This window comes from Camellia sinensis, chromosome 12 (genome assembly GCF_055761805.1).
Source record: "Camellia sinensis isolate YWXY chromosome 12, ASM5576180v1, whole genome shotgun sequence".
Taxonomy (NCBI): Eukaryota; Viridiplantae; Streptophyta; class Magnoliopsida; order Ericales; family Theaceae; genus Camellia; species Camellia sinensis.
In genome coordinates, this window is record NC_138972.1 from 99,700,883 (window position 1) to 99,772,971 (window position 72,089).

Below are 72,089 nucleotides of genomic sequence, written 5' to 3' on the forward strand. Positions count from 1 at the left end.
AACCTTGTGTTGTCCAGAATTTTGGTCTTTCGCTCAAGCGGCCCTTTTTACGCTCGAGCGGGGTTTGCAAACTTTCAGTACTTTGCACGTTTGCAAAAGTACTATAGCGGCGTTTTTCAGGCTTGAGCGGCGTTTCCTATGCTCGAGCGGGTGGGCGCTCGAGCGTCCCTTCTTGCGCTCGAACGGTTTGTCTGTTGTCTATAAAAGTACTGGAGGTGTGTATTCTGCGCTTAAGCGAAACAACTTATTGTGTTTGACGCTCAAACATCAACTCTTCCGCTCGAGCGAACTGTGCGTATATCAAATCATGACAATGACTTTTTATATCACTTTTTCAGATCTTTTCTTCTAAAAACCCTAAAGTGAGACATTCTCTCTCTAAAATACTCTCTCTCTACTTTTTCTCCTTGATCCGTTGATCTCTCCGCCCTAGTGTCTTTGGAAATAGGGTAGAGCATCTTGGGAGTTTCACTTTAAACCGATCGAAATTTGGTTTTGGCGTTGTTGAAGTTTCATGCTTGCTCCATTAGTGTTCTAAACTTGAGGTAAGGACTCTCGACACCTTAATATGAGTTTTAACTTGGTTATATGTCGTTGTGTGAAAATGGTGGGAATGTTTTGAGCAAACCTAGGGTTTGGGTTCAAGGTTGAAAAAAGGGTTTTCTATGTGGGAGTTATATAAATACTTATGGGGTTTGGATATGAGATTGCCATGTGTCGAAATAGTTGATTTTGGCCTTTGGGTTGATATTTGGAAAATGAGGAGTTTTGCCTTAAAATGTCTTGGATAATTATTTTGTACAAATAATGAAATTAGTATAGGAAATGTGAAATTGGGAGGATGTATACATGAATTATGTTGTTGAATTTGTTTAATCACTCACCTATAGAAATTTGATGAATAATTTGTTATAAATATTGTATATCTGTTTAGATAGAACTGTTTTGGGCTATTGGTGGAGGATAATCATGATTGTTGTAGACATTGTATGTGAATTAGGCGAATTGAAACTAATCCTTTAACCATTATCATTGAATATGATTATGAATGATATACATTGTATATGTATGATATTTGGGAGGAGAAAAGAGATGTACTCCATGTTTTGAGGAGGAGAAAGGGGATGGACTCCATTGAACTAAGTTGACTTGTGTGTCTAGGGTAAAAGTCCCAAAAACCATTTGTATACATGGGTGCCGATTCCCGTGGACGAAATTTTTGTAAAATGGCAAATAGAAGTGAATATATGGTGTGATTGATTTTAATTTGTTGGAAATCTATGAGGTGTATCCTCTGTTGGGTGGATTAAATACTGTGGATATATCTATTGAACTGAAATGAAGGGAATGGAATGTAAGTTTGGTATACCATGATTTTGGAGAAAGTTTTAAGGATTTTGCTGCAGGACAATGAAAATGTGCATTACACTTATGTCTTGTTAATTCTCATATATTGTGTTAGATTGTTTCTACTGGGTTTTGGCTCACCCTACTTTGGGAATCCATTTTCAGGTACCGGTGACATGTTTCCTCTAAGGACGTAGCTTGGGAGGACTTAGGAGCTGGATGCTCTATATTTTGTTGATTTGTACTTAATGTTTATTCAAGCCGAAGGCTTTATATGTATAGAGTTTATGGCGCTCTCTTTTGTTGTAACCAAGCAATGTCTTGGGAAGGTGTAAGCCTGTAGGGCATTTATTTTTGTTGATTATTAGCTGGTAGTACATGCTATAGATTCAGGTTGAATATTAATGAATGTATATTACATGTATTATCTTTTGTAATACGAATTCTGATAAATGAAAGCATGTTATTTTTATCAACATTTTGCTTTAAGGGTTGGATTTATTGTAGTATATTTGGGGCGTTACAGGAAGACAGACTTCGATTGTTCTAGCGACAAGCTATTGTTGCCAATTTGTGTACGAGTGCTTAACTCTTGTTGCTTCCACATGGTCCATTCTATGTCATTAGTGGTGGATTGATGGTTTCAAATTAGCGCTCCTAAGCATTTTTCTTTTTATCCTTAAAGGTAATCTTACTTATGGGTAAAATTGAAAAAAAAAAAAAAATCTCAAATAGAGGATGTAAAGAAATAATGTGTTGTGTAAGTAGAATTTTACATAATTTTATTACACTAACATTTTTATTAAATTGGTTAGGCTTCTCTCATGTTCATATCTCTACATGAGAGAATTTAAGGGGGCCGTGAAGCCTACCACATGTCTCATTTCGATGATCTGAACCATTGTCTTCTTAGGAATCGTTGAGTAGAATATTCCTGAAAAAAATGAAAATGATTGGATATCGGTAGTTTTATGTTTGATTCAAATTTATATTACAAAAAATAAATAATTATTCTTGAAATTATATTTGTCATCCATTTTTTTAAAATAAAATATGATTCAAACATATTGCTACTGATATCTAATCATCTTGATTTTTTGCATGAATATTCTGCTCAACAAGTTTTAAAAAGTAAACGGTCCAGATCACCGAAATCGGTTCCAAAATGGGCCTATTAAGCCCAAATACTCTTTCAAATTGAGATAACAACTTGAAAGAAACCAAACTTTTATTAAATATCTTACTTAGATGTATAGGAAGTTAAATATGATTAATCAATAGGTTATTAAAAAAAAAATTGGACTGAGAGGAGCTTTTCTTCATTTGATAAAATAATTATGAAAATTGGATTGTAATCCTTTTCATTGCATATTTATAATGGAAATATTTCATTACATGATTCAATGGTAAATATAATGATCATTTTAAATTTAAAAAAATTATAAATTTACATTCATATTTCATATTCGTTAATATTTTTTTTTATGAAAATGTGCAGACGAGCAGTATATGTTATATTTTATAGATAAAATTGTAAACTTGTTCAACGTAATAAGTTAACATCAATTAACTCAGGGACTATTTTTTTTCAAAGTTCTTAATTAGCATTATCAATTGAACAAATTGAACAAAGTTAACATAAATTTTAGGGTAAATTACAAATATACCTCCTAAGGTTTGCTTAAAGTACAGATTGTCCCCTGTAGTTTGAAAAATTACAAATACCTCATTGTTAAAAAATTTACTTAATAGAATTAACTAAAAAAAAGTAATTCATAATTGTTCTTTTATACAATAATAAAATTATCTAAATTATTAATTGAAACATATTTATAACACCATTAAAAACTGTTAATTGACTTGATAATTTATTAATAAAATTGGCGATTTATTATGAAATTAGAAATCTCAGGGGGTGAAATGTAATTTCTAGAACCACAGGGGCGATTTGTATTTTAATCAAATCTCAGGAGGTGTATTTATAATCTATCCTAAATTTTAAAATTAAGAGTTAAAATTAAATTAATTGAAATTATACGAATTAAAATAATACAAGAGATACAACAAAGATGCCACCAATTCATCAATCTTGATGGGTAGGTGAAGTATTGAGTTGGGTGATTGAGAAATATGAAGGGACATATTGAATAATTATTGATTAAGGAGTATAGACACGTGGTATTCCAGAAATATTGAATAATTTCTCATCTTGATGTACATCAACATTGTCAACAGCCTTGATGGACTCGTGTAAATCAAAGTATAAACGCAATGGATGAAAAATTATGGTCATACTTTTTTCTGCAGAATCTGAATTGAAGGATCTCGTGGGTAAATCACGTGCTTCCTGAATCTGATCAATCAACCCAGCAATGAAGTGATATTACAGAATGAATATCACCCACACAAGTCACAGTGCAAAATGGCTCTTGATCGTTGTATTTTGGGAGAGAGTCAATATATGGGAAAAACATACGACATACATTGTTTTTCTCTTAATCACCCATATCCCATATTATATCAGATATGTTGGATAATATCTCATCTATCCATATCAGTTCATATGATAGATATGGATATCCTGAGTGGTTATCCAAGTAAGTTTTGAATTCAAATTCAAACTTACATGGATAAGGTTCAAAAGGTTCAAAGGTCATGCCACATGGGCGTCCAATTTCTAACATCTCCCACTCGGACATGAGTTGGCATGACACTGCCACATCTCTATCTCAATCTCTCCAAAAATGAACAATCTCATACTAGCCACTGCACCGTGCGACTGCTGAGAACACCTACATGTGGGAGCTCTATACTAGAAACTCAAAATGAGCCAACATAGAGACATCAACCCAAAAAAAATAGAAATAGTGTCTCATACACCCCAGACCCATCTAATTACACCGGTCCAAAAAACATCTCTAATCCCTCAAAAAGAGCATGTTTGACCCTTTCAATTCTTGCAATATATTCACACTCAATCCACTTCTCATACAGAACGATGTGAGTTGCCGGCAGTGAATATACAACACTGGTGTAATACTAGATGATTTTCCCTTTGCCCTCATGCCATTTAGTTTAGGATTGACCGCTTTCCCAGAGATGTCCCTTAAGGCCGAATCATACATGACCGCAGGCAACATACCAAAGTAGCAGAACATCAACCCCTTACCTTATGACATAGTCAAAAGTCACTGTAACAACCCTCGTCACTGATTACTGATTAGCCACTGATTACTGCTAAACTGAGACTGATTACGATTGGTAATCGAACTGACTGAAATCCAGAACTGACTAACTGACTGTATCTGTTTAAAAGCATTGTCTATCTGTTTGACTACCAAATTATCTGTTTATGTCATATGCATTAAACTACAGATTGAAGGCCTTATCGGCGGCCGAATCTGAAATTAATTGATGTTTGTGACCATTGGAATTTATATGATTTTTTTGGCATATTTATCTAAAATGTGATTTAGTATGACTAAATTAGATTAAATAGTGGTCAATTACAAGAGTTGGACTTATTTACTATCCTACCACTTAGTGGCCCACTATATGGACCATCTTTGAATCATATTACACCTCATTCAAAACATTTCCTCAGCTCATTTTGAGAGCATAACCGAACTAGAGAGAGAGAGAGAGGAGATAACTTGATTTCATTGTGAATTGGCTTAGAGAACTTGAAGATTTGAAGTGTAGATTGCCCATTTGAGCTTCATTTCTTGAACTACAAGACCTAAGGTAGTGTAATTACCCTCTTGTTATGAATTGAGCTTGTTCTTGCATGATTCATGTCAAAAGTAGTGATTTGAGTATAGAACTAGCTTAAGTTGTTGAAATGAAGCTTAATTGTTGCATGCATGTTTATATCGCTAAGTTTTGAGGTTGTAGTTCATAATTCCTCACATGCATGTTCATGTCTTGAGAGTAGATCATGAATTCATCATGTTTTTGGAAGTTTAGACTCATTTGAACTTACCTTGGAGCTTTGAAGTTGATTAAAGCCATGCATGTCACATTTGAATTGTTGTTCTTGAAACTTGGTTTGGAATCATGTTTAATTGAACTACCTTTGGGCTTTGATTTCTCAAATTGATCTTTGAAACATGTTATATTATGAGTTTTGAAGCGTTTTCCAGAAAATTAGCCCAAAAGGATCGAATTTGATGCATTGAAACTTGATTTGAGCATTGGAGTTCAAATCTGGATTTTCCAGATTTTGGTCTCCCGCTCGAGCAGGGAATTCGAGCTCCCAGCATCTTGCACTGTTTTACAGTTCGCTCGAGCGGATTAATGTACGCTCGAGCGGAGACCTTTGTCAGTATGTCCGCTCGAGCGGGGAAACCCACGCTCGAGCGGGAACTCTGATTTTCTGAAAATGTTTTCTAAGTGCATCTTTGCATCCTCTTCCCATTCTAGGCATTCTTAGGCCTAGTTTAAGACATCTTAATGAGGACATAGATGTAGAACACACCAAGGCAAATTAGGGGTTAAGTTATTATCTTTTCCAACTGTGTAGCTTAGTGTGTGTTCGATCTGTTGACTGTGTAGGGTTGACTTCCGAGGAGACGCTCTAGCTTACTATAGCCCAGAACTCTGTGAGTAACATTTGTGTAAAGATATGTTCAAACTGATTATCTTCTGAACAATTAAACTGAACTGTTTCTGAACGGTATTGTTAACTGGATGAATGAATGTATGACCTATATTCTGAACTGTATTGTGGCATCCTTAGCAACTACTGTTACTAACAGCTACTGTTACAGAGATCTCTGTCGGTTCCCATGTTGGAACCACTACTGTTTACTGATATGATGGCCATCATTCACTGTTTGGTCCATTAAGACCCGGTCTATTAAGACCTACTGTACTGTTTAGCTACTGGATGTACCACATATGACTGTTATAATCTGTGAAACTTGGAGCAAAGTGCTGCACGGAACTAAGTGCTACAGAGTGAGCCACCTCTAGAATCTATGCGAGACACCTCTTGAGTCCATAAGAACTGTACTGTTTTCTGAAATGTTACTGTACTGTTACTATTACTGTTACTGCTACTGTACTGTTACTGTACTGTTACTGCTACTGTACTGTTACTATATTGTTACCGTTACTGCTACTGTACTGACACTGCTACTAGTACTGCTAACGGATGTGCCACGTACGATTACTATGATTTCTAAATGACTGTTACGGCATCAATATGAGCCACAAACTGACTGACCGATATACTGAATCAATGAACTGTTTAAATATTGAAAAGACATTCATCCTAAACCTCTTTACGTATTATGTTATTCACTGGGCTTTAGCTCACTGCTCATATATATATGTAGGTGTTCAGGCACTGGACCGCTGCTAGGAGCGTCAGGCAAGCTTTTGTTTTGTCAGCCAACCACTGTGCCTCACTTTGAGGTTCTAAGCCGTTCAAGCTTCGGCTTTGGGGTGTTTTAATATTCCCCGTCTGTCCCTGTAACTGTTTTGTTTACTGTACTGTTATCAAGGGATTAGGTCCCTGTACTGTGTAACTGTAAATTATTGTATAGACTGTACTGTTTGTATGTATGAATGCATGAAAAATCTTTTTGGCATGCAGACTGTCACAGCTCAATGGACATTATTTATTTACTGTATTGGTTTCCGCCAGGCCCTGTACTCTGTTTTATTAGTCTACTGTTCTGCAGGCCTTCGGTAATCTTGGATTACTGGCCGGTTACGGTGCTAAACCCATAGGGCCGGGTTTGGGTCGTGACAGTCACAAAAGGGTACATAAATGAAAGTCATATCAATAATGACACGTAAGACTCACATGGTGAGTAAACATGGATCCATTCTCTCACTTCATTACTCAGTCGCCAAGCACATATAGTATGAATACATGTTACGGTAGAGTAACTCTTCCAAAAGAGTGACGTCATCCTCGATACACCGTACAGATATTAGTCTAGTCGCTTTCTAGCGCCTAACCCGAATTCTCTATTTGCTCGCCTTCCAGCCGCTAAATGAGATCTCGCATCTGGCTAATCATAATAAGCACAACATGGAAAGTGGGTACTAACATCCATGTTTGGTCCTTAACACGACCTCATCTTGGTTGTAACCAAGGTGACATACATAGTGGATTATTTAAGCCTTTCTTAGCTCCAAATAAAAATAAGCCACTAGTCTCATCCTTGCTCGCTCCCAAGTGCCAAGGGCGATTGCTCGTGTGAGTGAGCCAATCTTGCCTGCTAACATCATCATCTACTAATCATTATGACACAAACCATAATAGTGTCAACATCCCATCATCTCAAAATAAGTGATCGATTTTAAAAAAAATTGACCACAGCTTGCGCAATTCTAGATTCCAAACATAAGCCTTATCAGCACCTCTTGCAATAAGTATATACAATGGAATCCACCATGTGCGCCTCACATGAAGTGATTCAAGATCATAATTCTAGATTCCAAACATAAACCTTATCAGCACCTCTTGCGATAAGTATATACAACGGAATCCACCATGTGCGCCTCACATGCAGTGATTTAAGATCACTACCTCTTGCGCAATAACCTCTCTAAAGGTATTTTGGTGACCAATTCGCATTCATTCTTGATGCGCCCAACTAGCGCATATACGCCCAACTACCGCATTAAATCTTACAAGGAGCAAATTAATATACTACTAGTAAAACATTCTATCCAGAGTCTAATGAGCAAGGTCAATGTCTAAACAACTCAGTTGACCATTTACCAAAGATAACACTTATAATGCCGAATACGCCCACAAAGCGTACTTTAGGTCCCACAAAAAAGAAAAGATCAAGGAATATAGGTCATCTATTTCTCCCAAAGACAATATGAGGATACACTCAATAGCTAAGGCTCTGGCTTTTACCGATAGTTCTCCCAAAGACAATACGAGGATACACTCAATAGCTAAGGTTCTGGCTTTTACCGATAGGTAAGTCAATGGGTTTGTAATTTTGCATCTAGAATCATTCTTGGATATTCCTTATGTAAGTCATCGGAGACAAATCGAGAATTTTCCCAAAACAATCCCTAAGGATCGTACATCCGAGCATATAAATTACATCACCCATGTCCATCATATCTAAAATAGAGGACTGCCTACCCTAGGTGGCGACAACCTTATAATTTCCTGGCTTATAATGACTTAGTAAGGAAAAACTTCTTTTGGACCATTGATCATGCCTCAGTGGTCTTCATCGATCATCGTTGGCCTATCATGGCTTGACGAAATCTAAGAACCACTATTTGGATAACTGTTTTAGGTTATAAAAGATTTATTGGAACTAACAACCTTTTGCGCTCCTAACTTTTCACCATAAAAGCAGAAGGTAAATCCCTACGGATCTACTTATCCAATTCTCTAACGAGAAAGTTGGGTCGCAATGTCCACAAATCAATGTTCCGAACTTATGTCAATCATAGTCTAAGTCAAAATAACCTCACTCCCCAGGAGGAAGTCTTCTCATGGTCTACACTTTCCTCAATGGTGCGACTTTTCGGTATCTAGCGAGCCTTATACCTCAACAATGACTATCCAAATTACGCATAACTTTCGAACAGCTTCGCGTCATAATGGAAAGTCAACCAAATTATAGAAATGGTTAATTCTCAAAGACTTTGTCTTAAACTGCGCAACATTAATCCACTTTCTAAAAACAGGGGATTAGAGCCTTTGGCATTATGCTAGGCTCTTTATTATCTTGCGGAGCAATCATGAATGTTTCCCTCTCAATCACCTAGTGATGACGTGAAAAATTTTCACATTCGCTACCACGCAACTAAGAATGTAGAGTATTCTTCTCTAATTGAGTAATCCATTAGTAGGCACATCACTCCCATTGTCCCTAGGATATTGGAAATTTCTTTCCATTCTCAACTAGGCTACATAGAGCGCTATGCTTAGAATTCTCTATCTTATAGAGTTCCAAAAACTCTATTCACGTCACCTTTACTAATAAAACTTTATGTGACTTAGTTACACTACCACAAAGCTGCTTACCTATATGCACATTTACCGAAGGGTTTACATGACCGCATACAATAATGCGCCACACGACCTTTTGTGCTTACAAGACAGCATACAATAATGCGCTATAGAACCCTAGGTCTTAACATCATAATCTTATGAGAAGTAAAATAAAGATAAGCTGCTTAACGGTTACAGATCGCTCATAGATGGCTCTCCGCTAACCCATTACTCAAATGGAGTGTAAAATCTGATATAGAGGGCACTTAGTTAGGGATATAGGCAACAAACTAGTGCAATTCCCAATTGGGAAACATTTTGCGTCATTATCCACGTAACATTAATAATATTTAATTCCTTATCTCTACTACACCATTGTGTTGTTGAGTACTAGGAATAATTAATTTTCTAAGCATCCATCTCTCTTCACAGAGTTTTCTAAAATAACTCAAATAGATACTCGCCACCTTGGTCAAAACTAAAAGCACGAAAGCTATTATTTAATTGATCTCAACCTCATATGTGCAATGTCAAAAATCATCTCAAAACTTTTGACTTATGGGAGATCAAATAGTCTTGACTCAGATGCGTATCGTAATCTATAAATGTGTCGAGATTGAAGCTTAGCTATCATACCCTTACACATATCTAGTCATAAATATAATAGTAGACTAAATGCGCCACAACAAATGACCTTCTACGGCTTTCCTACTTACTTGTGCACACCCATTGCAAACAAAGTTACACATTCACATGAGAGCAGGATGTCATAAGCGAGTGGGCCCGAGAAGGCCTACTCAAACCATCGTGTCATCATCTCATTAATGTGATTAAGTATAATAAGCCATTGGTTCATGACCAATGTCATAAACTAATTCCAATCATCTTAATGTCTGAGTTCTCGAAGACAAGTTTTAAAGGTTTAGGCGCAACTAGGTAATGACTCACGACTAATTCATATTCACTAGATCATAAAAGGATGTCATGATATCAAGTGCGCCTAAGTCGCAAATTTAACTAGTAAGTGCTAATCCCCTGCACCTTCAAGTCAATTTTATTCTCCATACACTTTACTGCATCTGGTTGAAAGATGACGATACTCCTCTTACCATATCTATTTCTCGCTTCATGGTTACTTGCAATTAATTCTACTATCCACAAGAAGGAGAGAATAAGCTATTAACTATGACAGCTCCTGAAGTAACTTAAGCGCGAATTAGGCTAAAGAGTCGAATTCAACACAATGCTCTCACGAGCCATGCGTCAAATTCTTAGAGTCATAACAACCATGTCGGCCTTGACCTTTTCATTATTATGCTGCAACGTTCACGCTTAGTGGTAAACGTTATTCAAAAACGTTAGCCTAGCTAAGGAATCATACAAAGAAGCCTCTCCTTATGTCTCACACTCAAGTGTGGAAACAGTAAGTGTCCAGACTTAGACAAGTTGGCAATGTTAATAGATTTTGCAGCCACTAAGTGCTAATCTTTTCACTTAGTGTTAATAGATTTTGCAGCTTCTAAGCGCTAATCTTTTCACATAGTGTTAATAGATTTTACAACTTCTAAGCGCTAATCTTTTAACTTCACGTGATATTTCAACGCACACTATTATAGTGCATGAAATTTTGCTCCATCCACCCTCAATAATTGGGTAGAGAGCAAAACACTGCTCATACTGTCTACTCGTCTTACACTTAATGACTAATTTATTAAGCTCGCATTTCTTGGATGACGTAACTCTTGAATGTTACTTCATCCAATGATGTAACATTATTTACAAGTTAAATTACAAAGTCAATCCATGCAGCTCAATAGTCAAGATCATATACAGATCTATTGAGGGCTTACTAATTTTATAAATCCAAAACTCGCCAACCAAAACTACGTAGCGTGCCGCTAACCATGGCGCACACATTAGTTTTTATTATGCCAAACAAGGCAACAAAACCACGGCGACTTTGAGTCATGTTTCCTTACTTTGGCTCAATTAAGGCTTGACCTAAAGTCTCCAAGACTTTTGCTCATCTAAAGAATGAGATTACATTGTTTACATTTGAACATCTTTACTAAGTCTAGGTCAACCAATTAACTTCCATAAGCTAAGTCAATTTAGAGAAAAATTCGCATTGGGATTAATTTGATTAGCATAATATAATTTTGCCACAAAAATCTAAATTAAATAGTGACAATATTACACAAGTCGCAAGATCGAAAATCTGCTATGCTCGTAATCATCTTTTGCGCCACATGTGACAATTATTCAAAATTTAATTTAATTTATGCGCAAAATATTGATTTTCGGGAGTTAATCTACAAAGATTTCTCTCAACTGAATAACCTCCCACTGACTATGGCATGTCTAAAAGCATGATAAAATTTTTTAATTTCATACAATAGCATCATAATGTAGATTCACAACCAACTCATGCTATGTCACAATTAATAATGGAATTTAAACAAATGACAATTAATCATGCTATTCTAATTACAACATATTAGAAACTCTAGGAAAAAAATAACAATATACTGTATTTAATATTTAAATTATTCCATAACAGAAAGTATATCACTTCTGAAAATTTCTAGAATTTTCTGGTATTTTCTGGAATTTTAAATAACTAATAAACACACATAAAATTAGAAATAAATATTCCAGAATCTGGTAAAATGAAATAACCATACCAGTAAATAGTAAACTACAACAATAGTCTACCATGAAAAATTCAGCCCTAGAAACTTAATCATGCAACACCAAATGCATTTTAAAGCAGAAATAATGAATTATTATTTGAGAAAAAATATTTTTTATTTTCATAAAATTTTGAAACTTTTACAGAATATAGAAAATTTAATTCTGAGTCTAATGGTCCCAACCACGCTTAAAACAAAGCTATAACAAATTAATTATGACCATTTAATGCGATTCAGAATTAAAAACAAAACAAACAGAGCCTTAACTTCAGTAGCCAAGCCGGCAGAGAAAAACGGCGCGGCTCAGCGCGCGGCTCATCTGCTGCTCAGCGCGAGGCCCAGCAGGCAGCTCAGAAGCCAGCTTAGAAAGCGGCTCAGCGCGCAGCTCAGAGAACGGCCCAGTAAGTTGCTCAGCGCACGGTGCGCGTGCGTGGAGCGGGCGGCGCGCGAGTGGACAGCGCGGCTGACGCGCGTGAAACCGCGTGGCAGCGCGTGCCCGCCGTTGACGGCGTCATCTGGCACCTGAGGCACACGCGCCGCCTTCTGGGGTGTTTTCTGATTCGATTTCGGTACTCCCAAACTCTATTTTTCACAATAAAAACATTTATGGCATCAAAAATCACATTTAATAAACATAAAAATGAGGTGTACTACACTCTCAATCTAATGAGAGTTGAAATTTTCCTCCTTTATAACATTCATGTATATAATGTGTACATATATATATATATATATATATAATATACACATGATTAGAGAAAACACGAAAATGCTCATTCACGCTCTGATACCAATGTAAATCAAAGCATAAACGTAGCGGATGAAAAATTATGGTCATACCTTTTTCTGTAGAATCTGAATTGAAGGATCTCGTAGGTAAATCATGTGCTTCCTGAATCTGATCAATCAACACAGTAATAGAGTGATATTACAGAGTGAATATCACCCACACAAGTCACAGTGCAAAATGGTTCTTGATCGTTGTATTTTAGGAGAGAGTCAGTATATAGGAAAAACATACGACATATATTGTTTTTCTCTTAATCACCCATATCCCATATTATATCAGATATGTTGGATAATATCTCATCTATCCATATCAGTTGATATGATAGATGTGGATATCCTGAGTGGTTATCCAAATAAGTTTCGAATTTAAATTTAAATTCAAACTTACATGAATAAGGTTCAAAAGGTTCAAAAGATCATGCCACATAGGCGCCCAATTTCTAACAATTCGGTTTTCATCACTGATGATGAACCTAACACTCCCAAGAATACCCACTCAATGATCTCAGATACAAACAAGACTTGTTGAACAGATTCACTGAAAGATGAGGCCACCTGCCCAGACTAAACGCCATAGGTGTAAGGTAATTAGAGTTGAGTAGCCATGCAAAGTGAAAGCTGGCTCAAAAGGCACCGCAAACCACTTCATATGTGGCAACCTCAAACCTTCCCTACCCTCCTATAAATATCCAAAATGTCTCCACTTTCCACTTCACCTCAAAAACTAACACACTCTTTGTCACTCCATTACCATAGCCATGGCTAAACCTTCCTTGCTCTCAGTTTGTCTCTGTTTACTTGTTCTGTTCCATTGCTGTGTTGCTGGTAATTGTAAGAAAGAAAGCCAGCAGCAGCAAGGGGGGTGCCAGATCGAGAGACTGAACGCTCGAGAACCCCAACGCCGCATCGAAGCGGAAGCTGGGTACACTGAGTTTTGGGACTCGGATGATGACCAATTCCAGTGTGCTGGTGTTGCTGCTTGTCGCAATGTTATCAACCCACAAGGCCTTCTCTTGCCTTCTTACACCAGTGCTCCTGCACTCCTCTACGTTCTCCAAGGTGCCAGCATGTCATGTTTACTTTGCTTTGCACCTATTCTAGTCTTTACACAAATTACACTAATATTTTAGTCATTATATCATTTTTGTTGTTACAATTTTAATTTTATTTAATTTTCACTTGAATTTATGATTTTTGTCTCGATTCAATTAATTACATCTGTTAGCATTTTTTTTAATGATACATGCACACGTGATTAACATCTCTCATATTTTTTGAGATAAAATTATAAATTTGTTTAACTTAGTGAGTTAATTTTAATTAATTTAGCAATTATTTTTTTTTATCAAAAATCCCAATTGGCATTGTTAATTGAATTAAATTGATACAAAAATTTAAAATTAAAGATTAAAATTAATCAAGTTGAAAGGTATAGAAACCAAATTCGTACTAAAAATCAAAATACAGTAATTTTTTTTGTGAATAAAAATCATAGAATGAGACATAAATAAGACACACAATATGATTCATAGAATAGTACATAAATAAGACACAAAATATGAGGACCCAACCTTTGTCTTTTATTTGCATTTTACTTCTTGACTTTTATGCATTTGGATTTTTATTTTTTATTTTCTATACTTATTTTTAGATATGTTATTATCAAGTTCACATTTTAAATTTATATTGTAAGCCATTAACCAATCATTTTCTTGATATGAATTTAAAAAATAAAATATAAGTTTACTTTTTAAACTTATTTTTTAAACTATTAATCAATTATTTTCTTGACATATGATATCACTAAATTGAATTTAAAAAGGAAATTTAAAAAGAGAGTCCAATTTTGGGATAATAGCAAGACTCTTTAACAATAATACTATGGTTATGTACAGGTAAGGGGTTTCAGGGGATCATGATTCCTGGTTGTCCTGAAACCTTCCAATCATCCCAACAATCTAAAGAAGGACAAAGTCGGAGATTCCAAGACCAACATCAGAAGATCCGAAACTTACGAGAAGGTGACGTCATTGCATTACCTGCCGGAATAGCACACTGGTGTTATAACAATGGCGAGCAGGACCTTGTTCTTCTTATTATAGAAGACACTTCCAACGATCACAACCAGCTCGACAACAACCCCAGGGTAAGAAAAAATAAACACACCAACCAACTTCAAATATCACCTTATTTGATTTTAGAATTTTTTGTTTCCATATTTTTTATTTTTTTTTATTGAATTTTTAAAAATATTTAATTTAATTTTTTTATTTTTAGATACATCTACACTTTTTTTTTTAAAAAAAATCATTAAATACTAAAGATATAAAAAAATATATAAAAATTCAATATATTTTTTTGTATTCTTATATATTTATTATTGATTTTTTATTTTAAAATATTTTTTTACAAACCTATTTTAGATTAAAAAGTAAAAAAAATTACTTAAAATTTTAATTTTTTTTACTAAAAATAAAAAATATAAAAAATAAAGAATCAATTTTCAAAAAATTGAAACCGAGCCTTAAAAATTGAAACCGATTAAACAATAGCTTTGTAGTGGTGATGGTGGTTAAACAAAGGTGATTAAACACAGTTTTTACTAGTAATACTACTTGTGGTGGTGGTGGTTAAACAATTGCCTTGTTACTTGATATTGTAGAAGTTCTTCCTAGCCGGAAACCCACAACAACAACAACAACAACAAAAAAAGCAACAAAATCAAGGCAACGTCTTGGCCGGCATGGATGTGGATACCTTGGCGGAGGTATTTAGGGTGGACAGGGAGACAGCAAGCAGGCTTCAGGGACAAGACGATCGGAGGGGACATATCGTTAGAGCGGAAAGTGATCTTCAGGTGATTAGGCCCCAGAGGACTCGAGAGGAACAAGAACGTGAGGAAAGAGGATATGAGGGTCGTGACAATGGTCTGGAAGAGACCATTTGCTCTGCCACACTTCGACAGAACATTGATGATCCGTCACGTGCCGACTTCTTCAACCCTCGAGCTGGCCGCCTCACTATTCTCAATAGCTTGACTCTCCCTATCCTCAGCTTCCTCCAACTCAGCGCTGAGAGAGGAGTTCTCTACAGGGTATGTAATGACACTCATGATATTAATGATTATAAATCCACTCTGTTTGAGTTATCTAATATTGTGTCAAGTAGATATAATTGGTTTTTTTTTTTTTTTGGCTACATTTGCTAATGTTCCTGCTATATATATACCAAACTTTCATAAATTCTAAACAAGAGACAATTATATCTATTTTAATATAGTGAAACTACACACTCTTAAAATTTTTATTCAAAATTTTACTTTAGAGTGTCAATCTATGTTCTAACCAATTTAATTTCAACCACTCAATTGCATTCGGAATAAAGAATTTTATTATTATTTTTTTAAAGTATAAAAATGTGAGTTTCTTATAAGACCATCTCCAACGGTTTCACCAAACTGGTATCAAATTAAGAATTGAACAAAAAAATCATCAAACTAAGAACAGGATACAAATTTCAGCAAATTAATGTTTGTGACCGTTGGAGGAGAGGAACCGGTCAACCAGCCGGTTGCCCGGCCGGTTGACCAATCGGTCGACCACAAAAATGTTCAAACAGTTCAAATGGGTAGGTTCAAACAATTCAAAAAAAAAAAATTCTGCCTTACCGGTCGACCACTAAAAGGTTCAAACAGTTCAAATAGGTAGGTTCAAACAATTCAAAAAAAAAAAAAAATTGTCTTACCGGTCAACCAGCCAGTTGTTCCTGGAGCAGATTTGATGAAAATTAACCATTGGAGCATTCTGTATCAAATTGAGAAAATGATCATTTTTTTATTCAGATTTGATAAAAAATTAAGTAAACCGTTGGAGATGCTCTAGCTCATTAAAAGTGATGAAGTTGCTGAAAATGAAGTTGAAAATTTGAACAGAATGCTATCATGGCACCACAATACACGTTGAACGCCCACTCTATAATATACGCAACAAGGGGTGAAGCCCATATGCAGATCGTGGACCACCGTGGGCAGTCTGTGTTCAACGAGAGGATCCAGGAGGGGCAGATGGTGGTGGTGCCGCAGAACTTTGTGGTGGTGAAACAAGCCGGAAGAGATGGGTTCGAATGGGTGGCCTTGAAGACCAATGAGCGTGCCATTTTCAGCACTCTGGCGGGTCACACCTCAGCCCTTAGGGCCATTCCTGTGGATGTCCTAGCCAACGCCTACCAGATTTCGAGGGATGAGGCAATGAAATTGAAACGGAGAGGGGATGAGTCGATCATGTTCGAAGCAAGTGCTAGGCCTCGGAGAGAGACGAGGGCTGATGCTTAAGCCTGTATGTATGTATGTATGCGGGGTCAATGTAGTTTTGTTTTTGTGGTTTCTTCTACTACTACTACTACTACTATAGTACTGCTTCTGCTACTACGGTAGAGAATAAGAAAAGCTTTTAGATGAGCTCTGTATTTGCTATGTAAGAGAAGAGTTTCAACTACTATGAATGAATAAAAAAGGAACAGCACGTTACGTATATATATACCTTTGGCATCCAGAGTGTTTGTACTAGCTTTGCTCTTTCATTTTTGGTCTCTAAATCCTAGGCCTTCCAATACTTTTAGCTTAACAAGAGTTACTAAAAAAATTAGAAAAAATTATAATTTATATTAAAAAGTCAAATACTACTTTTTTTTTTTTTTTTTTTCTTTACTTTTTACACATCTTTTTGTAAAAAATTTAAAAGTCATTTCAAACTTACTAATTTTTTACCTTATATTTTAGTCAAAAAATCAAAAATTATTAAAATAGCCTGTTCTCAAATGAGACCTAAAAAACAGTGCATACCCATTTTGGGAACATAGGTTAAAAACTAAAAGTCAGCTTTTAATCCATTTTGGGTCATATCACCTCTCACATAAAACAGTAAAAAATGCCAAAAAATTGATTTTTAACCATCTTTTCAAAACATCTCATACTCACACAAGGCCCCGTTTGTTATCCGCTATCACAGTCCACTCCGGACTGTGATAGATGAACAGTGAACAAAGCTTTCGTTTGTTTTGATTTTGGAACTCCAGATTAGTAATCCAAAGGGACTATGATGGGCCTCGCCAAAGGGTATTAGTAATCCGGAGTGAGAGATGGTATTAGCAACTAGTCCGTTTAGATTGGGTGTTACGGGACGTCTGCCAGGAAGTCCGGCCAGACGTCTGGCGGGTCAACCGGCCGGTCAACCGGTCAAAGCAATTCTTTTTTTTTAATTTTTTTTTTCTTCTTGGGCATTTTTTTTAACACATTAATGTTTAATGTTTTTGTATTTTTTGTTAAGTAAAAATCATAATTTTATTTGTTTTATTATTTTATATAAAAAATAATTTAGCAATCTCCTCACTATCAATCCCCTCACTAACAAAACAAATACAATTTTACTAATCCCCTCACTATGAAAACAAACACAATTTTACTAATCCCCTCACTATCAATCCCTTTACTAATAATTCCTTCATTAGTAATCTCCTCACTATCAATTATCTCCATTCTATTTCTGAAAACAAACGGAAAAAAACACATTATCAATTTTATTGATTAGTATCCTCTCCATTACAAATTCAAAAATATCAAAGGAAAATTTTAAAATTTAAATTATATTACAGAACATCCCGATGATTGTAAATTTTAATAATGTGGGGTAAATGTCGTCAATTATTACCATGGAATATCTTTTTTTATTTTTTTTATTTTTTATTTTTTATACCAAGAGTAGCTTAATATTAAGCAATTAAGTTTATCAAGCCTTAGGCTTGAGTAGTCTCGGATTTTTATGACTCATATATTTAAATTGATGGAACAATTATCATTTTAAATCACATTTTAATGACTACTTTACTTAATGGGACAATTGTCATTTTAAATGAAAAAATATTAAGACGCTAACAATTAATACACAAAAATATACTGAATACTGATACACTCATAAGTCTTGGGTGAGTCTCACAACAAATCGTTATAGGCCCCGTGACAACTTCCGAATGTTTGTGTGTATAAGTATTGATAGCAGATTTAATGGGTATAATTATAAATGTTTAAAAACTATTTTTTTGTTAAATTCATGTGTTATTTATAATGATAATATAGCATTTGCATAAAAGAGATTAACTTCTCAACACCTATGCCAAGAAGGAATTATCAGTGCATTTGGTTTGAGTTTTTTAGATTAAATTTTTTAAAAATTGAGTTTTTTTGTTTTCATGTTTTTTGTTTTTAGTGAATATTTTTAAAATTTTAAAGATTTATTTTTATTTTTTTAGATGCACCTTACTTAGATGTATCTAAAAAGTAAAAAAATTATGAAAAAATATTTTAAAAAATTAATAAATACATAAAAATACAAAAAATATACCGAATTTTTGTTTTATTTTTTATATTTTTGGTATTTTGTGAATTTTAAAAAGGTTTTTTTTCACAAATTTTTTATTTTTTAAATATATTTATATTAGGTATGTCTAAAAATTAAAAAAATTACTTAAAATATTAAAAAAATTCAATAAAAATAAAAAATATGAAAAATAAAAAAGTAAAACTTTCTAAAAAATATTTTTAAAAAATTATAACCAAGCAAAGTGTGCTTTCTAATAATTTTCTACATTCTGGGAGACAAGACACATTCAAGAAAAGACTTCAGTCAATTAGCTAGCTAGTATTAATTGCGAACAGAAGAAGCCAATTGAAATGTTATGTTTGGGCAATTTTGTAGTTGTTGGTGGCCTTATAAATATGTAGTGTTGCGACAATGTTAATATTTTTATACAACAAATTCAGAGTTCGGATCCTCTCCAACCTTTCCCTCCAGCTCTTCTTCTGGTCGACGAACAAGATTTGGCCACGTCAGCCATGACAAAACCTACTGTTAAGATTAACTATAAAAAATAAAATAAAATTTGAATTCATACCACACACAACATTCTGACACTCTGTCCTGTCCACCACTCACACACACTATATATATATATATATATATATCTCTCTCTTCCAATAAAAAATTAAAAAAACTATTTTAATCTTTTTAATTTTATTTTCATAATATATATAATTTTTAATATAAAATTTTAATTTTATAAAATTAATATCATTAAAAATATACCTTTAAAATGAGACTAATATTAAGGGGTAGTTTGAAATGTTCTAAATAACTATATTTTTTGACTTTTTATAAAACGATGTGTAAAAAAGTAGAGATGAAATGTTGATTGATATGACTCAAAAATGATAAAAAGATAAACTTATTTAGAGGAGGACAAATAAGGCTTAAATATATTTAATAAAAAATTAAAATAAATAAAAAGTAATTACTATATTTAGTACGTTTTGAAATTATTATTTTTTAAATATAAAAATTAATTTGATGAAATAAACACAAAAAAATTATAAATTTTTGAAATTCTTAAAAACAATCTTCATTAAAAAGAAAATCATTTGAAAATAATTTTTTAAAAGAAATAAAAAACACACAAATCCAATCTTTGCATTTATAAAAAAACACACACACACACAAATTTAATTTGTGCATAGGTACAAATCAAATATAGCATGTTTTTTATTTTCATATGATTTTTTTTTTAAATGAAGTCTGTTTTTGAGAATTTTAAAAATATATGATTTTTGTGTGTTTATTTCATCAAATTAATTTTTATATTTAAAAAATAATAATTTCAAAACATAACTAAACATAGTAATTTCTTTTTATTTATTTTAATTTTTTTATTAAATATATTTAATAATAGTTTCATTTAAATGATATTAATTTTATAAAATATTATGAAAATAAAATTAAAAAGATTAAAATAGTTTTTTTAATTTTTTATTAGAAGAGAGAGAGAGAGAGAGATAGATAGATAGAGAGTGTGCGTGAGTGGTGGACAGGACAGAGAGTGTCAGAGTGTGGAATGAATTCAATTTTTTTAATAGTTAATCTCAATTGTAGATTTTGTCGTGGCCGAATTTTATCCGTCGACCGAAGGAAGAGCTAGAGGGAAAAGCGGGGAGGATCCGGACTCACAAATTCATGCATACTTATGTAATAGTGATTTTTTATTTTATTTTATATATGTTCAATTATAACTATGCAATGAAGATACATCACTATTTAATATAGTAGTTATTTGATATGTGTTAAAATAATATATACTATTGTATAACATTATCTTATTTAGGTCACAATCATTTTAAGTCACATCATCTATCTATCACATCACTTCAAACTTAACTCATATTTCACGTTTTTTTTTTTTTTAAATAAAAAGTTAAAAAGTATACTACTTTGACTAGGGGTGTGCGCGGTGCGGGTCGGTGCGGTTTGAGAGAAAAATAGAAACCGTATGGCGGGTGGCGGATTGATAAAAGTGTCACTAGAATTTGCCATTTTCCTTATCAAAAATCGGCGGTTCGGTTGGCAAATAATGACGGATTTGCCTTGGCGGTTCAGGCGGATTGGCGGTTTATAAAAAATATAATTCAAATTACAAAACTTAAATCAAAGAGTAAAAAAAAGACGAGAGATATCGTGATGTTAAGCATCTTGCGAAATTTTCTTCTGATGCAGCAAATGTAGCAACAACATGATAATATCAACGACTATGCCATCAGTTCATTACAAGCATCTATGGAAGCCACAATAATCAAATACAATACATAAAATTTCCCTCGAGCAGTAATGCAAAACTATATTCTAAGGTATAGAACAACAAGCAAACTTAAGTAAAAAAGAATTTTTAGAATCCTATAAAACATGATTTAATAGCGGTACGGGTCGGTGTGGTTTGGAAGGAAAATAGAAACCGGCGGATTGATAAAAGTGTCATTAGAATTTGCCATTTTTCTTACAAAAAATCGGTAGTTCGATTAACAAATAATAACAAATTTACCTTGGTGGTGCGATTCGGTGCGATTTTGACGGTTTCGGCGGTTTCGGCGGTATTATGCAACCCCTAACTTTGACACTTCTCAAACAACCCCTTAATATACAAAATTTATTGCTTTACCTAGGGTATTCTAGTTGAAACTTATTTTTGTGCGCTCAAACTTCTTAATTTTAATTTTTTTAAAAAATGAGAATTTACCATTTATAAACTTCTTAATTTACCATTAGAATTTTTCTTTAAAAATTAAAAATTAATTTGATTAAGAAATAAAAAATAAAAAATAATTATCATTTTTATATAATTTTTATCTTTCGAGTGGTTAGAAATAATTTTTTACAAATTAAATTGAAACAGCCATACGTATGTATATAACCTGCCCAAAAGTTAAAATGATAATTATTTCTAACCTTTAAATGATAATTATTTTTTATTTCTCAACCAAATTAATTTTTAATTTTTTAAAAAAAATTATAAAAATCAAACCATACATAGGTGGTGTTTGGTGTAGCTGTTAAAACAGATTATAGATTATAGCTTAACAGATTATAGATTATGACTTTAATCAGAAGCGGTTAATCTGTTTGGTATAGCTGTTGGATTATAGATTTAAGTTGCTGAGTAGTGTTTGTTAAATAAGCTGTGAAGTAGTTTTTTCAATTATTTTTTATTTTTTATTATTCACTATTTGTCTACATTTTTCATAAATAATAATAATAATATTTAATAGTCCATTTGAGTCTTTTTCTATTTTTAAAAAAATAAAAAATAAAAAAATCTAAGAGTATAACCGTGAATTAACATGTCCACAGCAGAAGCTGATAATCAGAAGCAAGGGGTGAGCAGCTTCTCAGAATCAGCTTTTTTGACTTAAAATAAGTTGTTAGAATCAGAAGCTGTTTGAAATAAGTTTAACCAAACAGTCCAAAATAACTTTTTAAAAGCCAGAAGCCATAAGTTGGCTTAAAAAAGCTGCACCAAACACCCCCATAGCCTAAGATTCTTTTGATAAGTCATTTCTTACGTTGATAACTTATTTAATTATTTGTTAATTTTACGACATTTTTACCATCAAGTCTGTTTGGTAACCATTTCGTTTTCAGTTTTCAATTTATATTTACAAAAATTTAAAAAACTGTCATAAAAACTTGTTTGATAATTTTTTTGGTTTATAAATGGTTGTCTCAGTTTGTAAATTTGAGAAAAAAATATAAATTCAAAAAATGAGCTTACGTTAGTTTTTAAACAAAAATTTAAAAATTTTACTAACAAATTTTTTTTTCAAATAATTTTTTTTCATTGAATTTTTTTTTCGACTAATACTAACCAAGGGGGCAATTGGTAATACTACTTTAAACCTAAGGGAGGGGATTGCAATTTCTAAAATGTGAGGGGTGTCAATGTAATTTACTCAATGATGGCAAAATTGGTATTTAAACAAATTAAATTGCTGAAGAGGGAATCTATAATAAAACTTTAAATCTCAAGGGGAGATGTAATTTTCAAAAGCTAAAAAAAAAACTGTAATAAACATAAATCTCAAAAAATGTCAATCTAATTTACCCTTTTTTACACTCTGGGAGACAAGACTTTGCACATTCAAGAAAAGACTTCAGTCAAGTAGCTAGCTAGTATTAATTGGGAACAGAAGAAGCCAATTGATATGTTATGTTTGGGCAATTTTGTTGTTGTTGGTGGCCTTATAAATGTACTGTTGGGACAATGTTAATATTTTTATACAACAAATTCATACGTACTTATGTAATAGTGATTTTTATTTTATTTTATATATGTTCAATTATAAATTATGCAATGAAGACAAATCACTTGTATTCAATTTAGTAGTTGTTTGATATGTGCTAAAATAATACATATTATTTTAGCACATTATTCTATTTAGATCACAATTATTTTAAGTCTGTGGTGTTTTGAAAAGTTAGTGAAAAGTTGGCTTTTGGCTTTTTTAACCAAAAAAATTAATTTTTTGGGTAGTGACTTGGGTAAAAAAGTTAACTTTTTTGACTGGAAAAGGCTGACTTTTTACTAACTTGCCAAAGCAAGCCACCACTTCAAACTTAACTCATATATCACGTTTTTTTTTTTTTTTTTATAAAAAGTTAAAAAGTATATTAATTTGGCCCTTCCCAAACAATCCCTTAATATACAAAATTTATTGCTTTACCTAGGGTTTTCTAGTTGAAACTTTATTTTTGTGTGGTCAAACTTCTTAATTTTAATTTAAAAAAAAAATGAGAATTTACCATTTTAAGGAGTTTGTCTTAGAGGTGGTGATGGATTTGATGGCCCACCCAAATCGTCTAACGTAATACATTATTCTTAGGTCTGGGAAAAAAAAAATTAGCTCAGGATAAATTGAGATTTTGAATCAATTTAATTTTTCAATTTAACTTGAGACAAGTTAAGCTTAGCCTAACTTCACTTGTCAATTTATAAAATGTTAATATTAATATTTACATTGTTATTTACAAACTAAGTTAAGAAAATAATAAAAGACAAAAGAAAAGTACGTATTCTATTTATTTATAGGGTTAAAATTAAAATGTATGTTTAAAGATTTTATTTATTTTAAATTGAATTTTGTTAATGTTTGAAGTTCAAATAATTATTAAAAGATTTAAATAATTTAATATTCATTCAACACAAAAAAAAAAAAGAAAAAAAAAGATAGCCATGGTGAAGGCTGATGATAACTGTTTACTGGTAAAGAAAGACGCTTTACCTCTTTCATTCTTCCTCCTCATTCTTTTCTTATTGGTTTAAAAGGGTGGTGGTCATAGTAATGTAATAGAGATGAACATTTTTTTCTCCAAAAAATGGTCAAAGAAATGTTACTGGAAGTTGAAGATAGTTTTTGACGGTTAGAGATGGCTGTCAAAAATAATCATTAAAGGTGATTATTGATCGTCAAAAATTATAATTAAAAAAAATAATCAATAATGAAAAGTAATTATTGATCGTCAAAAATTATAATTAAAAAAAATAATCAATAATGAAAAGTAATAATCAAAAATTATAATTGAGAGGGTAATTTTTGGGAAAATTGGGCCGAGCTTCGAGTTGGGTTTTGAGGCCCAAAGCGCAGAGGACTAGGAAAAAAGGCCGTACTGAATACTCCGGCCTAGAGGACAAGGTTACTCCGGCCTTGGGGAGACAAAGTTATTTCGGCCCAAGGAGGTGAGTTTATTCCGGCTCAAGAAGAGATAGTTGCTTCGGCCCAAGGAAGAGTAATTCTACTCCGGTCCAGAGTCAACTCGGAGTAGGGTCTTAGAGTTAGTCCGGTCGCAGTATGCTCTGGGAAGACCGGCTTCGGAGTTAGTCCGGTCATGACATACTCTGGCTAGGTCAGTCAGAATTTGCTACTTGGAAGTTTGATCTAAACGCACCAAGGTTGAACAAGGGCAGCCGAAGTAATGAGTTAGTAGAGAAGACCGAGCTAAGGATAGTTCGGCCTTCTATATGGCTCAGCATAGCCAGTGTTATTTCGGTCATGTGGTAGTTCGGCCATGGAGAAAATCATCCCACTTGGTTTAAGCAGTGGGGGAGGGTGTAAAAGGATAAGCATTATCCTTGGGAGTATGAATCCTAGGAGGACTCTGCATGGAGAAATACAAGTCCTACTAGGATTGTGCCGCGGGAAACGTATAAAAGCTCACAAGCATCACCTTGGAGGAGGTAATTGAACACAATTCTTTCTGAGAGCATAAGACTTTGTCTATTTGTCAAGCTTACTGACTTAGGCATCGGAGAGGTTTCCGGCACACACCCGCCGGCTAGCTCACGTTTGTGTTTTCAGGTGACAAAGCGACGTCGTACGGAGGAGCGTGGACTTGGTCAACAGGATTATACGAGGAGAATTATTTCCTCCCCGTACAATTGGCGCCGTCTGTGGGAATAACAGACAAGAACAAACACCTCTTGACTAAGCTTCTCCTTTTCTCATTCAATGGCACACATTGAAGACTTGCCGCAGTCGGCCGTCGACGGACTAACTCCAGAAGGGGGCGCAAGGCGTGAGGGATTACCTGCTGTCCCTCCCATGGCGGACTTGGAGCCCCAACAACATAATTCCAGGAGGAGCGGCAGGGGAAGGCGGAATGGCAGCCCTCGTCACTCTCAAAGTCCCGACAGGCAAAGGAGGAGGATTGATCCTCAAGCCTTGGAAGATCGCGTAAAGGAACAGGATGAACTGATTCGGAGGATGGCGGCGGACATGGAGGCCTTGAAACGCCAGATGAAGACCAAAGATGTGGCGACAGGAGAGGGGCGTAAGCACAAGACGCCCCCTCGCCACTCAGAGAGTCATAGTAGGAATACTACACCCTCCCAAGGAGAGAGCAGAAGCCTCAGGACAGGCGACACTCACTCTTTATCTTCAAGGACTCGTCACTCCAGGTCTGAGAGGACGAGATCCGAAAGATCATACACTGAAGGAAGCACGTATCGGCCTTCACATTCACACCAAACCAGATCCAGACAAACCGAACTACCCAGGTCATCCGACTTACGAACCGTGCTAGAAGAAAAAGCACGATGCAAGGAAGATGCCAGGGCAAGGGATCCACACCGAGTTTCGGCCTTACACCGGTTGGCTCCTCGGACGCACGGAAGCGTCGAGGTTGGAATGCCAATACCGCGACCGGCCTACGAACCAACGGACAAGGCATTGGCAAGACTACAGACCTCGCCGTTTGTCCCAGCGATCGAAAACGCACCCCTACCATCAGGCTTCCTTCAGCCGAAGTTCAATACATATGAAGGGAAGACGGATCCGTATTCTCACCTGAGCCACTTTCGCCAAGTCATGGCTGTGTACAGGCGAAACGAGGCCCTAATGTGCATACTCTTCCCATCAAGTCTGGGCGACTTAGGCTTAACTTGGTTCGAAAAGCTCCCAGAGGGCAGCATAGCCTCCTGGGCCCAATTGGCAGAAGCGTTCGTAACAAGGTTTCGGACAAATACCAAGACACCGGTGGAGATAGACCAGTTACTCTCCATCGACATGGGTGAAAAAGAGACCCTCAGATCTTACAACAGTCGCTACTGGGAGACATTCAACCAGATTGGAGACTGCCCCACCAATCTAGCCATTGCGCAATATAAAAGAGGCCTACCAGTAGGAAACCGATTAAGGGACTCGATCACCATGACGCCACCCCTCACCATGGAGGCCCTGATGGAAAGAGTGCATCAGCACATCAGGGTAGAAGAGGATGGCGCGCGTGCTAAAGCAAGATCAAGCACGACCGCAGCACCGGAAAAGAAAACCCCTGCCAAGGTCAACACGGTTGACCGAAGTAATAAGAACGGACGTGGCAGACGAGATAACGGAGAAGACCCAGACAAAAGATGGTTGAGAATCCGCACTGCCATAACAACGGTGTTCAAAAAACTAATATATCGGATTCTGAGCGAAATCAAAGACAAGCCTTTTGTCAAGTGGCCAGCCAAGCTTGGGGAAGCTCAGAAGAATTACGACGACAGATCACGGTGCACCTTCCACAAAGAAAAGGGGCACCGAACTGAGAATTGCACGCCACTAAGACAGCACTTAGAAGAATTGGTGGCAGCAGGCCACTTGGACGAATACATTGAAGGAGGAGCGCAACCGGCCCCCCAAGATCATAATGACCAACCCAACAGAATGCTAAACGACGCACCACCACAAGGCATTATCAATGTAATTCATGGAGTTTTTGAACCTGAGCGCGTATGCGAGCTTAGAGGTTCAATCAAGAAGGCTGAACACTTTAGGGAAGTATTAAGTGCCCAACCCGCCATCAAGAAGGGGAGGACAGAGGCAACAAACGTCATGTCCTTTTCGGATAAGGACTTGGAACGAATTTACTGCCCCCATAATGATGCCCTGGTTGTCACTCTCCGAGTCAAGGATTTTGACGTCAAGCGGATTCTGATTGACCAGGGTAGTTCATGTGAGATCATGTATTACGACACATTCAAACAACTAAAGCTGCAAGACAAAGACTTGGCACCTGCAGTTTCTCCCCTGATTGGATTCAACTCCATGCCAGAGTGGCCTGTCGGCAAAATAATCCTTCCAGTCAGAGCAGGAAGTGTATCAAAACAGGTGGAGTTCTGGGTATTGAAGGTCCCCTCCACCTACAACATCATCCTGGGCAGAACATGGCTGCATGCCATGCGTTCGGTAGCGTCATCATACCATCAGGTAATGCGGTTCCCCAATGACGCCGGTATAATTGAAGAAGTCTATGGCGATCAGATCATGTCAAAACAGTGCTTCGCCACAGCAAATGGAAGCCGAGCTGCCAAAGGATACGTTCATTCGGTGGAAGAACCAGAGAGTAATGAACTATTCGCGGACGTCGGCAAAGAGGCTGATCAGAAAGCGGTGGAAGACTTGGTGGAGGTAAAAATAGATGAGAAGAACCCGGATAAGTTCTTCTTGCTTGGCTCATCATTATCCAGCGCTGAGAGATTAGAGGTCTTGGAATTCTTGACCTCTAATATCGAAGTGTTTGCCTGGACACCCTACGACATGCCAGGCATTGATCCAAACTTCATCAGTCACCAACTCAATGTCCACCCATCCGCCAGACCAGTCATTCAACGCACACGCAGATCGGCACTCCACCACGCCGAAATAGTGGCAGAAGAGGTAGGCAACCTGCTGGAAGCAGGAGCGATAAGGGAAGTGCACTACCCAAGATGGATCTCCAACACCGTCGTAGTGCCAAAAAAGAATGGTAAATGGCGTGTCTGCGTCGACTACAAAACGGTCAACAAGGCGTGCCCAAAAGATAGCTTCCCTCTACCAAGGATAGATCAACTGGTGGACCTAACGGCAGGGCATAACCGTCTCAGCTTCCTGGATGCATACAGAGGCTACCACCAGATCGCCATGCATGAACCAGACCAGGAGGTCACATCCTTCACAACACCAAGGGGGTTATATTGCTACAAGGTCATGCCCTTTGGCCTAAAGAACGCAGGGGCGACATTCCAAAGGATGGTCACCAAGATGTTTGAACCATTGTTAGGCAGAACAATGGAGGCTTACATCGACGACATGGTGGTCAAAAGCAAGGATAAGAATGACCATCTGAAAGATTTGGGCGAGATGTTCCAGATCTTGAAGAAACACAAGTTGCGCCTCAACGCATCCAAATGCGCATTCGGAGTTGGATCTGGCAAATTCTTGGGCTTCCTGGTGACCAACCGAGGTATAGAAGCAGACCCCTCTCAGATCAAAGCAATCCAGGAGTTGGAGAGACCAAACTCAGTCAAAGAAGTGCAGCATCTCACTGGTATGGCGGCTGCGCTAAACCGGTTCATAAGCAGGTCGTTAGACAGACTACGACCATTCTTCCAAGCTTTAAAAGCCAAGTTTGAGTGGGATGAAGAATGCGACCGAGCTCTGGAAAGCTTGAAGGAGTACATGTCTTCCCCACCACTACTTGTAACTCCAGTTCCTGGTGAAGAACTCTTTTTATACCTGGCAGTTTCTCAGCACGCAGTTAGCACAGTGTTGGTTCGTGCAGAAGGAATACAACACCTGCCCATCTTTTATGTAAGCAAGACATTGTTGGGAGCCGAAACAAGGTACTTGCCCTTAGAGAAGCTAGCATTAGCGTTAATGATGGCATCCAGAAAGTTGGCGCATTACTTTCACGCCCACACCATAGTCGTCCTCACAGCCTTTCCATTAAAAGCTCTGTTTGAAAGGGCGGACTTCAGTGGGCGAATTTTAAAATGGGCAGTAGAGTTGGGACAATTCGACATCAAGTTCCAACCCAAGACCGCAATAAAAGCTCAATATTTGGCAGACTTCGTCGCAGAGTTTACTCCTGGAAGTCATCATATCTGCCCAGTCGACCTGACTGACTCAACCAAGCTAGGGACGGAAGTTGACGCCGGAATAGCGCAACCCCTAGTGGAAGGTAGTCCATCGACCGAACTAGGGACGAAAGTTGACGCCGGAATAGCGCAACCCCTAGTAGAAGGTAGTCCATCGACCGAACTAGGGACGAAAGTTGACGCCGGAATAGCGCAACCCCTAGTGGAAGGTAGTCCATCCAGCACAAAGGCAAACCATACTAAGGACAACAAGGAAAAAACGAACAAAGGCTCACCAGCAGTTCAAACAGAGGACGAAGGGCAGACAGCCAATATGGACTTTGAAGAAAACACCCTTCTTGACCTCACGACATCATCTGATCCTTCCACTTGCTGGAAACTATTCGTTGGAGAGATGTGGAAGCTCTTTGTGGATGGAGCATCCAACCGACATGGTGCAGGGCTTGGCGTAGTCCTCATCTCTCCAGACGGCCTGGTTATAGAGCAAGCAATCAACCTTGGCTTCCCAGCATCCAACAACGAAGCAGAGTATGAGGCACTTCTCGCAGGACTCAAGTCGGCACACTTCATGAAAGCAACCGAACTAATGGTGTACAGTGACTCACTACTGGTGGTAAACCAAATTTCTGGCGAATACGAAGCAAAGGATGACAGAATGGCCAAGTACCAAGAGCTAGTCAGAACGGAGATCAAGAAGTTTGATGTGGTAAGGATAGAACAAATTGGCAGGGAGGAAAACAGCCGAGCGGACGAGCTAGCAGGCCTCGCCTCAATGGCAGATACATCAATCCCTCATCCATTACTCGTCGACTTCTTACCAAAACCAAGCATAGAAGACCCCGAAGCAGAAGAAGTGTATTGCACAGAATTAGGGCCCTCTTGGATGGATCCCATCATCCTGTTCCTAAAAGACGGCATCCTACCAGAAGAGAAAAAAGAAGCCAACAGAATAAGGGCGAAATCGCAGCGGTTTTGGCTATCTCCATCTTTGGCATTATATAAAAAGTCGTTATCTGGGCCTTACCTCAAGTGCGTTCATCCCAGCAAAGTAGAAGCATTCCTGTTCGAAATACATGAAGGGGTATGTGGAAGTCATCAAGGGGGAAGGTCGCTCGCTTACAGGGCTATTTCACAAGGATATTGGTGGCCATATATGCAAGCAGACTCAGAGAAATATGTGAAGAAGTGTGAAAAATGCCAGAAATTCGCGCACCAAATACATCAACCAGCAAGAGAACTCCTACCTTTAACTAGCCCATGGCCTTTCGCAATGTGGGGCTTAGACATAGTAGGACCACTTCCAACAGCACCCGGAGGCAGAAAATTCTTTCTCGCAGCGACAGACTACTTCACAAAATGGGTGGAAGCAGAAGCATTGGCATCAATCAAAGAAAAAGATGTGAAGAAGTTCGTTTGGCAAAATATTATCACTCGGTTTGGCATACCAAAAGCACTGATCTCAGACAATGGAACTCAGTTCGACGGCAGAATCTTCAGAAGCTTTTGTGAAGAATACAAGATAGAGTTCTACAATTCCACACCGGCGTATCCTCAAGCAAATGGGCAGGCTGAAGCATCAAATAAAGTCGTCTTGGATGGACTAAAGAAAAGGCTAGAGAAAGCAAAAGGCAAGTGGGCGGATGAACTTCCTCATGTTTTATGGGCTTACCGCACCACACCTCGGCGATCAACTGGAGAAACACCATTTTCCTTAGCCTATGGCATGGAAGCAGTGATCCCACTAGAAGTTGGCCTTCCCACAATTCGAAGCGAAAATTTTGATCCAGACTTAAATGGAGAAGCCATAGCCTTAGAACTCAACCTTGCAGAAGAAAGAAGAGAAAGAGCGTTGGTCCACATCGCCGCATACCAACGAGAGTTAATCAAAAAATACAGCAAAAAGGTTCATCCAAGACAATTCAAAATTGGCGATTGGGTATTGCGCAAAGTAATGGGAAACACCTTGGTCCCAGGAGACGGCAAGTTAGGCCCAAATTGGGAAGGTCCTTATAAGGTGGTTGGGTTAGCCGGCAAAGGGGCATACCACCTAGAAGACAAGGATGGCAAGGCAATCCCTAGGCCATGGAATACGGCCAATCTCAAGATATTTTACTTTTAGCTTTTCTCTTTCAAACATTATGTAATTTTCTCTTCCTTCAATAAAATGAGATTCTTTTTAGCACAGATTACTCTTTGTAAAAGTTAGCTTCCAAGACCTAAGTATATTACAAGCATTCCATCCTAAGTTAGCCGGAAAAACAAACTTAGAGGTTGGCTGGATTAAACCAACACCCTTCCTAAGCCCAGGATAAGGATCCAGGCTGCAGGACATTTGGTCAGAATAACCAAATACTAGAAGTTAGCTGGAAAAACTAACTTCAATAGTTGGCTGGAATAAACCAACACTTGTTACTCTTCAGCCGAAGTAAGTGTAAGGCTGAAGAGTAGTTGGCTGGAATAAACCAACTGTTGTTACTCTTCAGCCGAAGTAAGTTCAAGGCTGAAGAGTGGTTGGCTGGAATAAACCAACACTTGTTACTCTTCAGCCGAAGTAAGTTCGAGGCTGAAGAGTGGTTGGCTGGAATAAACCAACACTTGTTACTCTTCAGCCGAAGTAAGTGTGAGGTTGAAGAGTGGTTGGCTGGAATAAACCAACTCTTGTTACTCTTCAGCCGAAGTAAGTGTGAGGCTGAAGAGTGGTTGGCTGGAATAAACCAACACTTTGTACTCCTTAGCCGAAGTAAGTGTATGACTAAGGAGTGGTTGGCTGGAAAAAACCAACTCTTGTTACTCTTCAGCCAAAGTAAGTGTGAGGCTGAAGAGTGGTTGGCTGGATTAAACCAACACTTAGTACTCCTCAGCCGAAGTAATTATATCGGCTAAAGAGTGGTTGGCTGGTAAGTATAGTTTAACCAACCAAAAACCGAAATAACACTTGGAATAATAGAAGACATTACAAATGCAAGCATACACACAATAACCGGAATAAGATAAGTAAAATTTTCATTGCAAGAGAAGTCATTACAAAGGGGCTTAGTTCGGTTACAAAAAAAAAAAAAAAAAAAAAAAAAAAAGGAATACAAAGTCAAGCGAAAAGATCTTCAATCTCGGCATCAAAGGCAGCATCAGTGACAACTGGAAGACCGGTCTCTGGTGGCAGCACTCCTTCAGTCACAATAGTGGCATCGACCGGAGCCACAGTTTCATTTGGCTGTTCAATAGTCAGATCTTCCACTCTGGACTCCGGCCGATCTATCTGATCCACGTTTTCAACCGGAGTACCCTCAGAAGCAGAATCTTCGTCAGTATCTGAACCTTCAAGGAATTGCTGCTGCATGGCATCCGCATACCCCGCAAGGGACTTCGGTATAAAGTACTCTGGAGGGTTGAAGACCTCGGTCTGTTGATCATGACCGAGCTTCTCCACAGCCGCCCTCCAGCCGCACTTGAAGAAAAGCTCCTTGGCGGCATCGCATTGCTTGACGTAGGCCTCCTCTGCCTCCTTGAAACCTCGCTTGTACCCCCCCTTGTCGACCGCCTCCATATTCTTTTTCAGTTCGCTTATTTCGGCGTCCTTTCTCCTCTCAAGCTTCAACAACTCCCGCAAATACTTGTCCTTCATAACGATGGCAGCTTTCTGCTTCTCCGCTTCCGCCGAATTAACTAGATCGGCAAGACGGCCGTTCTCCGCTTCTAGCTCGGCCATTCTCTTTTCGGCTTGTAGTAGTTCGGCCGACTTTGCTTCGGCTTCTGCCATTGCCTGCCTTGTGGTTTTTCGGAGTTCTTGGACTTTCCTATAAGTGACATTGTTCTTTTGCAAGGCCTGGCAAAACAAAAATCTCATCTCAGCCGAAGTTAAAGTTGGAAAAATTTAGACAGGAAAAAACAGACAGAGCTACTTACCAAGATCATGGACTTGGAAGCAGACCGAATTGATTTCATTTCGGTGTTCAGCTGCTTCAAGTGGTGCTCCATGTCCTTGGGGAGGCACACACTTTTGGCCAGGTTAAAGGCCAGTTGGTGGTCTTTTTCAGCCACGACCGAATCAGTGGCTTTGATGTTTCGGTCATTGAAGATCAAAGGCGGAGCCCACTTCGGAGATCGAGCTCGGTCAGTTTGCTCTGGTTGAGAGGCAGGATGAGGACTTTGGGGGACGGATTCGACTTCATCAACAAGTTGCTGTTCGGCTGACGTAGATCGGGCGCGTTTTGAAGGGCGAGATGAAGAAGGCCGTTGTGAAGGAAGGGCCACGACGGCGGGCTGAACCTCAGTAGTTGGTGTTACTTCGGCCCTGGTTGTTGCGGTCAGGAGGGCCCTAACTCTGCTTTTCTTTGCCATTTCTTCTTCAGCTGTTAGCGGGACAAGTCTTATCTCGAGCAAAGTTGGATCCGGTTCTGGGTCTTCCTCGAGAAGAAAATCGGTTACCTTTGCTTTCCGTCGACCGCTGTAAGGGTAGGTCGGTTCGAAATTTAGAAGCTTGGCCCAATCTCTTTCTTTAACCCGAAATGCGGCTCGCAAGACTCCGAGGTTAGGATAGCTATACAAGGAATGGAGATGGGCGAAATCTGCGAAAAAGAGAAGTGTTAGTTCGGCTAACAGACTAAACAACCGAGATAACTTACAAAGCAGAAGACCGAAGTAAAATTACCAGGCTCTCCCATTTTCCAATTTATAGGTCGGCCAGGAATTTGAGCCTGAAAATCCTCAAAGTTCCCAGAGACCCAAAGGAAATCATCATCATTTAGATCTTTATCCGGAGTGTGTTTAATTATCTTCTCTCGACGGCGACGAATTCTAAGGTAGTAGACCCACCCAGCATTCTTTGAGCCGATAGAGTATTGATGAAAGATCTCGGCTAGACCAAGATTCAGTCCGGTTTGGTGGTTTAATGCGGCTATCCCCATTATAATACGGTATGTATTGGTGGATAGTTGGGTGGGACATAACCTAGTCTGTCTAAGAAATTCGCAAATTAGCGGTTGGACAGGAAACCGTAGTCCGGTTTCTATTATGGATTGAAGGGTAAAGGGCACGAAGCCTTCATTGTTCCAGGGGGTAGCATCTTTTTCGGCCAACGCCAGATGGACATCATCAGGAATCTGGTAATCTTGCCTAAATTCGGCCAGGCCACCAGGGGTTTCGACTAAATATCTATACTTACCCATTTATTGTATAATTTATGAATAAATTATTTCGGTACAAAAACTAGGCTCAGTAGCTCGGTTGAGCACACGCAGGAGTGCCTGGGCAACCTAAGTCTGCAAAGTAGAAAACAAAGGGGTTAAGCACAGATCGTTGGACCGCGCTACAAATTATAAGCAAGATATACAAATCCTACTTCGGCTTAGTGGGCTGGTTCTACCTCGGCTCATCAGAAGGTTTCTTAGCTCGGTTTTGAGCAGTTTAGACCGGTTTAACGTCTGGGGGCAGCTTTCTGAGTTCGGTCTAAAAAACTAAGAAAGCTGGTTTAGTCCCAAGGCCTAAATCGGTTGCGGTGTGAGGAAAGTTGCTCCGGCTGAGCCCCTAGGGGCGGCTTTCTGAGTTCGGTTTCAGAACTAAGAAAGCCGGCTTGGCCCCAAGGTCTTACCTCGGTTGGAGACCGAAGTACCTAGTTCGGTATGTGCAAGCTTATTCGGTAATCTTATCTTGGCTAGAGTGGTTCAGGATAAACTACTGACATTCCTACAAGTTCTAGCTCGGTTATTGACTACAGAAATCTACATATTAGGGGCAAACAGAATCCTAGTTCGGTCGCAATGTGATTTTGGATCTAAGGCTTGTTTTTCTACATAACAGTTCATACACATACAAGTTCTACTGGTTTCTTCATAGAAAGTACAAAAGCAGAGCAGATAAATGGAGAAAAATGTTTGCAAAAAGCATACAAAACAGAAACGAATGGTAAAACAAACAAAAAATCGCAAGATGGTTAGATTTTCTTACCAGAGAAGAGAGAAAGAAGACTGGAGTCGGAAACGGTGACAGCAAGAAAAGAACACAAGCTCAACACAAGCTCGAGTGTGGAAGAAGTAGAGATACAGAAAGAAGATGAAAACAATAGAGTAAATGATTCCAGAATCGAAAGGGCTGTTTTGTGTAAAAGGGAGAGAGAAAAAGGCGGCAAAAAGAAGCGGGAACAGTACAAAAATTCTGAAGGACGGCGTGACAGTTGGCCACAGCTTATCAGAGCTTGCCACGTGTCACTGGAATTGGAAGCGTTACAGTCGCTGTGATTGAAGAGACGTTTTGACCGGACATAGTGATACCCGAGGTAAACTTAGCTCGGCTGGAAAGGCTAAAGGGTTTTTAGCTCGGCTGGAAAGGCTAAAGGGTTTTTTAGCTCGGCTGAAAAAGCGTAACAAACTTTAGCTCGGCCAGAAGGCTGGTAATCCCAATCATGTTGCACAGATGGAATTAAGGGGCAATTGAGAGGGTAATTTTTGGGAAAATTGGGCCGAGCTTCGAGTTGGGTTTTGAGGCCCAAAGCGCAGAGGACTAGGAAAAAAGGCCGTACTGAATACTCCGGCCTAGAGGACAAGGTTACTCCGGCCTTGGGGAGACAAAGTTACTTCGGCCCAAGGAGGTGAGTTTATTCCGGCTCAAGAAGAGATAGTTGCTTCGGCCCAAGGAAGAGTAATTCTACTCCGGTCCAGAGTCAACTCGGAGTAGGGTCTTAGAGTTAGTCCGGTCGCAGTATGCTCTGGGAAGACCGGCTTCGGAGTTAGTCCGGTCATGACATACTCTGGCTAGGTCAGTCAGAATTTGCTACTTGGAAGTTTGATCTAAATGCACCAAGGTTGAACAAGGGCAGCCGAAGTAATGAGTTAGTAGAGAAGACCGAGCTAAGGATAGTTCGGCCTTCTATATGGCTCAGCATAGCCAGTGTTATTTCGGTCATGTGGTAGTTCGGCCATGGAGAAAACCATCCCACTTGGTTTAAGCAGTGGGGGAGGGTGTAAAAGGATAAGCATTATCCTTGGGAGTATGAATCCTAGGAGGACTCTGCATGGAGAAATACAAGTCCTACTAGGATTGTGCCGCGGGAAACTTATAAAAGCTCACAAGTATCACCTTGGAGGAGGTAATTGAACACAATTCTTTCTAAGAGCATAAGACTTTGTCTATTTGTCAAGCTTACTGACTTAGGCATCGGAGAGGTTTCCGGCACACACCCGCCGGCTAGCTCACGTTTGTGTTGTCAGGTGACAAAGCGACGTCGTACGGAGGAGCGTGGACTTGGTCAACAGGATTATACGAGGAGAATTATTTCCTCCCCGTACAGAGATGAACATTTTTTTCTCCAAAAAATGGTCAAAGAAATGTTACTGGAAGTTGAGGATAGTTTTTGACGGTTAGAGATGGCTGTCAAAAATAATCATTAAAGGTGATTATTGATCGTCAAAAATTATAATTAAAAAAAATAATCAATAATGAAAAGTAATTATTGACGGCAGGGTTCATGCAGTGATTTTTTATGGTTAAGATTCGAAAGGCGGTGAGAAAATGACTTGTTAAAAATATTAATAGATGAAAATGCGTTGGTGTTGTAAGTAAATAAATTTATCCGCAAGTGTCGTACTTTTTTTTGCCCGGGTTAAATAGGGTCAATTCTAACCCACCAAATTATAATATGGGCAAGTGAGTCGGATCATTGGTCTGACCCGCCGTAGTTTTGTAGCCCTAGCGATCCCCCGTCTCACCACAAGTCACAAACCCTTCGCCAAAGTATTCAAACTCTCTCTCTCTCTCTCTCTCTCTCTCTGTTTCTTCGGTTCCTTGCCTTTTTAATACCCAACCGAAGCAACTTCTTCGTATATCCTCGATTTCTTTCGAATCCTGAAGAACACCAACACCGGGCAAAAGAAAATTTCAATATTTTTTTGAGAAAAACAAGACACCAAATTTTCTCGACAAACAATCGACCACTTATGGCTAGCAGAAAGCTGGTCCGAGATTTATTCCTCTCCAAGGTCCCCTTTTATCGTCAGCTATTAACATTTCAACAGGTTTGTTCCTCCATAAATTCTTACAAATACCCGTAAATTCTTTGTTTTTTTTCACACCCACACACACATATATCAATATATATAGTTTGGGTTTCTGATTTTTAATTTTTTTGGTCTAGGTTTCGACTTCTAATACGAGAATAAGTTTGCTTCCCGCAAATGGGTATTTGGGTAATCGTCAATTTAGTGTGTTGAATGAGTTCTCCAAACAAGTTAAAGGCGAAGCCAACAGGTTTTATTTTATTTTTTTTGTTTTTTGTTTTTTTGTAAGTAACTTGAATATATGTCAATAATTGTCTGAAACCTTAAAAAAGAGAATTTTTTTTTTTTCTTGTTACATTGGAACATATATTTCTGCGTTAGATTTGTTTAGTTGGTTCTTTATCAGCTCAGTTCTTTTGTTTTGCTTTGGTTCAGTGCTTTGCATTTATTTATATATTATTATCTTTGTTTACTTCTTGGCCTTGTTTTTTTTACTGTTGTGTTTTTGCTTGTAAAATTTGAGACAAATGGTTTTGTTGAGCTCTTTCATCATACTATAGTCACTTCCTACTCACCCTATCTCACAGGGTTTCTTCAGTCATACATATTTCATTTTTGTTGGACTTATGTTTGTCTTTTTAACGAATGAGTGTATTTCGAAGTTCCTAGAATTTGAATCAGCTTACTGCATTTCCCATTTTATGTTCTAGTAAGATGGTACCGATAGGGAAATAATATACTGATTGATATTTTTTCATGTGACCATTTTTTGCTTTGCTTAAAATCACAACATTAGTTACCGTTTGCGTTTTACTTGAATTTCTATGTTAAATGTCTAATGGGGCATTTGGTTATCCGAGGAACATCCAAGCATGCCCTAGTTGTTTAGGATGTTATATGTTATCTACTCATGTTTCCAATTCACTTGCAGAAATCAGGAATTCCAACAGTCAGTCAAGGAATTGCAGGGTAAAGCAGAGGAGCTAAAAGGGGTGACAGAAGATCTGAAAGTTAGGTAATTTTGTAGTCAATCTGCTCGCATGTGTTTTTGTAGTTTTTGTTTTTGGTTTGTTTAAAGGCTGAGACATACCGTTGTATGTCAAGGCTGGGCAGACACTTCCAATGAGGGCCCTGAGTGGTCAACTGGCGAATGCAGAACCAAGCAGACAACTGAGCAGCTGTACAAGCAAGTGGATGGTGCATGGACGGAAGCTGAAGCCACGGCAAAGAAGGTCTGATCCAAATTTCTCTATATTGATGTAGTGCTTCCCGTGACGTTCCAGTTTGAACTCATGGATTAGATCAAATTCTTCTGAAAAAATTATTTTAAACAAATTTTTTAATCTTAACATGGGTCCAGTTCCCAAACTTCTTTGAATTTTTTACTTAACCCCAATGGCATCTCTGTCGAAGTGTAAATTTCATATCTCAAGCCTTAGTGTAGGCCTCAGTGCTGTGCTTTGCATGCATTCACCCCTGCATGCATGCCTCAATGCTTTGTTGTGGAATATGTGAGCTTGTATGTGGCATGTGTTGTCAATGCTACTTGAAGTAGTGCAAAAGTTTAATATTGTAGTTTATTATTTTGAGTTTTTTCCCACTTAAAATGAAGGCTACAAATATTGACTTATTACTAAGCTAAGAATACTACTGCTGTTGGTAAATTATTATCATTTTTTATTTGTTCATATAACATGTTGACATTTTTAGGGCTTTAAAACCCATTTGAAATCCTTCAGGAAGGATGTTTCTTTAACACTATGAAAAGATTTGACGTCACTATATCTGCAAACAGTTTTTTTGTTATGCATCATTTGAGCATTCTTTCTGTATGATTACTCCGCACATTCTGTTTGGAATTTATTGTCAAATTTTATATACCTTGTGCTATTTTCAACCAATAATATTTAAAATGTTAAAGATACACTCAAGGTTAAAATTTTAATGAAATAAATATGGTGTAATATTACATGGATCAAGTCAATCCTCTTCTTAAAGCCCCTTGTTCAGTAACAAAAGCTAGTCTATTACGTTGAATCTATCACAGTTTATGAGTCATTTTGTTATTTGCAGGTTTCTGCCAATTTGAAGGAGAAAATTTCAGCTGCCACAGAGGAGGTGAGATTGGATTTATAAATTTCCAGATTACGCATGATATACTACTAGAAATGATGAGAAAATAGAAATATAACATTAATTAATTACACACTTTGTTCTGTGCTCCAGGTCAAAGGCTCTTTTGGGATTGGGAAGGAAGAAGATCCTGAATTTACTGCTACTTCAGCTAAAGACGGCACTGATGTGAAAAATGGGAGCAAGACTACATCTGGAGAGGAAAAGCAGCAGCAATCCAGTCCTGGGGATACTGCAAATACAATATTTGGCAAGTTTAAGTCTACTGTTACTCCTAAGTTCTCTGTGGCCTTCCAAAAATTGAAGGAAGCAAAGCCCATTGACATGGCAAAGAAAGGATATGATGTTGTAAAGGATGAGTTGAGTGGTAACCCAAGTAAAAGAAAGCGCATTGAGTATGGAGCTTCTTCCACAACTTCTTCATCAACGGTTAAAAAGAGCACAAGGACGGACATTACTGTTGTACCTTCAAAGCAGTCTAGGTGGAGTAAGAAGTGGGAAGCATTGAAAGAGAAGGTAAATTGTTAGTGTTACAAACTCTAATATTATATATTGGAAATTTTTTATTGCTTTATTTTCTTGTTTTTAGATTGTAATGTTTATCTTCCCCCCAGATGCAAGGTCATTCTATTTTCAAGCGCGTCAGCGGGTTAAGTGAACCTGTGGTGGCAAAGAGTCAGGAGGTATGAGCACAAGATCCTATCGTCCTAATAACATATTGTTTAATTGGGCAGTCCTACTTCTATCACATGATTGTCCCATATTTGTCCAGTTTTCTCATTCATACCAGGATACTTTGTAATGAAAAGGTCTCGCACTTCTCAGCATTAAGCTTCAGTCATTACAAGCCACCATTGAGATTTCCACCATGAAAATGAGTGGATAAATAAGATCAGATCTCAATTGCAGTTTTAATAAGTTGAATGTGTTTTTTGATGACAAATTGTGGCTGAAGTATGTTGAATTTAATGCATTAAAGGAATTGTTCAGAATTATTTTGTAGGATAGATCACGTTTTGTATTTTATTGAGTATGAGGAATGCTGTTGAGTGGTATTGACCTTAATGAATCAAAGGATACAGTCGTTGAAACTTGTTCATATAATTCATTTTAGGTCCCTATTTACTGGACAAAGTAGGAAAAAGGAAATAAATGAAAGGCTGGAATTTCTGTTAGGAAAATAATAAACACATAACTCATTCTAATTTTTCGTTTGGAGCCTATTGTATTTGACCTTGCCTTTGATATATATATATATGCAATCTTTATCCCCCTTTTTTGGAGGAATGTCTAAAGCATGGACACTTTGTGTTGGACACTCTTTCACAATATCATACTTTAATCAACACTTCTCGAAAACTTCAGTAACGCTTCTTGAACCCTCCAAATATGACCTATGTGATGAATCTCTTTGTAGTAACAAAGTTTTGCATTCTTCGGAATATGACTTGTGCACTCTAAACATGTTTTGAAACATTTATAAGTTGAATATATCATGTTTATAAATATAAATTTTTAATGTGTCCTAGACATATTGTTTCTTGCATTTTTTGAAAATTGCCTTGTTGGCATGTTTGTGTCGCGTTGCGTGTCCATGTTTGTGCTACTTGGGGGAATATTTTAATCTTTCAAACTTTATGTTCTCTCTCTAAGTGACATTTGATTGTGTGAATATGATAAGTTTGCTTTTTATGGTTCTTATGATTGAAAATGCCATTACATTAACATTATTCCCTATTGAAATTTGTTGTAACTGCTGTCTCGATGGGAATTGGCAGTTTGCAGAAGACATCCGGGACAGATGGGACACTACTGATAATCCAGTTGTTCATAAAATTCAGGAGTATGTTGCTCAACCTTTTTTCCCCTACTGTTCTGCACATGACTTACTTTGGTTGAGTAATTATTTGACCATCCTCCCTTTTACAGTCTCAGTGAAAATGTCTTTGGGGAAACTGCTACTGCACTTTCAGTCAAGGAAATTCGGCGCCGTGACCCGTATGCTGTTTTTATATTGGTTTGTCTTTTAGATATTCTCTCTTTTTCAAAAAACTACTTATTACTTAATCTTTGTGTGAAATTTGTACTTTTCAGGTCTTTCTCTTTGCCGGAATTTGTGACTGAGGTTCAGGAAGTGGTTAAACCAGTTCTTAATGCTTACTTCAAGGTAAGTCCTTAATATGATGGCCGGGAAGGTTTCTTATACTCTTTAATCTTCTTTTTTTGTCATTTTTACTTGCCATATCATATTTTGGGAGGGAGGACCATTTGTTGTTAATGGAGTTTTAAAATCTACCTGATAATAACAGATGTTTCACTGACTACAGGGAGATGTTGAAGTTCTGAAGAAATATTGTAGCACTGAAGTGATTGAGCGGTGTAAAGCAGAGCACAAGGCTTATGAAAGCCAGGGTATCTTTTTTGATAATAAGGTGAGAAAAATGTTTTATTTTTATTTTTATTTTATTTAAAATTTTTGTTTTTCTGCTTCAGAGGTTCAGTTGTTCTTGCCATGTATGTTGACAAGACGGAGGACATTTGACACCCTTACGACTAGTTTTTCTTTCTTCAGTGATATGACTTGATCTTTTTCAAGTGTGAATTAGTGCTAGTAGGTGGCCTTTTTTGTTAAAAGAAAAAAATTTTTTGGAGAGGGAGGTGGGTGGGGGGGATAGAAACAAAAAAAATGTGGGGGGACAGATGTTGAGTAAGAACTTTAATTATGCAGAAAGCACTGGTGTATATGATTATTTAAGATGTTAGAGCGCTAATTATTATCTGAGTAGCAGATGATCAAATAAATAAGTATAGGTAGTCATATAACTTTATTCTCTCTGTAATTACTTCTATATATGTGACTAATATGATAAAGTAGTTATAATGGAGTGGAGAAAATCATAGGGGATACATACTTAAATAGCTATGCATAAATTTTATGTAAATTGATGGCTTACATAAAACTGAATGTGTTCAATTGTATCACAAGACCTTAATGTTCACTAGAAATAAGCATCTTCTGTTAATTTGCATGGGGGTGTCTTTAGTTGCTCGGAAAATTTATTTATTCTGGTCTTTCATTCATAATGTGAACAAGTTTATAAGCAATTCGTTACAATGAAAACGAATGTTCACGGCCAAGGGTGTTGCTCTTGTGGTTCCAATCCATGTTTCATGTTTATAGCCTAGTTTTTTTTATATTTCTTTCCATTTCCAACTCTGATTTTGTCATAATCATTTTCTTCTTGACAACCATGACTTGCAAGCTCGTCTTAAATAAACACATTAGCAGGCATTCATAAGGTTTTTTTGCTGAAAGATAGATGTGGTAAAAATTATTTCAGACAATCTTCTTTTTAAGGTTTGAGGTAGATAACACATAATGCTATTTTTATTTTATTTTAAATGCACTTGGTTTTTTTTAATAAAGTTGGATTAACACTTCATTATCTTGAGATAAGATAAACCGGTAAACAGATTTGTTAGGGAAAACACCAAGTCATAACATGGATTTGCAAAGTTGGATTTACTTATTCATTTCTTCTCCTTAACGCAGATTCTACACATATCGGAGGTGGAAGCAAGAGAGACCAAAATGATGGGGGACACTCCGATCATCATTGTGGCGGTACGCACTTACTGGCACTTTGACTGTTTTAACATCTTTTTTACTTGAATCAAACGTTGAGATTAATGGGCCCCTATTCCTTGTAACTGTCACAGTTCCAAACACAGCAGGTCTATTGTGTACGTGATAGACATGGTGCAATAACAGAAGGGGGCAAGGTAAATGCCAAACCTTTACTTTGTTGCAGTTTTATGCACAGTCTATATTTGCATACCAATAATGGTTACTATTTTTCATTTACTGTTCATTTTTACTGATACAATTTGAATCTTTGGTCTAAAAAATAACAGTTAAATCACAGGTCTGAATACCTCATTCCATATTTAGAACAAAATATGAACACACAATACACACACATTATATATATATGTATAATATGAGAGGAACAAAATAGAAGTGAAGGATTAATTGGTTCAAAGCGTGGGACCTGATTTAGAGAGAGAGAGAGATTTTGATGGCATAGAGAAGAAAATTGAAAAAAAAAAAAAGAGTAATAGACTTTTTGCAGAATTTGTTCATGGAGTTGTTTGCTCTTTGCTCCAGAGGGGGTTATGCATATATTTCTAGATTGTAGGGAATAATGTGTTTTTGGGCTAAAGCATAGGGGTAAAGTGTAATTAACCCCTATTTTTCACTTACCGTTCATTTTGAATTTTTTTTACTGATACAATTTGAATCTTTGGTCTAAAAAAGTGTAGGGGTAAAGTGTAATTAACCCCTATTTTTCATTTACGGTTCATTTTGAAATTTTTTTTACTGATACAATTTGAATCTTTGGTCTAAAAAATAGCACAGTTAAATCACAGGTCATTTTTTTTTTTGGAACAAAGTTAAATCACACGTCTGAATCCCTTGTTCCATATTCAATATTAGTATTTGCAGCCGAATGAAACAATATCAATGGCTACAATTCTTGGATTAATGTGCCATGTTCTTGTGAAAAATAAATATAATATTCGTGGTCATGTGTGATTTTTTTCACAAATGACACAATCATAGAATAGGGACTTGGGTTAACCGTACAATGGAATTTATTTTTCCACAAATTATGGTTGCAAGCAAATACACAATCATGGTGTTGATCTTGTTCAAGACTGAGTCGCATTTTGGGGGATGCTTATTCACATTTTATACCCAGTTTCTGAAACGAAGTGATTGATGTTAGTTTGCTTTTATATCTGTTGTGTGTGTAATCAGGATACAATCCACACTGTATACTATGCTTGGGCTATGCAACAAGTTGATGTAGAAGAGCTCGGAGAAGGTGCTCTCTTCCCGATATGGAGGCTGAGAGAAATGCAACAACTTGGCGTGAGGGCCCTTATTTAATTTTGCATTTTATTATCTTATCAATAGATGTTATGCGAGTATTCTCTGGGTTTTTTTCTCATTGCCAGGGAAAAAAAATCTTTACTAATCATTTCCTATTTTCTTTGAGTAAATAAGCTTGGGTATTATACTCATTCATTTAAATGGTTACCTCTCTTGATGTATAATCTTGTGCTGAGGCGGACAAAAGTTTTAGGTAGCGGTGCCATATGTCTATTGGTATTTGTCTTGTCGGCTTCCTTATTTACTCCAATATATATTCTTCAATGGAAAATTATATTCATATTGAATTTTTATATTGAAAATTCTGCAAGGATGTGGCTTTGAAATTTGTGTAACTACAACATATTTTGGTGGGTACTTTGTTTAAAGGTATCAATTCAGTCCAATTATTCTATATGATGTATTTATGTTTTTTGGTTATGTATTACCTTAGTCTTTTCCAAAAGGTGTAAAATGTGTTTGTGCAGATGGATGTGTTATATTAACAGAGCTGTTTTTATTTTTGGAAGCAATAGAGTTTGTGAAAATTGGGCTTTGTCATTTTAAGAATGAATGAATGTCTCCCTCTACTTCAGTTGGAATACTCATTACCCCTAGACTGAATCTAATCAAGAAGTCTAGTTTCAAAATATTTTGTTTAGTGTTTTTTCCCCCTAGATCTCTAGTCAATATATTTTATTAGTTGAAAGACAATCTAGAAAAGATTTATTAGCTTGAGGACACGATTTTTTTGAGACGAAACTACGTTTAGTGAAACCTGGGTGACGGCAAATTTTCTTGATAGCTCTCTGGCAGAGAATTTTTTGGCAATTTTGACAACTTTTGTTGTTGAATCTTTCCCCACTATTGTTACTATCTCAGTAAGTTTTACTTGATGTCATAGTACTTAATGTCGTAGTGCAATTTCTCATAGTGAAATCACATTGTTTTTTAATAGAGGAAGTGATAGAGAGACGAAGGATAGAAAACATAGACAAATAGGCACATACATAGCACCATGGCTCATCTTACTAATCCTCTGACAACGATATATATGTAGCATCATATCCCTTGATTTGCTTAGTCTAGAAACATGAATTGGGACGAAGAATGGTGGGTTTGGTGGCAAAAATTAGATCTTGTGTGGTGCGGTGGACAACAATGATGAGGCAGAGGAGACGTGTAGAGGAGGACACGGCATGAGTCAAAAGAGAGTGGTAAGAAAGTTAACAATTAGTACGTGGCATGAGTTGAAATCTCTTTCTTGGGATGGATTATCAATAAGTTGAAAGACCCCATATGCATCATGGAGCCTGAGCTTCTTCTTATGGTTTTGTTGTCTAAATATGTCAAGAGACCAGATAACCTCCAAAAACCAAATGGCATTAACATTTCATTACAACAAACAACAAAGGTCTCATTTTGTTGATGATAGACTTCACTTCTACGTACTTATTATTCTCTGATGCCTATCAGACGTTTCTGATTCTAGCAACCGCAGTAGTACTAGTACTAGTAGATATACATACGTACATATATATCAAAATTTAAGAACTCCTCCCAGATGCGAGGTAAGTTTGGCGGCCAGTGTTGAACTTGAGTCCCTCTGCTTGACTTGGGGACATTTTGTAAGCGTTGGTGATGACTTCAAGCGGCATTGCCCTCAAAACTGAAGTGTAACCACCAACAGCGCTCTTCAATAGTGACCCGTTTGTCCTGAAAGACAGGGATTCGAGCCCATTGGTTCCTGCTCTCATTGTTGCTGCAAAGTACTGAGGAATCACAAACATTTCGCCTTCATTCACCCTATCGTTCATCACGTTTTGTCCCCTGTTGTCCACAATCTGCACTTGAGCTTGCCCTCGAGTCACGTACACTATGCTGTGGCTGTTGATTGTCCAGTGTGGCGTGTACAATGCATTCTGCAACATTTGGTAACAAATAAGAATTCAGGTAGGACGGACCTAGGATTTTAACCTATTGAAAGATGCAAAATAAGCATATTTGTATTCACGTTGGGACATAAAAAATAACAACTGTAAGTCAATCTATCTATTAACATAAGGTATCTCGAGGGAAATCAGATGAGCTATATGTAGTATAGTTTACACTATTTCCATAGTTTAAAATGTATGTTCCATTGTAACCATTGAAACTGATAATATAACAAAACGAATCAATCTATTAATAAGATATATAAATTGTTAACTTCCTTATATTATCCAAAATTTTTAATTTACAATTTGACCCACGTTTTTCACAGATTTGTAGGAAGCAACCACTTAATTTTTTGAAAAAACCTAGGCGAGGCAACCCGCTACGGGTGGTTGAGATATTTAGTAACTAATACTAATATAATAAAAGAGTTTTTTTGAAATTGTAAGGGGTATCTTTTTGGTTCAGGCAGGGCTCAATTATAGATTTATCGATTGGATTTGGAAGTGTAGGAATGGAGTAAATGAGTCTACCGGGTAAAGATTGCCTCTCTCGGCGCTCATGTCCAAGAAGCGGAGGATTGGAAGCTTGTGTTGGTTGACAATGTTGATACGACCGGCTTGCTTGGAGTAGATATCGGCTTCTCTTCGTTCATCAATGTTCTGGTGTAGCCTCATGGTGCAGAAAGTTTCTTCCAAGCCGTTGGATCTAAACCCATACTCTCCTTGTTCTTCCCTTTCATCGGGCCTAATCATGCTCATCCCTTCTTGGGCAATGACTATGAGTCCCCTTTCATTTTGATTTTGCATCCTTTCACAAGTTCCTCTGGTACATTCATGGCCTCGGCCAACAATCGAAGCCGTCCATTACGCTGTTGAAGGTCTCCCGGGCCTCCTGGCTTCTCAGGCCTTGCTGCCCTCTCCTTGGTGCCCCACCAGCTAAGTAATATGCCTGCATACACCAACATAATATGAATGATTGTTGAAGTTGAAGAAAGCATAGCCTGTTTTCCAAAATACAAATGAGTAGGGCAAATTATACCCACAATCCTTGTAATTATTATCAATTTGGTCCTTGTGTCAATTTGTCCAATTGATAATCTCAAATTAGACCAAAATCAAAGGCAAAACAATTCATTTTAAAAGAAATAGACTGTTTCAAATTAGATGTCAACAACTCGAGTCTAATTTCTTAAAAAGACATTATCAATTTAATTAAATTATTTTAATGTGAAAAATTCAATAGAATATCAGGACAGAATTGATACAAGAGGCAAATTATAAGCCCTAGATGTATAATTTGCCATTTTTCTTAGTAGCATGCATGTATGGTAACATCTTAAAAGATGGTGGTAGGTGTATTGGAGGCTTGCACGGAATCTTCTGTACTCAAAATTTCCGTTCTTCATTGCATAATTAATGCACTTATAGTTGTATGATCATATGGCTAAAAGCGCATTTATTGCAGAGAAATATGAATTTTAAGTAGGAAAAATCAGTGGAAAGGAAAGGGTGAATAGAGGGTACCCTGAGTTTCTGATCAAGTTGGTTAGACTGGTGGTTGAGGTCGTTGATGGAGACGGCGATGAGGACCTCGTTGCCGTCGTTGTAGCACCAATGGTTAACACCGGAAGGAAGGGCGATGATGTCACCACGTCGAATGCGTCGGATCTTTTGGTGATAGTCTCTTCTGCTGCTGCCTCCCTCTTCTTGTTCCTCTTCTCCTCTTCCCTCTTGGCTCTTCTCCGACTGGAATGTCTCTGCACACCCTGGGAATGTTACCCCTAGCAACCCTTCACCTGTTGTGTTCCACCTTCTTTCATGTTAGTCTACCTTTTAAAAAAATAAAAATAAAAAATTTAAAAAATGTTTAAAATTTATAGAAAGTTCACAGAATTGTCAGTACATCTCAGATAAGACATTTTCCGACAGTACTGCATTCTGTGAACTATTTTGTATTGGTAGAATTCTTTTGAAATTCAAAACCCGTCCTCTCTCACCTTGTTCAATGTAGACGAGGCGAGGGGCTGGGTGGTAGTTAGGCAAGGAGAGGGCATTAGGGCGCAAAGTGTTCCTCATAGGGGCAACACCAGCACACTGGAACTGGTCCTCATTTTCGTTCCACAGCTCAGTGATACCTCCCACGTATTCGATCCGTTGAGACGGCTGGCTTGAGGATAGTCGTTGGAGACGGCACTGCTGGGATTGGGTTAGCTGGTACAGTGACGGTTGCCTCCCAACTGCACCTGAAGCAAAGAGAGAGAGAGAGATAGAGCTAGCAGGAGTAGTAGCTTGGTAGCCATGAATTTAGCAGAGAGAGAGAGATGGGGGATGAGAGTGAAATGGTGATGGGCTGAAATGGGCTGGGCTATTGAGGCCCATTATATAGTTGGGGGGGGGGGGGGGGGAGAATTGGAGGGTAGTGAGAGAAGGGGTGGGTTGAGTGGCAATGAAGGGTGTTTGTATCTGCATGAAGAGGAAGTGTCCTGACGTTAGTTTGTACATAACACCTTGCAATGGCTATTCTTATGTGTTGTTCATACCATCTTCGACGTGTTGGTGATCCTCTGCATTGTACACCAACCACTTCGTGTGTCTCCAACTCAAAAACAATAAAAAGAGTAAATTAACTAACCTCCGTTGAGGTTTTTTTCATCCACACAATTAATTAATTTATGATAAAAAGCGACCCAAGTATTGTGTGAATTAAAATATTAAGAGAATCTAATATAATTAGGTCAACTTGTGGGGTTTGTTGTATTGTCTCTCAATCTTAGGGAAAATCAATGTAATTTACCAAAAAAAAAAAAAAAAGAGGATAAATTACACTGACCCCTCTTGTGATTTTGGAAAAATATAGTAAGGTTGAGAATTTTAATATAATTACATTTGAGTTCCCTTAAAGTTTTAATTTGCATAAAACTTAACTCCATTTTCATCAATAATTTATTAGTCGCATGGATAAAAAAAATAATATTATTATCTCTTTTGCACTGAAATGTCTATTTTTCTTGTTCATCCTTGTGACTTTACGCCATCTGATTTAGTTTTGGTCTTTTTAACTTTGTTAAAAGAGAAGTAGGTGTAATTATGTCAAAATTATTTTAAATTTTTTTGTGTTGGTTTTTTCATATCTTGAGTTATGTAAATAAATTGAGTATATAATTTTAGTAATTATATATGCAAGGAAAATGTGTGTGGGTATTAATGAATAACAAAAACAATAATTTTTGAGAGTTCTAATGCAATTCTAATGATGTGAAGAGTGTTCATGTGAAGAATGAGTCCACACTCCTGTAGAGACCCTAATTTTTTTGTAATTACACTTGAAACCCTGAGCCTTAGGCTAATAGCATTTTAGCCCTAGTTCCGTAAAAGTCTGCATAAGGGCCCAAATAAAGAATAATTTTTCCGTGTATTACTATATTTGGGAATACCCTAAAACTTGGTTTTATTTATTTTACCTCATAATTTCTAAATTAATTCACACATTTTATTTTTATTTCTATTTTTTTTTGTTATTCTTTCATTTATTGTTTATTTGAATAGAATATTATTATTTATTTGAATATGTACATAGGTTTTATAAATAATATTTTGATGAAAAATTTGGTTGGATAACAACAAAAAAAAGAAAGAAATATCTAGATATTTATCTTTCCTTAGTCATTAAGCTAGGACCCCCTATATCCTATAAATTGAGAGCTTGTCTCAATTTACTCTCACGTTTTCAACAGCCCAAGGAGAGGGTGGGAGAGGGAGAGTGGGCTTAAGAGAAGTAGAGAAGTAAGGAAAAGAAAAAAAAAGAAAAAACAAGAAACAAAGGTGATTCAAGAAGGTGAAGGTAAGAACATACCTCTCCTTTATCTACTCCAATCCTTTCACCATCTCATCATATTGTCTAGTATGCCTCTTGTGTTACAAATTAATGGTAAGTAGGGTTTTTGGTGTATGTGAAAGTGTGGGTATGATATAGTATCATTGTCTTGCAAATTTGTGAAATTAGGCACTGCTGCAACTTCTCTAATTTAAAAGAAATATCAAATCTATCTAATTCTCAAATCTGAATTTTATTGTAGGATATTTTGTGTGTTTAGAGCTTGTGATAATTTTATTAGCTCCTAATTGTGTGTTTTAAGGGCTTGGATAATTTGTTGAAAAATCTGGTCCTGAGTCTTTGAAAAATAGTCCACTTTTAGCAATTTTATAAAATTCTAGAAAAATCATCTCATGTTGGTTCTTCTGCCAAAATTTAGAACTCTGAGTCCTATTTCCCACAGATTTTATTTGAGTGAAAACCATCAGGTAGATTGAGAGAAAAACTAGTTTTCCCAAAGGGTGACAAATCTAGGCAGGTTTTCGAATATAGTTTGTAGATGAATTTTTGGAGGTGCTGTGCAACTTCTGAAAATTGGAACTAAAACTAGACAGATTGAATATTGTTTCTGTGCAATTTCAGCCCCTAATTTGACCTAGAAGTATTTTTACCAAAGCGTTCTTGTTAGCCCTGCAGAACTGAATAGTGCTGGAAATTGTGTTCTATTATGTTATTTATCTCTAAGTTTTTCAAAGCATTCCTAATGTTGTTTTCTTGCCTTACTATACTTATGTATGATGATGATGAACTATATTTCCTCTTGTATCTTTTTCTCATACTTTTTTATATGACCGAGTTACCGAATGTGACTAACTTACTTAGCAAAAGATCTAATAAATGGGAAATGATAAGAGGTTGGCAATGGGTGATGTTCATCTTAGTGTTTTAGAACAATTTTATACATATGAATGACATGAATTATGATGGGATTAATACCAAATGAGTTAAGTCTTGTGCAAGCGTTCTGAGTGAACCCCTAGGTTGACACGGATGTATTCGGACTCTATGCGGTGGTTTTAGGGTGTAAGCAAGCCCTTTGGTAAGTTATGTGCAGGGTGTAAGCGAGCCCTAGGCACGATTTGGGGAGTAAGCGAGCCCACTTGTTTGACCGTCCCTTTTGAGGTCCATCGATGTCGCTGACCAGTAAATAACCGGGAGGTGGACATGTGTGATAAGGTTTGCAAACCAGCAAAAGGGGGAGTTCTGAGTAGTCCGGTGTTCAATCTTGTGGTTGGGTAGAAGGATCTCTTTGGGGGGTTCTAGATGCCTAGTCTAACTACTAATTCATAAAACCTTATTGTAAGTATTTTATGTATCCCAACTTGTTCTGTGTATGGCTGATTGGTTGATAGAAGATATGGGTGTGTGTGTTTTTATTGGGCATTCCAAGCTCATGGCGTGTCATGCCAGGTGAAGAAGCAGCTATACGACGGGGAAGGTTATCCTGAAGACAATCAAGATGAAGTGTTGGAGCCGTGGTTCATTTGAAAATTTGGATTAGTAGTTTGTTTTTGGTTTCTCTTTTCTTTTATCTTTTGGTTTGACAGTATTTTGTAAACCTCTAGTGGAACTCAAATCAGTTATCTATGCTATAACTCTGCTTATATGTGTATATTAAAATATTGTGGTTATCTCTCTTGTTTGAGTTGTACTTTGTATATTTATTTTTTTGGTCATGAATTTTGGGGCGTGACAAATTGGTGTTGGAGCTCTAGGTCCCTTAACCCACGCGTGTCGACTTGTGATTTTAGATATCCTTGCCTTTTACTATATTCTGTTATAATGTATACTATATCATAAAAGTGGACTAAAAAAAAAAAACAAATTGTTTACCTACCGTAGGATGGATTCTACGTCAGAAAGCGTTGATGACTGGGGAGTTTTTCATTTCCAGAATAGACGGGCAGTAGCTGTCAGCCCACAAAGACTTAACCGTCGATGTCAATTAGGAGCGGAGCTCGTGATAAAGAAAGTTATTCGGAAAACATAGGAGGACTTTTCATACTACACCACGCAAGCAAGACATGCGTTGGTACGCCGACGCCTCCAGTGCAAATACCGGGAGCTTAGGTTCGCTCTACAGATAGAGCAGAATGGTTAGACTTTTGTCGAGCTTAGGCAAGAGGTATTGGCTGAGGATCCGCATCCGGTGATGTGTCGCGTTGGACCCGAGAGTCGTAGCTCTCATCATCCTGAGTTAGAGGTTCCTTTTGTCTCAGTACTTCCCGGAGCTTCCCCTGCATTCTTTATAGAAGTGTCATCAGAGTACTCCCCTATACCAGCTCAGCAGTTTCCAGCCTCTCCGGCATATGCTTCTTTACCACCTGAGGACCCGGACGAGGATCCCAAAGAAGACCTAGAGGAATCATTTGACTTAAGTTGTATTAGTTGTGGGACAAACCTTTTTGTGTACTTTTGTAAATATTGTTTTGTGTGGTTGAAGCGTGTTTTGTTTTGGTGTATACACGCTACACGCTAACCTAAATAGTGTAACCTTTTTGTAAGAAGTTGTTATATATATATATATATATATATTTATAAATATCTAGTTGGCTATCTTAGTGTATTATATGTTATTTTTCTTGCGTTAATTGCATTGTCCATTTAGAAAATTACACCTCAGACCACATTAAATTAGTCTATTTATTGAACACCTCTTCGCCTTCACAACAACCTTAAGCTTATATTACCCACAAACTTGGCAGATGGCAAACAATGTGAAAGCAAACGATCAAGTAAGACGCGGACGCAGACGTCTAGCTCGCAATCAAGGCGTTAATCGCAGTGGACCTATACCTGTTGAGGAGTTACCAAGACCAGTCGGAAACCAGATTCTTGAAGAGTTAAGAAGGCTTACAAGAACGTAACCAAACGAGCAGATATATTTTTTATCTGAGTTCAAAAAGCAAAGACCGCTGGTGTTCACAGGTGAACCTACCCGAGAGTCACTGAGAGCTAGATTCGTCAAATAGAAAAGATGTTGGAAACCATGGGTATTACTGTGCATACAGACAAGATCGCCCTGGCAAGTTACCAGTTAGAAGGAGAAGCGGATCATTGGTGGTCCTTGATGAAAAATTCTCGGGACACGACAAGCATGACTTGGGCTCAGTTCAAAGAATTATTTCTAAGAAAATATTTCCCAAATACAGTTAGACAGGAGCGAATTTGGTAATTTCAAACTTTGAAAGTGAGATGACAGTGACTCAATATGTGGCCAAGTTTGAAGAGCTGGCTTGATATGCTGCCCAATACGTCGCAAATGAAGGAGAGAAAGCACGAAAATTCGAGTGGGGTTTAGACCCTATCATTAGAGGGCTACATTTGTTGATGTAGTGGGTACGACATTCGATGCAGAAAGGGAGTGGGCAGACTAAAAAAGGACTTGGATGGTGAAAACGAAGAAAGGGGGTCAGTCCTTTGTAGGACCAAGAAGAAATGACTGAAGGAATGTGGTACAGACACCATACACTAGACCGTCGCAACAGCAAAGCCAAAAAGGAAGTTTACAAACCAAGCCTATTATACAAATCCAATGCTTTCACTGTCATCAGATAGGGCACAAGAAGTCAGAATGTCCCCAACTTACTGGGATAGGAAATCAAGTAGGGGGTTTGGGCACGAATGCTCAAGTTATTGGCGGACAAAGGCCATGGATGAACAAGTCAGGAGGGGCAACAGGAGGAAACCTAAAGGTTGGACCAACCGGTAATCAAAAAGCCACAGGCAGAGTTTTTGCTTTCCAAGAGGAAGATGATGAAGATCTATCAGTAATTAGAGGTAACATTGTACTCTATAATTCTTGGGTTCACGTTTTATTCGATTCTGGCGCATCACATTCTTTTATATCAACATCGTGTGTTAAATCATTAGGTCTTGAATGTGAACCTTTAGAAACTACTTTATGTGTTGCGTCACCCTAAGGAGAAAACATTAGGGTAGGATTAATCTGTCGAGGGTGTGAATTAGAAGTGTCAGGGTTACGCTTGAGTTGCGACCTTCGGGTCATGAACATGTCCGATTTTGACATAATCTTGGGTATGGATTGGTTATCCGCCCATCGAGCAATGATTGATTGCTACCACAAGAGGGTGACGGTTTGCACACCTAGTAGAACGTGTTTCCAATTTAAGGGGGATAAAAAGGATTCCCTGAGCACGATAAATCGTAAAATGCAGTGGCATCGACAATTTGCTGGATGGTTAGCAAGTTTGATCATTAATGAAGAAGCCCGATTAGAATTAAATCTTCCGCGTGTAGTTCGTGAATACTCTGATGTTTTTCCTAAAGAATTGCCAGGATTACCGCCGTATCGTGATGTAGATTTTAGTATTGAGTTACAAGCGGGTACTGCACCAATATCCCTAACGCCCCACCATATGGCTCCTGCCGAACTTCGGGAATTGAAGACGCAACTGCAAGAATTACTGGAAAAAGGATTTATCCGACTAAGCATCTCACCGTGGGAAGCACCAGTTTTATTTGCAAAGAAAAAAGACGGAACACTAAGATTGTGCATAGATTATCGACAACTCAGTCGAGTGACGATTAAGAATCGATATCCACTTCCACGGATTGATGACCTATTTGACCAGCTTCGAGGTTCAATGTGATATTCAAAGATTGATCGTAGATCTGGCTATCACCAATTGCGGGTCGTGGATGATAATATACCAAAAACTGCTTTCTACACCCGATATAGCCATTACGAATTTGTGGTAATGCCCTTTGGATTAACCAATGCACCAACCGTGTTCATGAGCTTGATGAATAAGATTTTTACTTCGTACTTGGACCAATTCGTGGTGGTGTTTATTGATGACATTCTAGTCTATTCATCATCTGAAGAAGAACACGAGCAACACTTGAGAGTGGTTCTCCAGGTTTTAAAAGACAACCAGCTGTACGCGAAGGTAAGTAAATGTGAGTTCTAGTTGAAGGAAGTCAAATTTTTGGGACACGTTGTGTCTAAGCACGGGATTGCAGTAGACCTGGCCAAGGTAGAAACAGTATTAAATTGGAAGCAGCCAACCTCAATATTCAAAGTTCGCAGTTTCTTAGGGTTGGCCGGCTATTACCGACGGTTTATTCAAGACTTTTCCAAACTGGCCAAGCCGATGACTCGTCTAACGCAAAAAGGGGTAAAATACGATTGGAACGAAGCATGTGAACAATCCTTTCAAGAACTCAAGAGGAGATTGACTAGTGCCCCAATACTCATCATTCCAGAGCGAGACATATGATATATGGTATATTGCGACACGTCTAAGGATGGACTAGGCTGTGTGTTAATGTAAAAAGGAAAGGTGGTGGCTTACGGCTCCAGGCAACTAAAATCGCATGAAAAGAATTATCCGACACACGATCTAGAGTTGGCAGCAATGGTTTTTGCGTTAAAACAATGGCGTCATTATTTGTATGGTGAACAATTTGAGATTTTCACGGACCATAAGAGCTTGAAGTATTTGTTCACACAGAAGGACTTGAACATGAGACAAAGACGGTGGCTAGAATATCTTGAAGATTACCATTTTACTCTATCGTACCATCTTGGCAAAGCTAACGTGGTGGCAGATGCCCTGAGTCGCAAGAATCGGGGAATTATTGCTAGCTTGGCACTCAAGGAATGGAAAATGGTCGGAACACTTAATGAGTTAGGAGTATAGATGAAAGCTCAGGACGAGAAGGTATACGTTGGCGCTCAAATCGCTGCACCCAAATTACTGAACGAGGTAATAGAGTCACAGAAGTATGATTAGGAGGTGGCGTTCATAAAAGTGCGAATAGCATCCGGCGATCCTATACCTGATTGGACGATTTATTCAGATGGAAGTTTGAGACATCAGGACAGAGTGTTTGTACCACAAGATGAGTCGCTTAGAGAAAAAGTTCTGAAGGAGTTCCATCATTCGGTGTTCGCAGTGCACCCAGGAGGGACGAAAATGTACTAAGACTTAAAACGCCAATATTGATGGAGTGGAATAAAGAAAGATGTGGCTCAATTTGCAGCCAGATGCCTTACGTGTTAGCAAGTAAAGGTAGAACACCAGCGACCTGGAGGGATGCTTCAACCCTTGCCAATCTCAGAATGGAAATGGGAGCATGTAACAATGGACTTCGTCATTGGACTACCCAGGTCACCTAGAGGACATGATGCTATATGGGTTATAGTTGATCGTTTGATGAAAACTGCGCACTTCTTTCCATATAAAATCTCCAACACTTTGACATCGCTGAGTCATCTCTATATTAAAGAAATTGTTTAACTACACGAAATTCCTGTATCAATTGTGTCAGATTGAGACCCGCGTTTCACCTCCCGATTCTGGGGAAGCCTACAAGAAGCATTGGGGATCGAATTATGCTTTAGTATCGCTTTCTATCCTCAAACTGACAAACAGTCGGAACGCACCATTCAGACTTTGGAGGACATGCAGAGAGCTTGTGTGTTGGATTTTAAAGGGAGTTGGGAGCGACACTTACCGCTAGGGAGTTTACATACAACAACAGTTTCCAGGCTAGCATTGGCATGGCTCCATTCGAAGCACTGTACGGTCGATCTTGTAGATCACCAGTTTGTTGGATTGAAGTTGGAGAAGTGAGTCTATTGGGCCCAGAGATCGTGCAAGAAACTACAAAAAAGGTGAAACTTATTCGACAAAGATTAGTGGCAGCTCAAGATCGTCAGAAGAGTTATGCAGATAAAAGGAGAAGATCGCTAACCTTCGTTGTCAGTGATTATGTTTTCTTGAAAATTTAGCCCCGCCGGGGATCATTCGTTTTGGAAAGAAAGGAAAATTATCACCTCGATATATTGGACCCTTCGAGATACTTCAAAAGATTGGAGAGGTTGCGTACAAATTGGTTCTATCCCCACAATTGGTTGAAGTACATGATGTTTTCCATGTATCTATGCTGCGGAAGTACATAATGCACCATTCTCACATCATCAACTGGGAAGAAATCCAACTCAATGAAGACGCTACCTTTGAGGACGGACCAGTAGCAATTATGGACAGATAAGAAAAGAACTTGCAAGGGAAGACAATTCACCTTCTTAAGATACTCTGGCGTCACCATGGTATTGAAGAGTTCACCTGGGAACGTGAAGACGCGATGCGGGCAAATTATCCACAACTATTTGAGATGTAAGGTATGATTTAATTTCGAGAATGAAATTTATTTAAAGGGGATAGGTTGTAGAGACTCTAATTTTTTTTGTAATTACACTTGAAACCCTGAGCCTTAGGTTAATAGCATTTTAGCCCTCATTCCGTAAAAGTCTGCATAAGGGCCAAATAAAGAATAATTTTTCCGTGTATTACCATATTTGGGAATACCCTAAAATTTGGTTTTATTTATTTTATCTCATAATTTCTAAATTAATTCACACATTTTAATTTTATTTCTATTTTTTGTTTTTTGTTGTTCTTTCATTTATTGTTTATTTGAATAGAATATTATTATTTATTTGAATATGTACATAGGTTTTATAAATAATATTTTGGTGGAAAATTTGGTTGGATAACAACAAAAAAAAAAAGAAAAAAAAAGAAAGAAATATCTAGATATTTATCTTTCGTTAGTCATTAAGCTAGGACCCCTTATATTCTATAAATTGAGAGCTTGTCTCAATTCACTCTCACGTTTTCAACAGCCCAAGGAGAGGGTGGGAGAGGGAGAGTGGGCTTAAGAGAAGTAGAGAAGTAAGGAAAAGAAAAAAAAAAGAGAAAACAAGAAACAAAAATGATTCAAGAAGGTGAAGGTAATAACATACCTCTCCCTTATCTACTCCAATTCTTTCACCATCTCATCCTATTGTCTAGTATGCCTCTTGTGTTACAAATTAATGGTAAATAGGGTTTTTGGTGTATGTGAAAGTGTGGGTATGATATAGTGTCATTGTCTTGCAAATTTGTGAAATTAGGCACTGCTGCAACTTCTCTAATTTAAAAGAAATATCAAATCTATCTAATTCTCAAATCTGAATTTTATTGTAGGATATTTTGTGTGTTTAGAGCTTGTGATAATTTTATTAGCTCCTAATTGTGTGTTTTAAGGGCTTGGATAATTTGTTGAAAAATCTGGTCCTAAGTCTTTGAAAAACAGTCCACTTTTAGCAATTTTATAAAATTCTAGAAAAATCATCTCATGTTGGTTCTTCTGTCATCTCTACATTAAAGAAATTGTCCAATTACACGGATTTCCTGTATCAATTGTGTCCAACCGGGACCCGCGTTTCACTTCCCGATTCTGGAGAAGCTTACAGGAAACGTTGGGGACCGAATTATGTTTCAGTACCGCATTTTATCCTCAAACTGACGGACAGTCGGAATGTACCATTCAGACTTTAGAGGACATGTTAAGAGCTTGTGTGATAGATTTCAAGGGGAATTGGGAGCGACACCTACCGTTGGTAGAGTGCATATACAACAATAGTTTCCAGGCCAGAATTGGCATGGCTGTATTTGAAGCATTGTATGGTCGACCTTGCAGAGCACCAGTTTGTTGGACTGAAGTCAGAGAAGTGAGTCTATTGGACCTAGAGATCGTGCAAGAAACTACAGAAAATGTGAAACTTATTCGACAAAGATTAGTGGCAGCTCAAGATCGTCAGAAGAGTTATGCAGATAAGAGGAGAAGACCTCTAACTTTTGCTGTCGGTGATCATATTTTCTTGAAAATTCAGCCCCACCGAGGGATCATCCATTTTGGAAAGAAAGGAAAATTATCACCTCGATATATCGGACCCTTCGAGATACTTTAGAAAATTGGAGAGGTTACGTACAAATTAGCTTTACCCCCAAAGTTGGCTGGAGTACATAATGTTTTCCATGTATCTATGCTGCGGAAGTATATAATGTACTCTTCGCACATTATCAACTGGGAAGAAATCCAACTAAACGAAGACGCTACCTTTGAGGAGGGGCCAGTAGCAATTATAGACAGATAAGAAAATAACTTGCGAAGAAAGACAATCCAACTTCTCAAGATACTTTGGCGTTACCACGGTATTGAAGAGTTCACCTAGAAAGGTGAAGACGCAATGCGAGCAAATTATCCACAATTATTTGAGACGTGAGGTATTATTTAATTTCAAGGATGAAATTTATTTAAGGGGGATAGGTTGTAGAGACCCTAATGTCTGGTACCTACACTTGAAACCCTAAGCCTTAGGTTAGTAGCATTTTAGCTCCTAGTTCCATAAAAGTCTGCATAATGGCCCAATAAAGAATAATTTTAAATCCTAGAGCAACACTTTATAATTAGAAACACCCTAACACTTGGCTTTTATTTGTTTTATCTCCTAGCTTCTAAATCAATTCATACAATCTATTTTTTTAGCCTAGTTGTAAATTTACTAATTCTTTGAATCCTTATTATTTATTTGAGAAAATAAATAGCTATAAATATATTTTTTAAAAAATAGTTTTATTATTTATTTTAATTTTTAGTTGAGCAAATTAGTAGCAAATCAATGTGCAAAAATATCTAGATATTTATGAGTTGCTTAGGCATTAAGTTAGAAGGGTATAATGGTCCTTTTAACCCAATTCTTGGCCTATAAAATTGAGAAACATTGTCTCAATTCCTCTCACACGTTTTTAGCAGCTCAAGGAGAGGGTGAGAGGGGGAGAGTGTGATTAAGGGAAGTAGAGAAGAAGGAAAAAAAAAGAAAAAGAAAAAGAAGGAAAAGTCATTCAAGAAGGTAAGAACACATCTTCCTCTTGTCTTCTCCAATTCTTTCACCATCCCATCCTATTATTTAGATGCCTCTTGTGTTGCATATTAGTGGGAAATAGAGCATTTGGTGTGTATAAAAGTGTAGGTTTGAGTTAGTGACATTGTCTTGCAAATCTGTCAAATTAGGCATTGCTGTAACTTCTCAAATTTAAAAGAAATATCAAATTTATTTATTTCTCAAATATGAATTTAGTGTAGGCTATTTGATGTGTTTAGGGCTTGTGATAATTTTATTAGCCCCTAATTGTGTGTTTTTAGGGCTTGGATATTTTGTTTAAAAATCTGGTCTTGAGTCTCTGAAAAACATTCCACCTCTTGCAATTTTATAAAATTCTATAAAAATCATCTCAGGTTGGTTCTTCTATACAAATTTAGGATTTTGAGTCCTCTTTTCAATGGAATTTATTTGGACAAAAATCATTGGGTAGATTGAGAGGAAAGTTAGTTTTTCCAAAGGGTGACAAATCTGGACAGGTTTTCGAATATAGCTTGTAGATGAATTTCTGGAGGTGCTGTGCAAATTCTGAGAATTGGAATTGAAGCTAGACAGGTTAATTATTATTTTTGTGCAATTTCAGCCCCAAATTTGACCTAGAAGTATTTTTCCCAAAGTACTCTTGTTAGCCCTACAGAATCGAACAGTGCTGGAAATGGTGTGTTATTGTGTTGTTTGTCTCTAAGTATTTCAAAGCATGCCTAATGTTATTTGCTTGCCTTACCATACCTGTGCATGACTATCATGGGCTATATTTCCTTTCTTATGTTTGTCTCATGCTCTTTTATATTACTGAATTACCGAACGTGACTAATTTGCTTGGCAAAAGATTTAATAAATGGGAAATGGCAAGGGGCTGGTAATGGGTGACGTTCACCCTTGTGCTTCTGAATGATTTATGTAATATACATGTGAATGAGATTAAAACCAAATGAGTTAAGTCTTGCACAAATAGTCTAAGCGAGCCCCTACGTTGACCTTGTGATGCCCCAAATATATATATATTTTTCTTTGAGACATCATAAGACTTTAAATAACAACAACTTGCTAGATAAAATTTTAACTACTAATTAGGAACTTTTAAATTCTTACATAGTCAAAGTCCAACAACAAAATAAAACTACAAGTTCACACATAACGTCACAACATAGTTAAATACTAATACAAGAAATAACAGGATTTTATTTTGATAAAATCTTGACTCTAAGTTAGCCAAGGCTCGATATTAGCAGCAGCTCCAATTTCAGTCTCAGTCCCTTCCTCGACATAATCTGGCATGAAACGCCAGGGTAACAAAATACATGCCATGAGTTTTGCAACACAGTAAGAAAATATAACCAACCTACCATTCTTTTTGAGAGAAAAATAATGAGATTATAAACACGAGATAATAATATAATTGTAAATATAAATTACAACCATTAAAATAATTCAAATAATTTTAATAACTTAGGTGACCCTTGAAATCTCACTAAAGAGGTTTAACTTACCAACCACTAAGTCATGGCTACGGCTAATTTGGAACCCCCCCTTAGTCAAATATTCAAGAACTACCAAAGATGCCTACGCCCAGAGTTATATACCCAAGCCGTAACATCCATGGTCTGCCCCAAGGGAACGGTCTGCCAGGGGTACGTAACTTCCCTGCGTGCCACCCGCACATCCACCCTTATTCCAAAACCAAATACCGATAAGGGTTCAAATAATCCCCGTGTTATAAATAATTCTAAAAAATTCCACGGGTGTTTATGACACAGATTTGTCACATTTCCTTATATTAATTCCATGCTTAAATTTATAGATCAAACCCATAATCTAAAAATTTATCATGAAACTAGAATTCTCAAATTTTATCTTTTAGTTAGAAATTACCAGATTTGGTTTAGTATAGAATTTTAAATAAATTTTCAAATACATGGTGAAATCTGTCTCACAGTTTCAGATTAGTTAAAAATTTGTATAAATTCTTAGAAAGCTCAAAAATTGTTGCCAAAATTCCTGGATGAACTAGACATTATTATCAACAACTTTGTAGAAGAAATAATCTCTAAATTTTGAGTGTAAAATTGTCTAAAAATTCGGGCAAACATTATGGCAGATTCAAAACAGATTATTTTCAACACAACTTTAGATTTAATTAAAAATTTGTATAAATTCGTAGAAAGCTCAAAAATTGTTGGTAAAATTCCTGGATGAACTAGACATCATTATCAACAACTTTGCAGAAGAAATCATCTCGGAATTTTGAGTATAAAATTGTCTAAAAATTCGGGCAACATTCTGGCAGATTCAAACAGATTAATTATTTTCAATCTTCTTTTTAAATGTATAAACTACACATGCAGGCTTATTTCTTTACAATAATAAGATGATTTTAAGACTATCAACATCTTCAAACACTTGATATACACATCGCAAAATTCCTACACATATATATAAAATTTCTATTTATGAGTAGTCATTCACAAGGACATAATCTGAAAACTTCACTAATAAAAAGAAATGAGAGGGTTTTCTTGCTTAATAGTAGGATTCAAATGGTTGATAAAATGGTAGAAAATTTTTGCTTCCTTAACTTTTCTCTCTTCTTCTCCTTCTACTGTTAGCTGAGATTTTTTTTTTTTCTAATTTTCCCTCACTTGTACGAAAGAGCAGACCAAGCCTCTCTTTGCATGGTATTTTGCTCAGCCATTCATGGTGTATATATGCTAAGCTCCCCCACTCTCTCTCTCTCTCTCTCTCTCATTATACTCCCCACTACACTTCTCCTTAACCCAAGAATGATAATGGGATGAAAGTTACCAAGCTTACATGCAAGCTTGCATGTGGCATATTCTGCCACCAAATCTGATTCCTCTTTTTTTTTTTTTTTTTAACAATAATTATTAAACATCCACAACATTTTTATTCTTAATAAGGTCTTTGTTAGTGATTGAATTGGGCTAATTTAAAACTAATTTTCACACTATTATATATTTTAGGTAGATTCTGAGTAAAATTAATAATTAATTAATTTATTTTCTTTTAAGAATAATTTTAAATATGGGTTTCCACAGACCTGGATGTATTCAGACTCTATGCGGTGGTTTTAGGATGTAAGCGAGCCCTTTGGTATGGTATGTGCAGGGTGTAAACGAGCCCTAGGCACGATTTGGTATGGTATGTGCAGGGTGTAAGTGAGCCATATGCACGATTTGGGTGTAAGCGAGCCCACTTGTTTGGCCGTCCCTTTTGAGGTCCATCAATGCCACTAACAGGTAAATAATCGGAAGGTGGGCATAGGTGGTAAGGTCTGCAAAGTAGCAAAATAGGGAGTTCTGAATAGTTCGGTGTTCAATCCTTGTGGTTGGGTAGAAGGATCTCTTTGGGAGGATTCTAGATGTCTAGTCTAATCCTTAACCCTAAGCCTTAGGTTAATTGCATTTTAGTCCCAAATTTCATAAAATTTTACAAAGTGGCCCAATGAAGGATAATTTTCCCGTATATTATCATAAGTACATCATGGAACATCACTTTATAATTGGAAGTACCCTAAAACTTGGTTTTTATTTATTTACCTCTTAGTTTATGAATTAATTCATACATTTTACTTTTATTTCTATTTTTGTTTTTGTTGTTCTTTCATTTATTATTTATTTGAATAGAATATTATTATTTATTTGAATATGTATATAGGTATTATAAATAATATTTTGGTCAAAAATTGGTTGAAAAACAAAATAAAAAATATCTAGATATTTATGCCTTTCTTAGTCATTAAGATAATTTTATTAGCCATTAAGGAACAACAATTGAGTAAGGATACAATTATCTTTTCAACCTAAATCCCTTGCCTATAAATTGAGAACAATTCCACATTCCCTACACATATTTTCAGCAACCAAGGAGAGGGTGAGAGGAGGAGATTGTGAACTACAAGGAAGTGAAGAAGAAGAAGGAAGAAAAGTTGTTTTCTTGAGTTAATGTAAGAACACACCCCTTCTATGTCTTCTCCAATTCTTTCACCCATATCATCCTATTGTCTAGATGCCCTCTTGTGTTGCATATTAATGGAAAATAGGGTTTTTGATGTGTATGAAAGTGTGGGTTTGATTTAGTGACTTTGCCTTACAAATTTGTCAAATTATGCACTGCTGCAACTTCTAGAAGTACGGGGTACTGTTATTTCTACGAGTCTTCTATCGATCGTCAGACCGTCATTTCATATTTGTAACCTTGTTTGATGTTGTTCACTTTCAAGATTAAGTCATTACCATCTGGTCTTACTTTATATTTTTCAATTATACCATTTGCTAGCTTGACAACCTTGAGCCTTGAATGCCATCTTGTACGAGAATTTTTCTGAAAGTTGCAATCTCTTTATTCGGCGACGAATCTTGGATATTTAGTTTAAAACGCGGATGGCCGATGCAGTTTCAAGTTAAATATCTAACTTAGTCACTATCTCTATAACCTTGACCACATAAAAGTCTTAAACCATAATCCATCCGTATTTCAGATGATCCTTGTATTAATTGATGCAATTACTATAACCGCTTCATATTCTTCCATCCCCACTTCGTATTCTTTTTATTAATCCAGTTTTAAAAGTCTTGTAGTTATTATTTTTCCTATATATATATGTATGTGAAGTTGTGTTGTGTGCTTCCCTATAGTTATTATTTACTGCTTGATCTTATTGCTTTAGACATCGTAGGATAATTAAACCATAACTTTAAGATTAGTTGATTATCCTTGAGAAATTGCCTCCATAATTAGACTCCAACTTATTCCTCACCCCGTACTATGAACAGAAAAAAAAAAGCGTGAACCACACTTGAGCCAACGGCTACACCGAGACAAGCGATAACACACGAGCTCACAAGCAATAACGCAACAAGAATGAAGTATCCTATAATTAAAACCCTGAGAATGGACCAATAACGGCGTCTAAAATCTTGAGCCGCATTGGAAACCAGATTTTGGAACAATTGGGTCAATTAAGAGGGAAAATGCAAGAAAGCTCGAATGGGAGTTAGACCCTACGATCAAAGGAAGAGGGCGAAGACCCATTAGTAATTAGAGGTAACATGGTACTCTATAATTGTTGGGTTCATGCTCTATTCGATTATGGCACACCATTTTTTTTTTTTTCATAAAAGCATCACGTGTTAAATTGTTAGGTCTTGAATATGAACCTTTAAAAACTACTTTAAAGTATCGCATCACCTTTGGGAGGAAGTGTCAGTGCGAATTAGAAGTGTTAGGTTTACACTTGATTTACGATTTTGTGGTTAGGGATATGTTCGATTTTGACATAATCTTAGGTATGGATTGGCTATCTGCCCACTGAACGGTGATTGATTGTTACTAGAAGAGGGTGACAACTTACACACTTGATGGGAGGTGTTTCCAATTTAAGGGGGATAGAGAGGAGTCTCTGAGCACGACAAATCGTAAGATGCGGTGGCATAATCAACTTGCTGGGTGTTCTGGTTGAAGGAAGTCAAATTTTTGGGACACGTAGTGTTTGAGCATGCGATTATAGTGCACCCAGCCAAGGTAGAAGTAATGTTAGATTGGAACCAACCAACCTCAGTATTTGAAGTTCATAGTTTCTTAGGGTTGGCCTGTTATTACCGACGGTTTATTCAAGACTTTTTTTTTAAGCTGGCCAAGCCGATGACTCGTCTAACACAAAAAGGGGTAAAATATGATTGGGATGAAGCATGTGAACGATCCTTTCAAGAACTCAAGAGGAGATTGACTAGTGCCTAATACTTATCATTTCGGAGCGAGAAGAAGGATATACAATGTATTGCAATGCGTCTAAAGATGAGCTGGGCTATGTGTTAATGTAAAATGAACGGTGGTGGCTTATGGCTCCACGCAACTGAAACCGCATGAAAGAAATTATTCGACACATGATCTGGAGCTGGCGGCAATGGTTTTTCGCTAAAGCAATGGCGTTAATATGGTGAATAGTTTGAGATTTTCATAGATCATAAGAGCTTGACGTATTTGTTCACACAAAAGGACTTGAAGACGAGACAAAATATCTTGAACATTACCATTTTACTGTATCTTATTATCCTAGCAAAGCTAATGCGGTGGCAGATGCCCTAAGAACCAGGGGATTATTTTTAGCCTAGCACTCAAGGAATGGAACATGGTCAGAACACTTAATGAGTTTGGAGTACAGAAGAGTTACGCACATAAACAAGACCTCTAACTTTCATTGTCGGTGATGTTGTCTTGAAAATTTAGCCCTGTCGGGGTATCATTCGTTTTGGAAAGAAAGGAAAATTATCACCTGATATATCGGACCCTTCGAGATATTTTAGAAAATTGAAGAGGTTGTGTACAAATTGGCTCTACCTCCGTAATTGGCTGGAGTACATGATGTTTTCCACGTATCTATGTTGCGGAAGTACATAATGCACCCTTCTCACATCATCAACTGGAAAGAAATCAAACTCAACGAAGGCACTACCTTTGAGAAGAGGCTAGTAGCAATTATGGGCAGACAAGAAAAGAATTTGTGAGGAGAGATAATTCAACTTCCTAAGATACTCTGGCATCACCATGGTATTGAAGAGTTCACCTAGGAACGTGAAAACGCGATGTGGGAAATTATCCACAACTATTTGAGATGTGAGGTACGATTTAATTTCGAGGACGAAATTTATTTAAGGAGGATAGGTTGTAGAAACCTTAAATTTTGCTAATTACGCTCTGATACCAACTTGAGAAATAAATAAATTTGATATTTCTTTTAAATTTCAGAAGTTACAACAGTGCCTAATTTGACAGATTTGCAAGACAATGTCACTAACTCAAACCCACACTTTTATACACACCAAATGCTCTATTTCGCACTAATATGCAACACAAGAGGCATCTAAACAATAAGATGAGATGGTGAAAGAATTGGAGAAGACAAGAGGAAGAGGTGTTCTTACCTTCTTGAATCACTTTTCCTTCTTTTTCTTTTTTTTTTTTTTTTTTTTTTTTTCCTTTTTCTCTACTTCCCTTGATCACACTCTCCCTCTCTCACCCTCTCCTTGAGCTGTTAAAAATGTGTGAGAGGAATTGAGACAATGCTTCTCAATTTTATAGGCCAAGATTTGGGTTAAAAGGACCATTATACCCTTCTAACTTAATGCCTAAGCAACTCATAAATATCTAGATATTTTTTGCCCACTAATTTGCTCAACTAAAAATTAAAATAAATAATAAAACTATTTTTTTTTAAAAAATATATATTTATAGCTATTTATTTGCTCAAATAAATAATAAGGATTCAAAGAATTAGTAAATTTACAACTAGGCTAAAAAAAAATAGAATGTATGAATTGATTTAGAAGCTAGGAGATAAAATAAATAAAAGCCAAGTGTTAGGGTATTTCTAATTATAAAGTGGTGTTGTAGGATTTAAAATTATTCTTTATTGGGCAATTATGCAGACTTTTATGGAACTAGGGGCTAAAATGCTATTAACCTAAGGCTTAGGGTTTCAAGTGTAGTTACCAGACATTAGGGTCTCTATAACCTATCCCCCTTAAATAAATTTCATCCTCGAAATTAAATCATACCTCATATCTCAAATAATTGTGGATAATTCATGACCAAAAAAAAGAATATATAAAGTACAACTCAAACAAGAGAGATAACCAAAATATTTTACTATACACATATAAGCAGAGTTATAGCATAGATAATTGATTTGAGTTCCACTAGAGGTTTTACAAAACACTGTCAAACCAAAAGATAAAAGAAAAGAGAAACCAAAAACAAGCTACTAATCCAAATTTTCAAGTGAACCACGGCTCCAACACTTCATCTTGATTGTCTTCAGGATAACCTTCCCCGTCGTAAGCTGCTTCTTCACCTGGCATGACATGCCATGAGCTTGGAATGCCCAATAAAAACACACACACCAATATCTTCTATCAACCAATCAACCATACACAGAACAAGCCCGGATACATAAAATACTTACAATATAGTTTTATGAATTAGTCGTTAGACTAGGCATCTAGAACCCCCCAAAGAGATCCTTCTACCCAACCACAAGATTGAACACCGGACTACTCAGAACTCCCCATTTTGCTGCTTTGTAGTCCTTACCACCTATGCCCATCTCGCGATTATTTACCGGTCAGTGACATCGATGGACCTCAAAACGGACGGCCAAACAAGTGGGCTTACTTACACCCCAAATTGTGCCTAGGGCTCACTTACACCCTTCACATACCATATCAAAGGGTTCGCTTACACCCTGAAACCACCGCATAGAGTCTGAATACGTCCGTGTCAACCTAGGGGCTCGCTCAGAACGCTTGCATAAGACTTAACTCATTTGGTATTAATTCCATTATAATTCATGTCATTCATATGTATAAAATTGTTCTAAGCACACTAAGATGAACGTCACCAATTGCCAACCACTTATCATTTCCCGTTTATTAGATCTTTTGCTAAGTAAGTTAGTCATATTCGGTTACTCGGTCATATAAAAAAGTATGAGAAAAACATACGAGACGAAATGTAGTCCATGATCGACATACATAAGTATAGTAAGGCAAGAAAACAACATTAGGAATGCTTTGAAACACTTAGAGACAAATAACATAATAGAACACAATTTCCAACACTGTTCGGTTCTGCAGGGCTAAAAAGAATGCTTTGGTAAAAATACTTCTAGGTCAAATTAGGGGCTGAAATTGCACAAAAACAATATTCAATCTGTCTAGTTTCAGTTCCAATTTTCAAAAGTTGCACAACGCCTCCAAAAATTCATCTACAAACTATATTCAAAAACCTGCCTAGATTTGTCACCCTTTGGGAAAACTAGCTTTTCTCTCAATCTACCTGATGGTTTTCACTCAAATAAAATCTGTGGGAAAGAGGACTCAGAGTTCTAAATTTTGACAGAAGAACCAACATGAGATGATTTTTCTTGAATTTTATAAAATTGCTAAAATTGGACTATTTTTCAGGGACTCAGGAGCAGATTTTTCAACAAATTATCCAAGCCCTTAAAACACACAATTAGGAGCTAATAAAATTATCACAAGCTCTAAACACACAAAATATCCTACAATAAAATTCAGATTTGAGAATTAGATAGATTTGATATTTCTTATAAATTAGAGAAGTTGCAACAGTGCCTAATTTCACAAATTTGCAAAACAATGACACTATATCATACCCACACTTTCACATACACCAAAAACCCTATTTACCATTAATTTGTAACACAAGAGGCATATTAGACAATAGGATGAGATGGTGAAAGGATCAGAGTAGATAAGGAAGAGGTATGTTCTTACCTTCACCTTCTTGAATTACCTTTGTTTCTTGTTTTTTTTTTCCTTTTCCTTTTCCTTACTTCTCTACTTCTCTTAAGCCCACTCTCCCTTTCTCACCCTCTCCTTGGGCTATTGAAAACGTGAGTGTGAATTGAGACAAGCTCTCAATTTATAGAAAATAAGGGGTCCTAGCTTAATGACTAAGGAAAGATAAATATCTAGATATTATTATTATTATTATTATTATTTTGCTGTTGTTGTTGTCCAACCAAAATTTCCACCAAAATATTATTTATAAAACCTATGTACATATTCAAATAAATAATAATGTTCTATTCAAATAAACAATAAATGAAAGAACAACAAAAAACAAAAAATAGAAATAAAAATAAAATGTGTGAATTAATTTAGAAATTAGGAGGTAAAATAAATAAACTAAGTTTTAGGGTATTCCCAAATATGGTAATACACGAAAAAATTATTCTTTATTTGGGCCCTTATGTAGACTTTTATGGAACTAGGGTTAAAATGCTACTAACCTAAGGCTCAGGGTTTCAAGTGTAATTACAAAAAAATTAGGGTCTCTACAACCTATCTCCCTTAAATAAATTTTGTCCTCGAAATGAAATCATACATTACATCTCAAATAGTTGTGGATAATTTGCCCGCATCGCGTCTTCACGTTCCCAGGGAACTCTTCAATACCATGGTGACACCAGAGTATCTTAAGAAAGTGAATTGTCTTCTCTCGCAAGTTCTTTTCTTATCTGTCCATAATTGCTACTAGCCCCTCCTCAAAGGTAGCGTCTTCATTGAGTTGGATTTCTTCCCAGTTGATGGTGTGAGAAGGGTGCATTATGTACTTCTACATCATAGATACATGGAAAACATCATGTACTCCAGCCAATTGTAGAGGTATAACCAATTTGTACGCAACCTCTTCAATCTTTTGAAGTATCTCGAAGGGTCCAATACATCGAGGTGATAATTTTCCTTTATTTCCAAAACGAATGATCCCTCGGCAGGGCTGAATTTTCAAGAAAACATAATCACCGACAGCGAAGGTTAGCAGTCTTCTCCTTTTATCTGCATAACTCTTCTGACGATCTTGAGCTGCCACTAATCTTTGTTGAATAAGTTTCACATTTTTTGTAGTTTCTTACACGATCTCTGGGCCCAATAGACTCACTTCTCCAACTTCAGTCCAACAAACTGGTGATCTGCAAGGCCGATCATACAGTGCTTCGAATGGAGCCCTGCCACTGCTAGCCTGGAAACTGTTGTTGTATGTGAACTCCACCAGCAGTAGGTGTCGCTCCCAACTCCCTTTAAAATCCAACACACAAGCTCTCAACATGTCCTCCAAAGTCTGAATGGTGCGTTCTGACTGTCTGTCAGTTTGAGGATAGAAAACGGTACTAAAGCATAATTCGGTCCCCTATCCTTCTTGTAGGCTTCTCCAGAATCGGGAGGTGAAACGCAGGTCTCAGTCTGACACAATTGATACAAGAATTCCATGTAGTCGAACAATTTCTTTAATGTAGAAATGACTCAGCGATGTCAAAGTGTCGGAGATTTTATATGGCAAGAAGTGCGCAGTTTTCGTCAAACGATCAACTATAACCCATGTAGCATTATGTCCTCTAGGTGACCTGGGTAGTCCAGTGACGAAGTCCATTGTTACATGCTCCCATTTCCATTCTGAGATTGGCAAGGGTTGAAGCATCCCTCCAGGTCGTTGGTGTTCTGCCTTTACTTGCTGACACGTAAGGCATCTGGCTACAAATTGAGCCACATCTTTTTTTATTCCGCTCCACCAATATTGGCGTTTTAAGTATTGGTACATTTTTGTCCCTCCTGGGTGCACTGCGAACACTGCATGATGGAACTCCTTCAAAACTTTTTCTCTAAGCGACTCATCTTATGGTACAAACACTCTGCCCTGATGTCTCAAACTTCCATCTGAATGAATCGTCCAATCAAGCATAGGATCGCTGGATGCAATTCACGCTTTTATAAACGCCACCTCATGATCATACTTCTGTGACTCTATTACCTCGTTCAGTAATTTGGGTGTAGCGATTTGAGCACCAAGGTATACCTTTTCGTCCTGAGCTTTCATCTGTACTCCGAACTCATTAAGTGTTCCGACCATGTTCCATTCCTTGAGTGCCAAACTAGTAATAATTCCTCGGTTCTTGCGGCTTAGGGCATCCGCCACCACGTTAGCTTTGCCAGGATGGTACGATAGAGTAAAATGGTAATCTTCAAGATATTCTAGCCACTGTCTTTGTCTTATGTTTAAGTCCTTCTGCGTGAACAAACACTTCAAGCTCTTATGATCTGTGAAAATCTCAAATTGTTCTCCATACAAATAATGACACCATTGCTTTAACGTAAAAACCATTGCTGCCAACTCTAGATCGTGTGTCGGATAATTCCTTTCATGCGGTTTCAGTTGCCTTGAGTCGTAAGCCACCACCTTCCCTTTTTGCATTAACACACAGCCTAGCCCATCCTTAGACGCATAGCAATATACCGTATATCCTATGTCTCGCTTCGAAATGATGAGTATTGGGGCACTAGTCAATCTCCTCTTGAGTTCTTGAAAG

General features: G+C 37.2%; 3 protein-coding genes across 3 annotated transcripts; 2 read left to right on the forward strand and 1 right to left on the reverse strand.

Annotated features, from left to right (window-relative positions):
* Positions 1-13,571: 13,571 nt before the first annotated feature.
* On the forward strand, positions 13,572-17,143 carry LOC114309724 (11S globulin seed storage protein 1). Its single transcript, XM_028255510.2, has 4 exons — positions 13,572-13,872; positions 14,709-14,959; positions 15,476-15,907; positions 16,745-17,143. Exons 1-4 carry the CDS (start codon positions 13,572-13,574, stop codon positions 17,141-17,143), a joined length of 1,383 nt encoding a protein of 460 aa, XP_028111311.2.
* A 19,721-nt stretch (positions 17,144-36,864) lies between these two features.
* On the forward strand, positions 36,865-44,957 carry LOC114309725 (mitochondrial import inner membrane translocase subunit TIM44-2). Its single transcript, XM_028255512.2, has 14 exons — positions 36,865-37,583; positions 37,703-37,815; positions 38,497-38,580; positions 38,722-38,797; positions 39,639-39,683; positions 39,792-40,214; positions 40,313-40,381; positions 41,477-41,541; positions 41,628-41,696; positions 41,793-41,865; positions 42,026-42,130; positions 43,252-43,323; positions 43,419-43,481; positions 44,521-44,957. The coding sequence occupies exons 1-14, from the start codon at positions 37,506-37,508 to the stop codon at positions 44,650-44,652; spliced, it is 1,467 nt and encodes a 488-aa protein (XP_028111313.2). The 5' UTR covers positions 36,865-37,505; the 3' UTR covers positions 44,653-44,957.
* Positions 44,958-46,081: 1,124 nt separating this feature from the next.
* Positions 46,082-48,871, reverse strand: LOC114309694 (11S globulin seed storage protein 2). The gene is given in 7 exon segments (XM_028255472.2): positions 46,082-46,556; positions 47,103-47,383; positions 47,386-47,421; positions 47,424-47,520; positions 48,096-48,367; positions 48,569-48,817; positions 48,820-48,871. Coding segments are annotated over 7 exon segments (1,362 nt in total). The 3' UTR covers positions 46,082-46,181.
* Between the last annotated feature and the right edge of the window lie 23,218 nt (positions 48,872-72,089).

Coding starts and splice junctions, on each gene's coding strand:
- LOC114309724 (XM_028255510.2), top strand. CDS start 13,572: ATGGCTAAACCTTCCTTGCTCTCAGTTTGTCTCTGTTTACTTGTTCTG. Junction 13,873..14,708: donor ACTCCTCTACGTTCTCCAAG/GTGCCAGCATGT, acceptor GGTTATGTACAG/GTAAGGGGTTTCAGGGGATC. Junction 14,960..15,475: donor AGCTCGACAACAACCCCAGG/GTAAGAAAAAAT, acceptor TTGATATTGTAG/AAGTTCTTCCTAGCCGGAAA.
- LOC114309725 (XM_028255512.2), top strand. CDS start 37,506: ATGGCTAGCAGAAAGCTGGTCCGAGATTTATTCCTCTCCAAGGTCCCC. Junction 38,581..38,721: donor ACAGAAGATCTGAAAGTTAG/GTAATTTTGTAG, acceptor TGGCGAATGCAG/AACCAAGCAGACAACTGAGC. Junction 43,324..43,418: donor CTCCGATCATCATTGTGGCG/GTACGCACTTAC, acceptor TAACTGTCACAG/TTCCAAACACAGCAGGTCTA.